Source organism: Hakea prostrata, chromosome 5, assembly GCF_041222555.1.
Source record: "Hakea prostrata isolate BN-2017 chromosome 5, UWA_Hpros_2, whole genome shotgun sequence".
NCBI lineage: Eukaryota > Viridiplantae > Streptophyta > Magnoliopsida > Proteales > Proteaceae > Hakea > Hakea prostrata.
The window spans coordinates 55,583,549-55,655,637 of record NC_142604.1 but is presented as its reverse complement, the minus strand read 5'-3'; the positions used below and the strand labels follow the sequence as shown (position 1 = coordinate 55,655,637).

The window sequence follows — 72,089 nt, the reverse complement described above, 5'->3', positions numbered from 1 at the left end:
AAAATCTTCTTAGGCATATGCATATGAACACTTAATTTATATTTTGAACCCAAGTGATTCCAAGTCACACGTCAATTTTTGACGTCAAATGTTGACTACATTTTCCCATCAAAATAAATAAATAAATATTAAAGCATCTTCTTAGGCATACGCATATGAATGCCCAATTGTATTTTGAACCAGGGATCACGTCGTCAATATTTTGAATTTCGGATCTTAGTCAAATATTGACTACATTTTCAAGGATAACTTTTACATATAACTTAAATATAAAGCATGACTTTGTCTCTAAATTCATTTTTAAAGTACAAAATAAAATTGTAAAGACGTAGACAAGCTCTTATGATGGCAATTTCATCAAAAAAGTTATTGACCTAACAATATTTGGGCTAATGAGTGAATGGTGTCTCTTTATTAAATTTAACTTAGATTAAACCTTAGGGAAAGTCATCTTTTAATATTTTAATTTGTTTTGAAATGATGTTAATATTATAGAGACTAATAATTCTTTAAAAATTAAGGAGTAAAAGACCTAATCGCTTGCAAATTCAAGTAGGAGTTACAAAAGAGAAGGTGGTGAATATTCATTGGAACGTCCTTTGTTTACTTGAAGAGATCTGGGATTCCATAGAGAAGCTGCAACAATGTATGGTGGTTCATCAAGTTAGAGAGACGAATAGATGTGCTGACTTCTTGGCAAGTTTGATAAATGATAATAAGGAGGTGATTTTTGATCCGGGAGGGTTCCCTGAACGCCTCAAAGCCATTGTGGCTGAGGAGGCTGGTGGGAGAGGATTTATGAGACTATAATTTGCTTTGTAATATCATTGTATTATTCCTTTTATATATTTATATATTTTCTTTGGTTTCAAAAAAAAAAAAAAAATTTGTGTGTGAATGTAACCATAAGGGTGGGTTAGCTTAGGCCAAAATTCTGTATTTATAAAATAGTTAGTCCTCTCTATAAAGCTATCAGTTTTTAAAAAATAAATAATAATTTGTGCGTGAACAGCATCTCTCTAGACGTATTTTTCGTAAGAAGATTGATCTCTCCATGGCGATATATTTATTGGTCCCCCATTATACGTAGATAAAGATATATTTAATAGAAATAAAAAATTAAAAAAGATTGATCTTTCATATATGTTTTTTTTGGGAAATTCAGTCAAACTCTCAATTACTAATACTGTTGATTTCAATTAATTTTATTTATCTATTTTTAATTGTTACTCAGGGATGGCATTCTCTTTCTCTCAACAACCCCCTCCCCCTCTCTATAAATGTGTTAAACAACTTATTAGTCTTGCTGCTCATTGTCACGCAGTCCTTCAGGAGACCCAGATGAAGATAAGGATCGGTTCCCTGCCTTTACCAACCATTTCTATGTTTGATCTTCCACTTCTCATCTTCTTTGTTTCTCTTTTCCCTATTGCCCAGTCAAATGATGTTGACATCCTAATGAAATTCAAGGTTGCGTTTCAGAATTCTGACTCTAGTGTTTTCGATTCATGGACACCAGATAATCAAGCTTGCAATTTCACTGGAATTTCTTGTAATTCAAGAGGTTCAATAACAGGTATTGAACTGAGTAACAGAAATCTGATCGGTGTTATCCCCTTTGATTCCCTCTGCGAGCTACCATACCTGCAGAATCTTGGTCTTGGATCGAATTCTTTGTACGGTAGCATCACAGACTTTTTGAGGAATTGCAGCAACTTGCGATACTTGGATCTTGGGTTTAATTCCTTCTCAGGTATTGTTGTCCCTGATTTATCCCCTCTATCCCAGTTAGAGCTGTTGAGTTTGAATGCCAGTGGGTTCTCCGGTCCTTTTCCATGGAGTTCGCTGGCGAACATGACAAGTCTCTCCTTTTTGAGTCTCGGCGACAATTTATTCGACGAATCTCCGTTTCCTGTAGAGGTTTTGAAGCTCGAGAAATTGTACTGGCTATACCTCTCCAATTGCAGTCTCGAAGGATATATTCCTTATGGTATTGGAAATCTCACTGCCCTGGTGGACTTAGAACTTGCTCATAACTATCTATCAGGCGGTATCCCGGTGGATATCGTGATGCTTCCGAATCTATGGCAGCTTGAGCTCTATGATAATCAATTGACAGGAAAAATTCCGACTGGGTTTGGGAATCTTACTGATCTCACTTTTTTCGACGCTTCCAATAACCTTCTTGAGGGAGACCTGTCCGAATTGAGATTCTTGACGCAGCTCGCGTTTCTGCAACTTTACACGAATCAATTCTCCGGAGGGATCCCCGAGGAATTCGGTGATTTCTGTAACCTTGTTATCCTCTTGCTCTACGGCAATCGGCTCACGGGAACTCTCCCTCAGAAGCTTGGCTCATGCTCGGACTTCTCCATGATCGATGTGTCGGAGAATGATTTGGAAGGTACGATTCCGCCGGAAATGTGCAAAAACGGCAAGATGGAGAAGTTACTGATGCTCCAAAACATGTTCACTGGAGAAATTCCAGCGAATTATGCGAGATGTGCTACAATGACTCGCTTCCGGGTTAGCGAAAACTCTCTTTCAGGGAGAGTACCACCCGGACTCTGGGGTTTGCCGAACGTTCGTATGATCGACCTCTCTCAGAACCAATTCAACGGGCCCATGACGGCAGATATTGGGAATGCCAAATCCCTTGGGCAGTTACTAATCGGAAACAATAGCTTTTCTGGAAAGTTACCGCCGGAGATCTCAAATGCATCCTTTCTGTATGCGATCGACTTAAGCTATAATATGTTTTCTGGGGAGATACCGTCAAGTATGGGTGAACTAACCCTACTTCAGACTCTTTATTTCCAGCATAACCAATTTTCAAGTTCCATCCCGGAGTCGTTAGGAAATTTGAGGTCTGCTAATGATATAAACTTGTCCTGGAACTTACTCTCTGGTCCAATTCCTTTCTCTCTCGGATATATGTTTTATCTCCAACGGCTAGATCTATCAAACAACAAACTCTCTGGATCAATCCCTTCGAGTTTATCCCATCGGAGTATAAGCTTTCTGGATTTGTCCAACAACCAGTTAAGCGGCACGGTACCCCAATCGCTATCATCTGTTGAAGCATACCACTTTGCAGGGAACCCAGGTCTTTGTATTTCCAACATTCAATCATTCCAGCCATGTTCGTCAGATCCCCAGGAGATGATCAGTGTAAGCATGATCATATGCGGATTATATGCCTAAAGATTATTGTTAGTGTATAACAAGAATGGTTCACATGGATTTTGAAGTAAAGATGTCTTTTCTCCACCGAGTGGCTCATTTATTTAGAATGTTTGAACACAATGCATGCATTTTTGCATGGTGATATCCAATCAATAAAAAGCTTGACTTTTTTTATAGTTAGGATCTGCTCATATCATTGTTCTAATATTTTTCTTTGGGTAAAACATTGTTGTAATAATTTTGCACTTGATGGCCATAAGGAGAAGCAAATAAATAGAGGCGAAAATTTTTTGAGGAAAGAGAGAAGTTTATCCTGCTGAAGAGTTTGTGTTTCCCAGCTTTGATTCCAATGGAGCTTGATTAAGATTAACAGTACATCCTAGACTATTTGAGTATGTAGGGGACACTAATGATGCAGAAACGAGTGAAGTTCCTTATAATCTAATTTGTTTATATTTATTTATATTTTCGCTTATTAATACAAATGAGCTTTTAACAAAAAAAATAGTCATAAGAAAATAAAACATTATCAATGCACATTAACCTACTAAGGCAAGAAAAGAAAACACTTCTCTAAGTCAAATTGGTGTGCCCTCAATGGATTTTGAATACAAGTTAGCAATTGCAAGCTCAAGTAGAAGGTGTGAAGGGACAGTGCTCTAACCGGCCATCACCTACTTGGTCTTACGGTCTTTGTATAAGAGGTTGTTACTATTGTGCCAGAAGCTAGCACATCCACTTTTTAAAGCTTTTCAAATATTCTTTTTTTGATAACATTTCAATTCTTGCAAGTTGCACAAATGCTTTCTACCATCTTAATTTCAAACAAATGAGATGCTACAATGTTAACATTTTATAGTAAAATCCTCAACCTTTTATAGCACATCCACTTTTGTTTGGTATCGTTATAGAAAAATGATATGGGAGTATTTTTTTCGACCATAGATTCGAGGTTCAGTTAGTTTATTCTTACCTATGATCTCTTCACTAAGAGGTTTTGATCATTGTCAACTGAGCAACACTTTGATGGTCCTACCTAGTGATATTTATGACAATATGATAGTAGCCGAAGCATTAGCAATGTGAGTGCCTTAGAGTTTATCATCATAGCCATCGGTTTTCATTTACATTTATTTAATTGTCATATCAAATTAGCACATTATTTATGCTATAGATTTGTTTATGTGCCAATAATTTTTATTATTTAATAATTGCGGTTATTTAAAACCCATATAAACACTTCCCCCTCTTGATCACAAGTATGATATGTCTAATTAAAAATGCATTTTTTTTAAAACAAATTCAATTCATATGATCATTATAGAAATGATTCTTAATTCATATATATAGCATGTCAATCATCTCATGCATGATTAACCATATGTGCTTAATGAAATAGGTTCTTTGATGCATATATTACAGACTAAGAGAAAGAGGGTTCTTTGAGCAAAGAGTATAGGAGACCTTACCGAGGGAAAGGTAAAATAGAAGAGCATAGGAGATGGAAAAAATAAAGTGCTTCTTTGGCAGATTATACTATACTAATAGGAGAGTAGAGAGGAAAGAGAGATTATAATAGGAACCATTGGCACAACTCGCACAAATAGCTTATGGAGGATGACATCACAAAAAGATATATAAAATGAAACATCGGATGATTAAGAAATTTACCTCCTTTGTCAATTGTCTTTCACTTATTGTTTGATCTTATTTTTAGGACAATTTTGTACAATTAAATGCAAATTAATCTCTCATTAAATACCAACAAAAGATCAACACTCTCCCCCCAGTGAAAGATTAATTAATGTATAATACTGTGTTTTTGTCCTAGTTTGATCTTGTACTCCATATGTTAATGAAATGCGTAATCGATGCTGACATGATTTGTGTTTCATCCTGCAAAATTGTATCTATACATTCATTATGAAAACGTTAGGATAACTTTTATATATTTCCATCCAGTTTATGTACATCTCAACTACATCCTAGATTAACTTTTATATATAATTTTATATACTATTAGGGGAATTTGAACCTATGACTTCTTCACCAAGATGTTTTGGATATTGACAATTAAGCAACTCTTTGATGGTCTTCTGATATTTATGACAATATGATAAAAGCCTAAGCATTACCAATGTGAGTGCCTTAGGTTATATCATCATAGCCATCAGTTTTCATCTACATTTAGCTATTTATCGTATCAAATTAGCAAAGTATTTATGCTATAGATTTGTTTATTGTGTCAATAATTTTTATTATTAATAAGGGATAATTACTATTGCCCCTTGTATTTTGATTTTATTACTACTGTATCCCCTGTACTTTTCAAAATTACTAATCCAACCTTTAACTTTGTCTACAATTACTATTACCCCTTACTGTTAAGTTCTGTTAGTTTACTGATGATGTGGCATCTTTATATTTTCTCAGAAACCCCAAAATACCCTTATACTTAATTCTCTTTACTTATTTACCCTTTTGTCAAGTTACAGTAGTACCCTTAATTAAATATGGAGAAAAAAGTAACTATAATGCATTTTATTCAAAAAAAAATCACCAAATAAAGAAATAATGATTGAATAAAACTCAAATAGACACCGAAGAGGAAGGAAAATCCAACTCAACTCAAATTGGAAACTGAATACCACCTAATATATTTTCAAAATAAATGAAGTTTAGTGAACGTGGGAAGCCAAATTGGATTTGGATTTTGCTCATTTCTTTAATTCAAAATAAATGAAGTTTAGTGAAGGTGGGAAACCAAATCGAATTTGGATTTTGACCATTTCTTTAATTCAAAATAAATGAAGTTTAGTGAAGGTGGGAAACTAAATCAGATTTGGATTTTGCCCATTTCTTTAATTCAAAATAAATGAAGCTTAGTGAATGTGGGAAACTAAATCAGATTTGGATTTTGTCTATTTCTTTAATTCAAAAGAAATGAAGTTTAGTGAAGGGGGGAAACCAAATAGGATTTGGATTTTGCCCATTTCATTAATTCAAAATAAATGAAGTTTAGGGTAAAATTAACATTTAATCTAATTTTTATAAATGTGGTAGCATCGTCTTTTGATTTCTTAATTTTAATGAAGGGCAAATTAGACATTATATATTCAAACTTAACAGCTACTTAACACCGTTATAAAGAAGGGGTGCAACAGTAATTTCGTAAAGAATAAGATTTTATTAGTAATAAAATCAAACTACAGGGGGTAACAATAATAATCTATATTAATAATTGTGATTACTTAATACCCATATAAACGCTTTCCTCCTCTTGATCATGAGTATGATTTATCTATTTGCAAAATGCATTCTTTATCTGTAAACATATTCAATTTGTATGATCATTACAGCATGATCCTTATTTCATGTATATAGCATGCATGTAAATCGTCTCATGCATGATTAACCATATGTGCTCAATAAAATAGGTTATGTGATGTATATAAAAGCACAAGACGAAGAGGTTTCTTTAGCAAGGAGCATAGGAGAATTTACCTACGGAAAGCTAAAACAAAAGAACATAGGGGAGCGAGCAATTAAAGTACTTCTTGCGCAGATTATAGTATATGTTGGGTAGAAGAGTAGAGACGAGAGAAAGATTATATAGAAAATAGGTATAACTCATATAACAACTTATGGAAAATTATATCATAAAAGATATATCAAATGAGACATTGGAGATGATCAAGAAATTTTCCATTAAATTCTTTTTTTATTGTTTAGTCTTATTTCTAAGACATATTTGTCATAATTAAATGCAAATTAATACATATTGTGATTGTAAAATTATATGGAAATTGATGAGGAAAGAATAAATAGACCAGAATCAGTTCGGTTTAAACCCAGTTCAGTCAGAACAATTGGACCAGTTCGGTCCAATCTTAGTCCGACCAGATCGGACCAAGTTAGACCGACCAGGTTAAGGTCGGTTGGATAAATATAAAGTTGAATACAAAGGTAAATCTGAATAAGATTCTAGCCAAAGAAACAGTATTCAACCAGGACTCTAATACTTGTGTTCGAGTAGGGCACAATGACTAAGAGTCAGATCACCTAGGACCTGGCCAACTCATACCTAGGACCAGGGAATGGTCGACTGAACAAGAAAGGTTACCGACCATGAGGAGATCGGAAATCCTGATGCAGATTAAAGATCGAGGAATCCTCCAACAACCCGAAAAGTTACATTCTCGACCAGGAAATCGGGACAAAAGCAAATATTGCGACTTCCACAAAGATCATGGACACTGGACAGATGACTGTCGACAACTAAAAGAAGAAATTGACAGAATCATCGATCAAGGACGACTCGTAAAATACATCAAACCTACCCAGCCTGATCAAAAGCAAACAGAAGGGGGTAGGAAGAGGCATAGATCTCCGAAGCGGGGAAGGACGCCAAAACAAGTCCCGACCACGAGAAAGAGGAGATAATCAAAAACGACCACCAATATTTACTGTATTTGGTGGTCCAACTGAGGAGTCTAGTAGGCAAGCCAAAAGAAAAGCACGATATGTGGGGAATGCCGAGCTTGAAAAACCAGGTGAGAAGGTCACTTTAGAGCCAATCACCTTCTCAACTAAAGATAAGCAGGGGGTAAATACTCCCCACGACGATGCCCTTGTCATCAAAGTCACTCGGCCGGAACAGAGATCCATAGAGTCCTAGTAGATACTTGGTCGTCAATGCAGATATTTTGTCATTAGAAGCTTTCCAAAAATTACAGCTAGATGAGAAAATGCTGATCCCTTGTGGGACGCACTTGTACGGTTTCACAGGAACCTCAACCCGAGCAGAGGGCACTATCGAGTTGGATCTTCGTATTGGTGAACACCCCGAGACAGGGTCGTCCAAACAAATTTTATGGTCGTCCGAGATCTCACACCTATAATATGATCTTAGGACGACCAACCCTTTGTGCCCTGGAGGCGGTAGTATCATCCTTACACATGAAGATGAAATTCCCAACAAAAAGGGAATAGGAGAATGTTCCGCCGATCAAAAGGGGAGCGAGCGAGCTACGCCAATTACATGAGAAAGAGGGTAAAAACAAGCTCTACTATGGCGGTTGAAGTCGAGATGATCGTGATGAAGAAAACATGCAAAGAGCTGAACCGGTAGAAAAATTGGAAAAGATTATGCTGAATTCAAGGGAAGATCAAGGAACTATGATTGGAGCGAGAACAAGAAGAAGAATTTAAAAATAGTCTAACCAGACTTTCTACGAAAAATACTGATGTCTTTGCATGGTCCGCCGAAGATATGCCCGGAATCGACGGAAACAGTGGCCGAGCACGGGTTGAATATTGACCCGCATGCAATTCCAATAATACAAAAAAGAAGAAATTTTTCTTTGGAAAAGCATGAGGCAATCCGAACAGAGGCTCGAAGTTGAAGCGATCCGGATTCATTAAACCCATCGACCACCCAACTTGGTTGGCCAATGTGGTGATGGTAAAAAAGAACAACGGAAAATGGAGAATGTGCACAGACTATACCGACCTCAATAAAGCTTGTCCAAAGGATTGTTATCCTCTACCAAGGATAGACTTGCTCATCGATGCAACCGCCGGACACGAGATGCTCGGTTTCATGGACGCTTATTCGGGATACAACCAAATCTTGATGAATCCAGACGACCGAAACACACAAGCATTCATGACAGGCAGGGATAGTTATTATTATAAAGTAATGCCCTTTGGTCTAAAAATGTTAGGGGCAACCTACCAATGAGCGGTCAATAAAATTTTCGAACAGCAGAGATAGGCGGGAATATGGAGGTATACGTTGATGACATGCTGATAAAGAGCACATCTCAAATCAACCATCCCAAGGACCTAGCGAAGTCTTTGAGGTACTCCGAGCATACAAAATGAAGCTCAACCCGAGAAATGCGCTTTTGGAGTATCTTCGGGGAAAATTTCTGGGGTTCATGGTATCCCGAAGAGGAATAGAAGCTAATCCGAGAGAAGATAAAAGCCATACAAGAGATGAAACCGCCAAAAAGCATCAAGGAAATACAAAGTCTCACCTTGGTCGGGTAGCAGCCTTGAACAGATTCATAGCCCGGTCAGGAGAGAGATGTTCACCTTTCTTCCAAGCCTTGAAAAACTTATCCAAAAAGGGAGTACCGAATGGAGCGAGGAGTGTCAACAAGCTTTCGAACACCTAAAAGAAAAGCTAACTACTCCACCTCTGCTTGTACGACCAACCACGAGAAAGGAACCGATCGTCTACTTGGCAACTTCACCCCCGGCTGTTAGTGCGGTATTAGTGCAAGAAGAAGGAAAACAGCAAAACCCGGTTTACTATGTGAGCCATGTGCTCATTGATGCTGAAACAAGATATCCAGAAGTGGACAAGCAAGCCCTGGCCTTGGTCATAGCAGCCAGAAAACTGAGACCATATTTTCAGTCACATCCTATTGCAGTACTGACAAATTTTCCTTTGAAGAAAATACTGCACCCGACCGGACTTGGCCGGAAGATTGGTATCTGGGCAGTCGAGCTTAGTGAGCATCAAATAGAATTCCGACCAAGGCCAGCTATTAAAGCTCGGGTCCTAGCTGATTTCATCCTTGAAACTTCGAGCCGAGGCATGAACAAGAGGAAGAGGCCACTCCCAAAAACATCAAGAGATGGATACTTTCAGTGGATGGTTCCAGCAACGCACAGGGGAGTGGAGCGGGATTGCTCCTAATCAGCCCAGGAGGATTCCACATCCGGTATGCCCTACGTTTCCAGTTCAAAGCCTCAAATAATGAAGCAGAATATGAAGCACTGATAGCTGGTCTTCGCATAGCAAAAGCCCTTGACATTCAGAATATTGAAGTTAGAAGCGATTCACAACTAATTGTGAATCAAGTGAACGGGCTATATGAAGCAAAAGAAAAAAGGATGGCTAAATATCTGACCATGGTCAACCAATACAGACAGTTCTTCAAAAACATCCAAATCCAACAAGTCCCTAGAGCAAAAAATGAACAGGCAGATGCCTTATCTAGGTTGGCTACGGATGAAATAGAAGCAGACCCGGTTGTATATATGGAAGAGCTAAAATTTTCGAGCATCAATCTGACCGACCAGATGCACATTCAATCCGAGCACGGTTGGATGACTCCAATAATCAATTATCTTGAAGGTGATCTACTACCAGAAGATCCAAAGGAAGCTCGAACTGTAAAGCAGAGAGCAGTTAGATACACTGTCAGAAATGACAAGTTGTACAAAAAGTCTCTCACCCGACCATTGTTACGATGTGTGGGGGCTCCAGAAGCAGCCGTCATCCTAAAAGAAATTCATGAAGGAAACTGCGGAAGTCATATAGGAGCTAGAGCCTTAGCAGATAAGGTGATAAGGCAAGGATATTATTGGCCCACACTACAACAAGATTCGAAGGCTCACGTCCGCAAATGTGACAAGTGCCAGGCACACGCCAACATACCTCATGCTCCTGCAATGCCTCTAACATCAACTCTCTCTCCGATTCCATTCGCTAGGTGGGGGATGGACTTGGTAGGGAAACTACCAAAGGCCACAGGAAGCAGAGAGTACTTGGTGGTAGCGGTCGATTACTTTACTAAATGGGTGGAAGCTGAAGCATTGGCATCCATAAATACCGATCAGATGAAAAAATTTGTCACGCATAATATCATGTATCGGTATGGTATCCCAAAAATCATAGTCACCGACCACGGTAAACAGTTCGAAAATGCTGAATTCGAACGATTCTGTAAAGAGCAAGGCATAGAGCACCGTTGGTCTTCTGTAGCATATCCACAGAGCAATGGTCAAGTGGAAGTGACTAATAGATCAATGCTGGAAGGACTAAAGAAAAGATTGGACCAGTCTAAAGGCAGATGGGTAGAGGAGCTACCTAAAGTTCTGTGGTCTTACCGAACTACTGCCAGGACGACCACCGGTGAATCTCCATTCCGACTAGCTTATGGAGTCGAAGCTCGGATTCCTGTAGAGGTTAAGGTCGGATCTATTAGAGAAGAAGAATTCAATGAAGAAGCTAACATCGAAGGGATGAGGGCCAACATAGACTTCATTGAGGAAATCAGAGATAAAGCACAATATCGATTGGAGGAATACCATAGACGCATTGCAACACATTACAATGCAAGGGTCAAAATGCGACAGTATCTTCCTGGAGATCTGGTCCCCCGCAAATCATCTGCCTCTGATCCTACAAATCAAGGAAAGCTTGCGCCTAACTGGGAAGGACCGTACATCGTAGTACAACAAGTTGCCCCAGGAGCATACAAGTTGCGCGATCCAGAGACTGGCCAACTCATACCTAGGACCTGGAATTCAAACAACTTGAGGAAATACTATCAATAGTATAAAAGCCTCAACAAATTTTGGAATTTTCTTTCAGTTTTCGTCTTTAAATTGTTTAGATATTCACTCTAATTGGTGATTCAGACATTTTGATTTGAATAAAGTTTTTAAAATTTCTACATATCATTAAAGCTTAAGCTAAAATGATCATGGGGGTATTGCCAGATAACTAAAATTCATCAACCGACCTACTAAGGTCGGAAAAAACTAAAAGCCCTAAGTCACTTAGGCACCAAAAGCCCTAAGTCACTTAGGCACCAAAAGCCCTAAGTCACTTAGGCACCAAAAGCCCTAAGTCTCTTAGGCCACCGACCTACTTAGGTCGGAAAACCAAAAGCCCTAAGCCACTTAGGCATCAAAAGCCCTAAGTCACTTAGGCACCAAAAGCCCTAAGTCACTTAGGCACCAAAAGCCCTAAGCCACTTAGGCACCAAAAGCCCTAAGCCACTTAGGCGGAAAACCAAAAGCCCTAAGCCACTTAGGCATCAAAAGCCCTAAGTCTCTTAGGCCACCGACCTACTTAGGTCGGAAAACCAAAAGCCCTAAGTCACTTAGGCACACAAAGCCCTAAGTCACTTAGGCACCAAAAGTCCTAAGTCACTTAGGCATCAAAAGCCCTAAGTCACTTAGGCACAAGAAGTAACTTAGACATACAAAGACTTAGACTTTGGTGTTCGGAAGAAAGGGGTAACAATTGACAAAAAACAATCTGTTATAGATTAAATGTCTTTCTATTCCAAGTAAACAAAGATTACATTAAGCCTCAAAAAGAGGGCAATATAACAACAAAAAGACATTTAAAAAGTCATCCGAACTAAGTCTTCTTCTCAAGTTTACTGGAAGAGGTCGAGCATCCGACCTTGGGCATTGGAGCCCAGTTCAAATCCAAAAAATCGGTTACTTCAACATTTGAGGGCTTTGGAAATCGAGGCTGGTCGGCACACCACTGGGGACGAGGAACTTTCAGATCGTCATAGATGCCCGGATCAATGAAAGCTTTGAAAGCCTCTAAATTCAAATCCCTAAAAGCTGCTATGATCCCCTGGTAGACTTGGCGACGAGCATAAATGTAACCAGGGGCAGCAACCTTTGCCATAAACTTCCTGCATCCTGCAGTCTTGATCCACCTCTTAATGACTTCATGACGAAGCTCGTCGGAAAGATCTTCGAAGACACAAGGAGCTTTTTCTTCAATCATCTTGGTCAACCGAGCAACCTCACTATCCGAACTTTCCAACTTTGCTTGCAGACTACTGATCTCTGCATCCTTTCCGACCAGGGAGCCTTCAGCCTCCTCCAAGCTAGTTTGCAGAGTAGATTTTTCAAGTACTAGTGCATCATTAGCACCTTTCACAGCTGCAAGCTCGCTTAGAAGCTCGGCTTCCCGAGCAATCAAAGAGTCGTTACTCGACTTCAAAGCTGACAACTCCTCTTTTAACTTCTCGTTACGTTGCTCGGACTCTTGAAGAGAAAAATAATCCTGCCGAGCAGAGCCAATACTTTGACCCAAGGATTGGATCAAAGCACAAGCCATCCTGTACACCAGGAAAAAAGGGTAAGATCACATATACAGTAAAGAGAACAACAAATAAAACAAGAAGAAGGTACACATACCTCACAGTAATATTGTGTGCCTGAAGACGACCAAATGTATGGAGGTATTCAAGGTCGGATGGCAGAATAGCCCCAGTCAACCATTCGTTGGCAACATGGGACATGGACCGAGGATCGCCTCTAAAAACGGATGAGTTACCATCCAACGACCAATCTGGTCGAAGAATGTTGGTAGACCCTGAGGTCTTCACTTCATCAGGATTACCTTGACCTGAAATATCTTCACCCAAGGAAGGATGAGACTCAGGATCCGAGCTACTCTTGCTAGCCATCCTCTTGGTCGGTCGAGGAGGAAGATCGGATGAGTTGCCTTTCCGAACACGGGAAGATTTGTCCTTCATTACACCCTTATCTTTCGAAGGGGAAGACCGATCAGTAGTTGGGGCCTTATCTGGTTTAGTAGGATGCTTGGCCTCCACTTCCAACATACTAGCTGCAGCATCCTCAAAATCTTCCTCACCGAGCATCACTGCATCATTTTTCCGAATAAGATGACTTTGGAAATAATAAGATGAAACGAAAGCAGGATGAAAAGGAGAAAAGACTCGTCTTACCGGTCAAAAACCCCCAATAACGGAGGATGTTCGGATATTCCGGACAATACCCATTAACAGCAAATAAATTCCGATCTGCGGTTGGGATCTTCCGAATACGATCCCGGGCTTCCTGCTCGGAACAAGTAAGAGGAGGAATGGCATTTGAATCCTCCTTAGGTGCTTTTGGCCACAAGGTAGGGAAACCAGGAGAAGAGGGAGGACGAACAAAAAAGTATCTAGACCTCCAACCCTTAGTGTTGGTAGGGAGAGTACCCTTCCCCACAAAATTCCCTTCCCAACCAGAATAAGAAGGAGTACGTTTGGAAAGATAGAACCAACGATCTTGTTCTTGTTTTTTACACATAAAGAATTGAAGAAACAAATTCAAGGTCGGCACTACACCGACCTCATCCTGTTGGCGGGAATCCCCAAAAACGATGATATTACGCCAACTGTTGGGTGCTAACATTCCCGGACACATCCCAAAGCGATTAAGGAAATCAGCAAAAACAAGGTGCACGGGAAGCCTAAAGCCACTAACAAAGGCATCTTCGTATACAGCAAACTCACCAGGAGGTGGTCGGTGAGCCCGATCATAACAAGATGGAACGCTCAATACGAAGCTATCAGGAATAGCATACCGAGCCCGAATCTCATTCAGATCAGCTTCTGTAAGCTCGGACGGATAGAATTTGGGACCCGAAGTACTAGGGTCGAAATCTATGTGTTCGGAAGTTTTAGGACGACTTCTCTCAAGAGCTAAGGCTGAGGGGGAAAGGCTAAACAACCAACGTTTCCTATTCGTACTAAACCGACTACGAATACTCAATGAAGCTAACTCAGCATCACTAAGTAGGTTTGGACGAGTACCTGGAGACAAGGTCGGATCAACAGCAGTGTCACTATCAGTGTCACTGTACCCAGAAGAGGAAGCCCCACTGTCTCCAGAACGAGCAGTGGAACTCCCCGAAGAGGGTTGGCTAAAGGAGGCCCTGGAAGGCTTAGAAGCTTTCCTCTTCACACCCATTACTAAACAGAGGCGAAACAAGCAAAAAAGAACAGAAAAAGAAAATACAAGAGAAAACTCAGAGATTGAATACAAACGCAATGATAAAGGTCATTAAAAGATTCAGAAGAGGCAGGTAAACTTACTCGTGAAGGAAAAGCAGAACGAGCACCAGGATAAAGCTTAAAAGGAATCTTCAAAAGCACTGCAACTCCTTTCGTTTTTCACAGAGAACGGAAATGAAATGAAACAGAAGCAAATGAAAGAGGAAGAAGAAAGGTTTATGTACCCCCAAATATTCCAATCTAAGGGATAAAGTTAGAGGGCTGTAGAACTTCCAAGAAGATTCTGATCTTGCGATTGTAATAACACCCACCTTCTGATGAATCTCCAAACGATGGCAACCGTACATCTTCCTTAAAGATTCTAATCTAAAAGTGAGGATCAAAAATCAAAAGAGAAGACAAACGGTTGCAATTCCAACTTTTTAAAAAAAAAAAAAAAAAATCAAAGCATCCTCATCCAAAGTCATAAATGCAAGGCCACGTGTCCAAAAAGTCTTCCTCAAAGAACGTGCATTGTCATTCTCAGCCGTAATGGCGCAGTACTCTGACAGCTGACGTCAGTCATCAAACTTCCACATATCAGGATTGCAACAAGTAACTGTGGTCGAAAACAGTAACATATCCGATCACTAAATCTCTAAAGTCCGAACAGGAGAAAGCTCGGACTTCAGAGACTGGGGGGCTTATGATGAGGAAAGAATAAATAGACCAGAATCAGTTCGGTTTAAACCCAGTTCGGTCAGAACAATTGGACCAGTTCGGTCCAATCTTAGTCCGACCAGATCGGACCAAGTTAGACCGACCAGGTTAAGGTCGGTTGGATAAATATAAAGTTGAATACAAAGGTAAATCTGAATAAGATTCTAGCCAAAGAAACAGTATTCAACCAGGACTCTAATACTTGTGTTCGAGTAGGGCACAATGACTAAGAGTCAGATCACAACCAAACTAGGGTTTGAGTATCACTCGAACTCGTACGTGGGAAATCTATAAAAAGGTAAAGGAGCACAAGAGAAAGGCACGCTGAATAGAATTATCACTATTCGTATTATTATTGTTCATTACTTTCTTGCCTTCCTTAGTCGGATTTCTAACTAGATCGTCGGAGTTGAAAACTCGACCTCCACGGTCGAGCTCATCTGTGCAGGTTTAACCGGCTGAAGGGACGAACAGGATTGTGCAGCAACAGAAATGTTAAAATTTAATTAAATACAAATATCTAGAGTATGTTCGTTTCATTTTGGACGTTCATTTAGTATCAATAAAAGACCAACACCCCTCCCCCAACAAAAGATTAATTAATGTGATCAATACTATGTTTTGTTGTAGTTTGATATTGTATTGCAGTTGTTAATGAAGTGTGTAATTGATGTTGACATGATTTGTGTTTCATCCTGCAGAATTATATGTATGTGTTCATCATGATAATGTTATTTGATGAAAATTCCATTGAGATATGTTATTTCTGTATTATTTCCTTATTAGACCTCAGCTTTGTTGGCGACTTAAGTGATTCAAAAATTTTTTTTCCCTCTGCTTTTTCTTTGTTGACTTGGAAGATTATGAGGAATATTTCTCATTTATCTCTGATAGTTAAATTAAAGAATTATAAACAAAAATAAAAATAAAACCCTCAAAGTAGCAAGCCTTTAAGAAATCAAAAATAAAACCTTCAAAGCAGAAAACCTTAAGATTTAATCCATTTTAAACCTAAAAGATGGCTTTTCTTTTAATAAAATATAAGGAAAGGCATCATTAATTCTCTTATTGGAAGTATCTCTTTAGTCTCAACTTTCAAGGGAGCCACATGTAATTTTTACAAATTTAAAGATGATAATCACAACTATTTGACGCTACAAGAAAAATGGGTATTTGCGACGAAACTTTTGCCACGGACAACCGAAACCTTGGTAAATAGTCAATGTATAACACGAAAAAAGTTTCCGTAATAATTAGTACACCATATGCTACAAAAATCAGTCACCACACCCTTAGGGTCTGCCTGGGCTGGCCTCAACTGGACCTAAATAGAAGGGGAATGAATTGTATATACATCCAAGGCTTCCTCTCTCTCTCTCTCTCTCTCTCTCTTAATAAAAGATAAATTTGTTGAGAAATTGAGCAATTACAAACTAAGGGTGTCAACGTTGCAGTTTGGGGTAGTGTTAGTTTGGGCTTAACAGTTTTAGGTTGAAAAACACCAAGCTCAAACACTGCTCATTTGAAAAATAACGGTTTTAATTTGGTGCAGTTTGGGCTCAAGTTGGCTAACAGATTGTGCTAATAGTTTGGATTCAGGTTGTGACAGTTTTAAGACCATTACAAAATATTGTTATTCACTCTTCACAATAAATTTTAACCAAAAAATAGAAAGCATATGGGGCAAAAGGTATTTTGATGGCACTTGGTATAAGTTAAACTTGAAATATATTAGAGAACTGTAGCTCAAAATTTAATCTATGGATTTTTTCATAAATGTGGATGTTATTCAATAGAAAACTCTATTTCTAAAACTAAATCTTAGTAGATGGTTGTCTGTCAGATCCGACTGCTGAAGGTGTTGTTCTTATGATGGAGTAATGAGGGGAGTTCCAAGGTGCCCATAGAAGGTCTGCCAAAGCCAATGTAGGCAAGGAAGTTTTTTGTGTGATTATTCCGTAGGCAGATTATGCGCATTAGCATAATTTGTTCAGGTTCACCTTGATCGGACGATTTGATTTTAGGAAAGCCACCATGAAAACTATAAGGAAGCAAGTGGGGGAATTGGAAATTAGATACTCAGTTGAATTTGCAATCCATTGGTAGAGATTTTGTTATATTTTAGTTTGATTTTGAGAAGGACATATGTCTAATTTAAAGGCGTCAATGGTGAAAATAACTGATATCACTAAATTGACAATTATATGTGAAGACTTAAGTTAATTGGCTCAGATAATTCCATCAAGATCTTGATGGGCCAAGCCTGCAAGATATTTGAATTTTAGGGTTGTTAGTTCTCATTTTCTTTTGGAAGATTGCATTGTCAAAACCGAAAGTTAGTTAAGGGTATTGTGAATTAAGGGCCTGTTTGGTTGCATGAATCTAGAGATTTCAAATTTATGGATTCATAAATGGGAGATTTATACCCATTTGGTTGTACGAATCCCTAGATTCATGAAATCTAGGGATTCACCTTTTTACACTAAAAACGTGAATCTATAGATTTATGGGTGTAAGGTGAAATCTAGAGATTTCACCCCTATCATAAAAGCCCTATAAAAGCCGTAAACATTTTCTTCTTCTTTCTTTCTTTCTTCTTCTTCTTCTTTTTTTTTCTTTTTTTTGGATGTTTTTTCAAGATGAATCTCCAGATTTCATTCTAAAGATTTAGGCTAACCAAACAGTTAATTTTATGAACCATGACTTCATAAATTTAAAATATATAGATTCGAAATCTCTAGACTTTTGAAATCTCCAGACTCAAGTAACCAAACAAGCCCTAAGACAATCGGTTGAGTTGAAGTTTTGAAATCTAATTGTGAATTATAATTTCATGTTCATACATTGCAGAAAGAAAAACAGTGATTAACTTAGTTTAGATTTCTGCACGCATAAACCATCACTTTAATTAGAACCATTCAAATAAAATACGGAGGAATGTATCATCAATGGTTGAATGATTTCATATAAGAGAACCTCAAATATATAGGCAGTATACATCACATACTGTTAGGTAACTATGAACAATAAAAGAAATATATAAAACATGGAAATACAATACATGTAAATGTTTGTATGGAAATGTTTGTATAAAAATGATTTAATGAAACCTAATCAAGCCAAAGCCAAATTAAGATATTGATGAAATGGAAGGATGAGATGGTATGGAAAGAATTCAAATGAGAGGATGAAATGATATGGAAAGAATTCAAATTAGAGACAATTAGGGAAAAGATGAAAAATCATCATTATCGCGCCTAATACAATGATCAACACCTTTTAATGAAGTCATGGGTTCAATAATATATAAAATATGTATAAGTTCCAAAAAAAAATAGGAAAACATCCTCTGTGGTGCACAGTTCTCTGCTGTGCACAACAATGTACATGTAGCCAAATTATAGGCTGAGAAAACAAAGAAACTACAAGGCTATTTCAACTTTTTAATTTAAAATAAAAAATACGGACGGATGAAACTAAAGGATGTAAGTTGTAAAGATGATTTGAATCCATCTTGAGCTTGAACAATGTTTTAGTTCCAAATTCTAGCATTTAGGGCTGGTTTAGGTCGACCAATGATGGTCATGGATTAGGATGCAAGGTCTTATCTATTCGTTAATAGAAACCTGGTCGTTCCTGGATAGCCAATTTCCATGGCATGTCCGTTGTTGTTGAACCGTTTACCAATTAGATCTGGTCTGTCTGTCAGGTCGGTGTTTCTTGGACCAAAGAGTGGTTGGACCAAATCATGGTCAATCCGACCTAGATATTTGGTTATTAACACAACCCTACTTGAAACTGAATATTCCATCCAATTAAATTTCTTATATAGTAAGACTTCGTTAACAAATCAAACTGAAATTATAATAAACACATTGTTATCGACATTCACAATTGGTCCAAAGAACCAGTTTTTAGGAGCCCTTGACAGGGTCATGGGTTTATGTTCTCCCCCGACTATCGTTCCGTCTAAGATTCCCCTGCCGAGAAGTAATGTAAAGGTCCTCATCGATCGTCAACCCTTGATTTGACAAGAGGGATCCATGTGGCAAGACTGTATTGGAAGAGCCCCATGCTCCTGCTGGCTCAATGCCCCCGTTGCAGATGTCAAAATCTGTGTATGTTCAAAGATCTTCTCAAGCCCTAGGGCGACGTCCTGTTCGACACCTCCTCATGAGCCATGGTCACTTGGGCAGAAAGGAACGACAGTTGTGTTCTCCTCTGATGGAACCCCCTGGCGGCTGAAAAGACTCCCTTATTTGTGCCTCGAGTCCTCAAATTGCAGAAGCCATCTCTACCCTCCATCTCAAGACATGAGCATCCAAAAGCTAAGAAGCATACTATCTCTGGAGGTATGAACCAGTTATATAACCCCTCACCCAACTTGAACGAGGTAAGCTCTACACACTTCAACCACCACTTTCTTTAACTTTTTAAACCCTTAAAGAGCATGATCTTCATCATCTCTTTGGGGCTTTCACTCCTGAGTTGCTGGCCTGGTCAAACTCGATTGTCGGAGGTGGCTTTCCGTCCTCAAATGTGGCCCACTTTCACTTTGTTTTGGTCTCAAGAGCAAAGGCTGGATCAAGAGCGAACCATGGAGCTAAGATCATATTTCTTGCACCAACACACATATAATTGGCATTTATCATAAATTAAACGATTATTGAAAATGTAGTAATAATTTCAGATTGAGATCTGAAACTGATTAAAATGGGTCCAATTCACAATTCTATGATCAATTTAACTGTTTAAATTAGGACCAAATTGATTTAGTATCCGTAGTATTAGAATAATGGTACTCTTGACCACTTATTGAGTGCTGCTTCTTCTTTCTTTTTCTTATTATTATTTTTTTTTTTTTTTTCCTCCGGCGTGTGTGTGTGAATTAGTCCTCTCTATAAATTTCAAACCCCTTATGCAACTACCCAACTCTAATTTCCACAAAGTCACAACCAATTCATTTTTGTTTCGTTCTACCATGAGGCATCCCATTCTGCTGGTTGGACTAGTGATCCTCGGATACTTCAGTGTAAGAAGAACAATGCTTTTTCATTGCCCATTCATTTATCTTGGTCACTACTTATCCCATTTTTTTTTAATCTCACTTATATGGATGATACTTATCTTATGTAATTACAGGGTTGTAAAGCCAAAGATAATTTTTCACAGTACTGGAAAGATCGCATTGGTCTTTCACAGCCTCCACATTGGTTAGCTTCAAAGGCTTCTCCATTAAGCTTCCATCAGACAACAACTTTTATAAAACTCATTGACGAAAATAAGTTAATTTCCCACATGGAGATATTCTGTAAGCAAGCCAACATCGCTTGTTCTACAAATGCGCAAGTGAAGAAGACAACAAATGGCAACACTCTACCACCAATAGTTCCTTGGAATCTTGATAAACTCAAATATGAATATCCAAATGAAATGCCACTATCAATTGCTAGCCAAGGGGGATTGCCATATTTTCAAAAATCAATGGTTAAAGAAGGAGAGTTCATGCCTATCCCTGATCTAAGGGACCCGATGTCATATAGATCATTCTTGCCAAGATCCCTTGCATTAAAATTTCCATTTTCCTTGGCCCAGATCAAGGAATTGAAGAAGCTTTTTCATGTAGATGATGAATCAAACATGGATAACTATATTCGAGGAACACTAGAGGTATGTGAGGACAGGAGCCTCATTCGAGGTGAGCAACATAGCTGTGCAACTTCGGCTGAGAACTTCATTGATTTTATTGTCGAGAAGTTAGGGCAACATGTAAACATGTGGAGCACTGAAAACATCGAAGGATCTTACGAGAATGTCACAATTGGAGTAGTGAAACTAATCTATGGAAACCTCTCTGAACCACCAGTCTTATGCCATAGTCTGCCATTTCCATTTCAAGTCTATTATTGCCATGTTTTACAAAAAGTAAAAGTATATGCAGTTGATATACATGTTATGAAGAAAGTGAATCATGTGATCATGGCATGCCACTATGACACATCTGCTTGGAATCCCAACCATCTTGCTTTTAAGCTAATAGGTTTCGGCCCAGGCCAAACTGAAGTCTGCCATTGGATAAATAAAAATGGAGTGGTCTTGACAAAGAACCATATTTGAAAATTTGATTATCTCCCAATCCTCTTGTTTGTCGTATATTTTACTTTCTAAATGATAAATAAAAAACAAATTTGACTTCCTTATTATGTCTTTTGAATTTCAACATAATTTTGCCATTCGATTGTCCTATACAATAAATGACAACACGAAAGTAATATGGGCAAGGATTTCTTAGTTGAGTTAGTTTCCGTTGTCCAGGCATTGAGAATGGACCAAGTTGCCTTTCTTTGACCTTGCATGGTAACGTTCAGGAAGAAGCTCAAGAGAGAAAATTTCTATCCTATATTCCTACGTAAATGTATTGTATCTAATCTTCTGTATTTTTATATAACTAGTAAAAATGCATGTGCATTCATATGTGATGTGCCCTCGAATATAGTCTTTTACTTTTTTGTGTAATTTAAAATTTTTATCCATTCATCAGCAACCAAATGACTATAATCACAAAATTAATTTTTCAAATGATGTCGCAAATAAGATGAAAGAGTAATCATTTATATATTTACCGGAACCTATTCTGGTGAAGAAACCATCATTGACAAGTAGCTCAAACCCTGGCTCCACCATGCTCAAACTGGTTTCTCTTTTAAAGGTTTTCAAAAAAAGAAACCTATTAATATTTTTTAATTATGATGCTTTTCCTTTACAACATGTAATAATTTAACAATTGTTTAATATAAATTATGAGTTAAGATGTCATTAATATTAATTCATTTAATACTTATTAAAATGTAAATTACAATTGTGAACTTGTGAACATCATTTAGTCATATCTATTAAATTAATAAGGGTTTTTATAGGGGACAAAAATTATAGCCATGTCCTTTGAGGTCATGCTTTTATAGTAGTAGTATGATACTTTGATATAACGTATTTGTCTCCTTGATGCGGAGAAAATAAAAAATAAAACTTTGAAAAGAGAAAAAAATTTGATTATGTTACATCAAAAATATCTAAAATTTCCTTAAATAACAATTGGGATACATATTTAGGTACTAGAATTAAATTTTATGTCTCCCCTTGGTTCAAATTTCCTTCTATGGTCACGTTTTTTATTCAACATTTCAAAACATATTCAAAAGTGGAAATTTAAATTAGAAACCAACCAATTAAAGGGATTATTCTTACCATGAAAAATGAATGGTTTAGGATATTCACAAAAATGGGGTGTCGTCTATATCAAATAAGACTTCAAAAAATCAACTTTTTGTTTGATGTGCTTTGTTTGAGAAAATTCCTAACTTTCTTAACATATCAATCTTTTCGGGGAAAAAACTATAGTTTTTGCATTTTTCATGTGCCAAAACTTGGCATCCCATTTGATATCTGTAAGGCTTATAGCAAAAAGAAATTTCCATAGATTACTAATATAGAAAAAAAATTCTTGAAATAGCTATTAAGCATATCTATAACTGTTTTATTTATTTATATACTTAAAACTTTTTCTTATCAATCTTTTCCTGTGATTAAATTTCCAAATTTCCCTTCCTCTCCAAGTTTTCATTCCATGGTGGTGAATACTTGTCCACAAGTCTTACAAGTCAGGTTGCTTCTAAAAGTGGCAACGTGAATTGTTTCAAGACTTCTTGCTACTTCGTCTACCCTTGAACCCTGAACTACTCATCATGTTGCTCTATTGAACATTGTCAAGATTGCTTTGTCTTTTCACAACGTATGTTTTCTCATCAATTATCTCCCCCCTTATGCAAGATCTTTATCTCGCTCCCCTTCCCCCTATTTTGGGCCTTCCTTGTCTTTTACCCTGTCTTGTTTGGTGCGCTAGCCCGTAGCTGATCCATCCTCGCAACCTTTTTCACCTAGCCAAAGCCCAAATCTATCATAATCCCCTTTGGCCCGTCTCCTCGCTCTGCCCAAACCTCTTTGGGCCCCGTGATTCCTAACCCTCACTTAACCATCCCTTCTCCCGGGCCAAAACCCATAACTCCCCTATCTTCACCTCTATCCGTGATGGGCCTTCCATGCACCATTCCATAACCACCTTTCCTTCTGAACTAGGGATTTCTAACTCCCTTAATAGCTTAGCTGGCCCTTTCTCTGCATTATCACCCGCTGCCCTAACCCCTCAGGTTCTCCTTAGGAGGTTTGCAGATTACAGGCCATTGGATCAAGGAGCTTTACATCCCCTTGTTGTATTAACGGAGAACACTACTCATGTGGTGGATGGAGCGAACCTTGTTCCTAATGAGGATTGTGACGCCATTCACAATGCCATTGAGAATGACCATGATGGTTAGTAGCAAACCTTGTTGCTTATGAGGATTGTGACATCATTGACAATGCAATTGACACATCACAATGGCTCCAAGAAACCTCAATACCAAGGGGTGCATGCTACCATGTCGACAAAGATTTAATTGTTGATTTCAAGATTCCTAGAAGGAAGAACAAAAAAGAATAGAGAGAAAAACTAGGAATTGGTTTTCCATTTTAGCATAGTTTCTAAGTTTTTCATTTCTTTTCCTATTCTTTGGTTATTCACTCCATTAGCTTTGTATAGTTTAGTGCCACTAGTTTTTTTTTTTTTTTTTTTGGTCAAAGTTTAGTGCCACTAGTTGTTCCTTGCTTTCTCCAACTTGTTTTTGGTTGGACACATAAAAATAGAAACAAAGTTAGCATTTTTGAAAAAGACCCTATAAGGCCTTGGGTGACAGTACGTCACTCCTAAAGTTTAGTGCTAAGTTGGTTTCTATCTATAGCATATACAATATATAACAAAAAAGGGGAGAGGTACATGGGCCAGAAACCTCTCCTTAAAGGGAGCAAGTCTTCCATGCTTCAAAACTAAAACCTACACAATCAATAGCCAACCTTATAACAGAAGCTGACTGTAGTCCAAAATAGAGAACCAAAATGAGCACTTCCTCCAGCTGTTGGAATGGTGTATCGCCATCCTTCATTCTACAAACCTTCCATCTTGAAGTACCGCAAAGGACAAAGGGATAAACATTACAAAAGAGAGATAAACATTCTGATTCCAACTAGGTAAGAGAGCTGCAACAGGTAAGTCATCATTGATCATAAGCCAAATATGAATTTTATATCTAGGAATTATTCGCAATTTCCAAAATAACTTAGTATTCCCTTTCAGAACATTGACAGGCAAAAGAGATAAAGCAGGCTTCTTAGTGGTGAAGGTTCCATTGTGGGAGGGGAGAAAACCCAAGAGTCCGGTTGAGGGGAAAGGTTGACTCAAGAAATAACCTCTGCAAAATGGAGAGGGACTAGCTCACCAAGACGTTGAAGGTTCCAGTTCCTAGATTTATTAGTCTAAATTTATCTAGAGAGATAACACCACCAACCTTGGAATCAAAGTGATAAAAGTATTTTTCACACCCTTTGTAATAATTCCCTCAATCATTGTCATGAATAGTGTTGCAGATATCCTTGGTATAAGTTTCTTTTAATTTTTTTTCAAAAATACATTAATTATCTCATATCATAATGTTTTCTACTCCCTTTGTAATAATTCCCTCAATCATGGTCATGAATAGTGCTGCAGATATCCTTGGTATAAGTTTCTTTTAATTTTTTTTCAAAAATACATTAATTATCTCATATCATAATGTTTTCTACTATGTTGATAATATGAATGAAGATGGCTACTTAAAATAAAATATGATTGTCAACCCTAGTTGAATTTTCTCTTTAAATTTACTATTTTGTTGTTCTTTCTAGATTCTCTAATTTTTATTTTTTTTTTGTCTAATTAATAACAGGTTCAATTTTATTTGAAGGGACTAGGGGAGATATTGAGACTCCAACACTAGTCTACCTTTTGAACAAAACTTCCACAAATGGACCTACATCAATTTAAAATGTGATAAATTGAAAGCAACTCTAGTCTTCCAAAATTTAGTCATCAAATTACAAATAGAAGAAGAGAAATACCGATATGGAAGGTTTCAAAGAATCAAACAATGGTATGAATATCTGGATATGGTTTTCACAACCTTCAACATCCATTTTCTTACATGGGCTTTCGGCTTCTTCACATACAATATTTCTATTCTTACTGTCCACTTCTTGGGTTTGCAAGAGAAATATGATTCCCACCTACACCTACAATAATTCAAAAGCACGTCAAAGATTACATATTTTTCATACTACCTACCAACCCTCATATCTTGCATGGGTTTGTCCTTTTGTGATCTTCTCCTATGCATTTTATATTCTTTCTCTAGGTATAGACATGGTTGGTCTAACCAAAAGATCATTTTGCTATTGGATTTGGCATCTAGAATATTTGCTTGGCTAGTGATCTCTGCTTACTTGCATATCCAGTTTTCTCATTTCAAGTGAATGTAGGTTTCCCATTTTATTAAGGACATGGTGGGCCTTCTACTTCCTAATGTCTTGTTCCAATCTTGTAATACATCTTGGTTTGTGCTAGAAACATTTTTCGTTACCATTCTTTCTATGGGTCTCTAATGCTGAATCCCTTATTATTGGTTTGTTTTTTTGCTTTTTTGGGTTATTTGGCAAGGCAAAAGAAGATAAAGACTTCAATCTTGTAGATCCTCTTATAATAAATAATGTCAATCTAGACAATGGTAACAAAGAACAGGTATCAAGCGACTATGGAGAAAAAGTGACTCCCTATGAAAATGCCAATATGTTCAGTATTTTTGCTTTCACTTGGATGGGCCCTTTGCTTGAGCTTGGGTACAGAAAAATATTGGACAATGATGATCTTCCTCAACTTGCCAATTGTGATAGAGCCAATGTGATACTTTCTTATTTTAAAAGTAAACATGAATATGTTGGTAATGACTACAATGGTGGTGGTGGCTTAATTAACATATTCAAACTAGTGAAGGCATTGATACTCACAATATGGAAAGAAATTCTATTGACAACTCTATTCTCCATTGTATGTACATTGGCTTCTTATGTTGTACCGTACCTTATTGACACATTTGTTCAACACCTTGATAACTCTAACCAACCAAAATATAAAGGGTATGTGCTAGTATCTATTTTCTTTCTTTCAAAGCTCATAATGTGCCTATCAGAAAGATAATTATTCTTCTTGTTACGAAAGATGGCAGTTAGAGGTTCGTGCTGCCTTGTAATCAATAATCTATAAGAAGAATCTTAGGCTTTCAAGCCAATCAAAACAAGCCCATACTAGTGGGGAGAACATTAATTTGTTGAGTGTTGACATTGAAAGAATTGGCTTTTTTAGTTGGTACTTACACGATATATGGATGGTGCTTATCAAAATAGTTTTAGCATCATTGATCTTATACAAAAGCCTTGGGCTTGCTTCATTTGTAGCCTTTGTTGCCACAACAATTTTGATGCTAGCAAATATTCCATTGGAAAAATTACAACAAATATTTCAAGGGGAAATGATGGGTTTAAAGGATCTAAGGATGAATTTGACATCTAAGGCTTTGAAGAACATGAGGATTCTCAAACTCCATGGTTGGGAGATGAAGTTCTTGGCCAAGATAACTGAGCTTAGAAACTTGGAAATGAGATGGTTAATAAAATTACTTTGCTCATCAGCAATGATTTCATTTGTATACATGTCTGCTCCCATGTATATATCTATGATCACTTTTGAACTCTGTATGTTCATGGAAATTCCACTAAAGTCGGAGAAGATTCTATCTGCACTAGCAACATTTCATATATTGAAAGGACCCATTTATAATCTACTCAGACACAATCTCTATGATAGTGCAAACCAAAATTTCACTCAATAGGATAATCTCATTCCTATGTCTTTGTGAAATTGATCCAAAAACGGTACAAAAGTGTCCATGAGAATGGTGCTGAGATTGTTGTTCAAATTATCAAGGGAGATTTCTCTTGGGACCTTAATTCCCCTAATCTCACATTAACGGATCTTAATTTTCTAATTTCCCATGGTACGAGAGTGGTATTTGTGGTACTATTGGATCAGGCAAGTCAAGGTTACTTTCATGTATATTAGGAGAAATTCCCAAGGTATTAGGGAAAATTAAGTTGAATGGAACAATAGCCTACGTTGCACAACCACCTTGGATAAAAAGTGGAAAAATAGTCGACAATATATTGTTTGGAAAAAAGATGGACAATAAAGATATGATATGATCCTCAAAGCATGTTCATTAAAAAAGGACTTAGAACTGTGTGCTTTTGGGGATGAAACTATCATAGGGGAGAGAGGACTCAACCTAAGTGGTGGACAAAAGCAAAGAATTCAGTTTGCACGTGCACTATATCTTGATGCTGATATTTATCTACTTGATAACCCTTTTAGTGCAGTGGACGCTCATATAGAAGCTCATTTATTCAAGGTAGTAGATTTTCTATTTATATTTAAGGTTTTTCATGTTGAAATTAGATTAAAGCTGTACAATTCATTCCTTACATCATATTTTGTTCATTAAGTTTGATTTAGAAAAGAAAAATAAATTATATACAATAGAAGTTTCTAATTAAATCTAGATTTCACTACTTATCACTGTGCAAAAAATAATTCTATTAACATGCCTAAATTTCACTTCTTTTAGATAAATACAAAAGATTTCTAAATATTTGAATATCATCTAACTTATTTTTCCTTTTTTTGTCGCCATTTTCTTTTGTCTATGGATAGGAGTGCTTGTTGAAAATTTTAAATTTAAAAACAATAATTTATGTTACCCACCAAGTTGAGTTTATACATTCAACTAATCTTATCCTAGTGAGAATATATTATCATTTTTTTTTTTTTTTTCACAAACTTCTTTAATTCAATTTAAGAGAAATTTATCACTAATATTCTTTTTAATAGGTTATGAGAGATGGAAAGATTACTCAAACAGGAAAGTATGAAGAAATCCTTAGTTCAAAAATTGATTTTATGGAATTAGTGGATGCACATAAGAAAGCATTGGTAAACCTTAATTTTCTTGAAGATGAAGTTGGTCCAGGTAATTTATTTGTAGGTGAAGAACAATATAGTATGTCATGTAGCAAGAAGTCTATTAAAGAATATGAAGAAAAAGAAACTAGAAATTCCAAAAGTGAAAGACTTAACTAGCCTAGAAGAGCAACTTATCCAAGAAGAAAATAGAGAAAAAGGTGAAGTCAGTATTTCAATCCACTAAAAGTATATTATGGCTGCATACAAAGAAGTTCTTGTACAATTCATATTATTGGCACAAATTCTTTTTCAACTTCTCATAATAGCCAGTAATTATTGGATGGTGTTGGCTACCCCCATTTCAAATGGTATGGGGCCTCATGTTAGGAGATCCACTCTAATCTTTGTTTATTTTTCGTTAATTTTTGGTAGCTCTCAATGTGTACTTGCAAGATCCATACTGATTATAATAATTAGATACAGACATCTACGTTATTCTTCAACAAAATGCATTTGTCAATTTTTCATTCTCCCACATTATATTTTGATTCTACTCCAAGTGGAAGGATTTTAAATTGGGTTAGTAAATTTACTTTTAATATTCAAATGATCTTATTTTATTATAAGTAAAACTAGCATAACTTTGCATTTTACATGAAGTGTTTTCTAATGTAGGTATATCTGTAGATCAAAGTGCAATTGATACCTTTATTCCACACCAAATTGAAGAACTTCTTATCTCAATTGTATTATTCTTGGAAACTGTTGTAGTAGTGTCACAAGTTGCATGGCAAATATTAATAGTTTTTATCCCAATGACTTTGACATCCGTTTGGTATCAGGTAATTCTATTAGTACTTCACATTAAAACGACATAGAAATTGATCCTACCTAGATCTATATATTTAATAAACTTGCAATAAATTTATTTTATTCCTTCCGAAATGAGTTAATGGTAAATACCAATTTATATGGGTAGAAAAACATGACTAGATCTTAATGTTTCTTAAATTTGTCAATAATATACACAAGAAAGGTTTTTTTTTTTTTTTTAAATCATTATATAGACTACACATCTTTTTATATGGTATCTAATTTCATCTTTAATGAAATTTTTCTTGTAGCATTACTATAAACCTACAGCAAGAGAATTATCACGGATGGTTGGAGTTTGTCATGCTCCAATTATACAACATTTTTTGGAATCTAGTTTAGGGTCTGCCACAATCAAGTGTTTTGGTCAAGTTCAAAGATTTATGGACATAAACTTCAAACTTGTGGATGGATTTTCTCAACCCAAATTTTATTCCTCTGGTGCAGTGGAGTGATTATGCTTCCATTTGGATATGTTGGCATCAATTATATATGCTATATCTTTAATTTTTTTTATCACAGTTTCAAAGGAAATATCTAGTCCTGTTATAATTTTGGACTTAAAATCTAAAAAATTTATCAAACAAGACAATTATTATTGACTTAATGTGAAAGTTAGTTCTCTAAGGTGGTTTGGGTTTAGCAGTTACATATGGACTTGGTTTAAACTTACAAGAAGTTATATGGGATCTTAATAGACTTGAAAATTGGATAATTTCTATTAAGAGAATATTGCAATATTCATCTATTACTAGTGAACTCCCTATGCTGCTAAAAGGAAATAGGCCAAATTGTAAATGGCCATCAAAAGGAAAAGTTGATATTGTTGGTCTGCAAGTAATATAAGACTTTATTTCTTCATTTCCTTATTTGTTTCTTTGTGTCATATTTCTGAAACTTGACATTGTTTAATAGTTCTTTCTCTTACAAAATTCTATAAAACTTTGTTGATTCACTATTTAATATATATTGATAGGTCCGATATGCCCCAAACCTTTCTCTTGTTTTATGGGGTATTACATGCACATTTCCTGGAGGGATGAATATTGGAATTGTCGGAAGAACTGGAAGTTGGTAAATCCACTCTTGTGCAATGTCTATTCCGTATGCTTGAACCTATAAATGGTAACATTTGGATAGATGGTATCAACATCTCCGATATTGGTCTTCATGACTTGCGGTCAAGATTGAGCATCATCCCACAAGATCCAATAATGTTTGAGGGTCCTTTAAGATTCAATCTTAATCCACTAGAAGAATACACAGATGAACAAATATGGGAGCTAGTATTTCTTTATTTTATTATGTAATTAATCTTTATCACGTCACAAAGTGAGGATAGAACTATTTTCAACTTATTGATGATTTACAGACAAAACAAACATACTGCAATTGACAATTGAGACATGTATTGATATGTATCCATTTCAAATATTCCTTTTTTTTTTTTTTTTTTTTTTTTTTTAATATAATTTTCTTGAGGTTTTTGCTGGACCATTTCTGGGGGCGGGAAGGACCGGCGGGGCCGCCGGGAGGGGAAGGATGCGGCCGCCCTTGCCCCCATTTGTTGGGGCGGGGGTTTTTACTTAGCACAAAGGTTTTGAGATGTCTCTAGACCATGTGTCCATTGAGTTGGGACATGTGAAATATACTTTTTCTTTAGTTGTATTTCCATTTGCATTTGAGGTGGCACAACCACTTTTAAGTGAGGCCTTTAAATGCCCATGTATACAGAATCAACTTAACTGAGACTAAAAGAACTATAAGAACTAAGAGTAAATCTAAATAACCTTAAGGGAAGTAGTGAAAAATGATATGCATAGATTAGACATTGTATCTAGTATGGCCTCAAATAGAAAGCATTAGAAAATAGTGATCCATGTAACAGGCCCCACTTAGGCTTCTTGTTCTTGTTATTGTTGTATTATTTCCATTTGCCACTATTCATGCTTCACTACTAGTTCATTTCATCTTCCAACTCAATTTAATGATCAAATTTATATAATCCTAAATAAAATGCGATAAAAAGTTTAACATGGATATCTTGTTGTTTTTAGGCTTTAAACAAATGCCAACTTGATGATAAAGTCACAAAGGAAGGAAATCTTGATTCCATAGGTTGGATTAATTCTTTTCATATTTATCTTATCTTAAACTTTCTTAACTTCAATTTATCCACACACAAATACACAAAATTTTTTTTTTTTTTTTCAGCATTCCTTTTTTATGATTTAAATTTCTCTATAGAATCTACGTTGGACAAAAGTATTTGGAGAAGAAAATTTAGAAAAAAAATCGTGATTGGCTAACTAATTTTCATATGGTGATTTACAGTTACTGAGAATGGAGAAAATTGAAGTATGGGTCAAAGGCAACTTATCTGTTTATGAAGGGTTTTACTCAAAAAAAGTAAAGTGCTAATACTTGATGAAGGTATTGCATCAATGTATGGTACTGTTGGGTTTAGTGTCTTGTATTATGTGGGTCCATGTAATTATGGTTTTGGTTGTATTTGTAATTGAAACAGGGTTTGGGTCAATTACTAATAGTGGGGTAAAATTGTAATTATATTGAAATTAGGGTTTAGGTTTCCCTATAAATAATCTCTGTAGGATAACCTATAGGCATCAATCTCTGTAGGAGATTGAGGAATCAATCCCTGTAGGGGATTGGGGAATCAATCTCTGTAGGAGATTGGGGAATCAATCTCTGTAGGAGATTGGGGAATCAATTCCCTGTAGGTGATTGGGGAATCAAACCCTATAGGGGATTGGGGAACCCATCTTGATGATAAGGATTGGGAGCAAGCAAAGAATAGCACTTTGTGGGTGTGAGAGTGGTGTGTAATTTCCTAGAAATAGTGGAACTCCTTTTCTCTCTGGTGGACGTAGGCATGGTTTTGCCGAACCACGTTAAATCCCTCTTGTGTGCTTTGCTTGTGTTCTTCTCTGTTCGTGGTTGTGCATCCATTATCCCTAACAAGTGCAACTGACTATTTCATTCAACAAACGCTGAAGCAACACTTCTCAAGTTCTACTATCATCACAATTGCGCATAGGATAACATCAATACTTGATATTGATTTAGTCCTCCTTCTTGATAATGGTTAGTGATCATTCAAATGAGTTGGAGACTATGTCTTCTCATCTTTTCCAATTCTTATGTCTCATTTTGACATGTTTTCTTTTGTTAAGCAAGATTTGTATTGGAATAAGATTCCCCACCAAATTATTGGAATCTATATCCTTATCATTTGCAAAGCTTGTCAAAGAATATACTTGAAATTGCTGTACTTAAGTTTTCAAAATTCAAACAAAAGCAAAATGTTGGACTATTGAGAATGACCAAAAAATTTATCAGAAGACAGTGGAATATACATTGAGACAGCTTTAATCATTTAAGTCGGATATTGAAGCAACTGAGGTACTAGGAATAGAAAATAAAGTTGATGGAAGAAAGTTTTTCTTCATACATCTGTGTGTACTTTGAGGCAAATTTTAGAAATATACAATTATCTTCTTTTTTTTCCTTTTGGATAACCGGTTTTTTTTTTTTTTAGTAACCAAAATATACAATATCTTTATACCATCACAAACATCTTCCAAATTCTTCTCACTAAGATCATTTGTGTACTACAGAGAAAAATGAGAAAAATATGCGTAAACATAAAGGCAAAACTGCAACCTCTGCCAATGCTTTAAGTCCATAGGACTTAGACAAATTATAAAAAAAAAAAAAAAAAAAAAAAAAAGAATAGAGAGCATTCTTTATTCTTTATTTTTTTCTTTATCTTAGGATAGACCTAAGATAACCTTAGGAGAAGTGGTGAGAAAGGATCTGTATAGCTTAGGCCTTGTATCTAGCATGAGCCTCGAACAGAACTAATTGGAGGGCAAAAATTCATGTAACCGACCCCATTTAGTTGGGACAAAGCTTATTATTGTTGTTATTGTTGTTGTACAAAAAAAAAAAAGAATACGTAATGGAGAAATCAAGATGAAGCATAGATTAGAATGAGACATCCACCATCTAGAATCCATGGTGTTAAAAAGTCTAGTGACTTAGAAGTTGAATGTACAACTAGAAGTTACAGATCTTTATGCACCCATCATCTACTCTACTGTTGTTTGTGTGCTACCTCAGCAAACACAATGATTCAGTGGTTTAGATTCCAACAGAAGTTCCAACTTGCCCTATCAAAACCTAAGTATATGTATCCCAACCATTCTTTTAACCAAAAATATATCCCAAGCATTCTCCAAAGAAACCAGCGTATCACCATACACTCATGACATCCACAAGTTGTACATAGCACACAACTGACTCATATCTGTGGACTTCAGGGACATTCTGTATAGCTCCTTCAACTTCCCAACATCTCCAGATCTGCTACCGGTGGGAAGTGCCTGAGAAGATTTGTTTGCATTTCCTGATCGTGCAACTGTCAACATCCTCTTCAGTAGCAACTGCAACTGACTCCACAGCTTGGCATACACCTCAGAAATGTTGCTGCCCAAAGAATCTGTACCTGTTTCTCCCAATATTCTGTGACCCTCAAGCAGGCGAGATAGAGCAGATTCCAGCATCTGGATCCAAGGAAAACAATAGAGCCATTAGGGAGTTACCTTCCACAAATAGGCTGAGCCGAAATTTTCACAACCTCAAAATGAGATAAAAGTCAAGTAGTAACTTTCTTTCTTTTTTAATATAACAAGGTTACAATATAATGCAAAACAATCACAAGTTCAATTACATTACTAGTTAGGCATGCTGACATAATTGGGTTTGAATCAACTCAAGTACAGGCAAAGTTCCTTGAGTAGGGGCAAATGTACATGGAGGTCAATGTTGGGTAATTGAGAAAATATAATCGTGTGACATAGATTGAAGCATGAAGAACAAAATATATTTTCAGCCAAATAACCATTCATAATATAGGTCCATAAGCCTAGGATGGAGAAGGAAGTCCAAGGAAATACCTGAGATTCTGTCAGCTCTTTTGAAGATATAAAAAGGAAGATTTACTGCTGATTTAGTTAGTTATTATATCGTATCCATTTTCAGAATCAAGTTATTATATCATATCCATTTTCAGAATCATTCTAAGATATTTTGTGGTTCCAAAGCCCCAATCCTCAAGCACAAGAAGAGCTGCCCAGGTAACAATAGTACAAAGCCTTCTCTACTTATTTCTTCAGTCCCTTTTTTTTTTTTTTTTTTTTTTTTTTTTGTCAACCTGAATTATGGTTTAATTTGGTTCAATTGGTTTTTGCTTTGGTCCTTTGGACCAATATAAGTGCAGGCTAAAGAAGCCCTTCACTTGTTTAAACTAATTAAGTTGTGGGGATCACCTACAGCCCCCACGCACAGGTCTTGTAGGCCCTTACAAGTTAGTTTTGTGTCTTAAAACTTGTACAGTAAACTAATTCAGGTCAGCTACCTAGTTGGCTAATACTGATGACTTAGGAGTCATTTTTCCATTTGAAGTTGAGTTTGTAAATTCATGAACACCACCTCACCCCAACCCCAAACCCCCCCCCCCCCCCCCCCAAAAAAAAAAAAAATCTCCCATCTTAAAGTACGGTAAGCTAAGTCAGCTACCTAGTTAGCTATTGTCTGCTCTCATCATGAGAAACTGATCTAATGAGTAATATCCAGATTGCCTTGGTTTATAATATAGAAGAGGGATTCTAATCCTATCCTAGTTGTTGAAACCAAAGTTCGAAATATCAGTTGGTGTCGCCGTGTCGGTGGCTGGCGACACCACCGAAACCCCAAAATGTCGGCAACCTTTCGCCGACATTTAGTGGGGCAAGAGTTTGACACTAAGAGATCAGAGAAGATGGTAGTACACCGTTGCAGACTGAGAGAGAGAGTGATCTCAGACTGAGAGAGAGAGAAGAGATCACAAACTGAGAGAGAGAGAGAGATTGCAGACTGAGGCCATGTGGGAGAAGAGTTGCAGGCTTGCAGCGGTGGTGGAGAAGAGTTGGAGAGAGAGAGAGAGAGAGAGAGAGAGAGAGAGAGCAGAGAGGGTTCTGGATTTTGGGAGCCTGCGGAGAGAACCAGAGACAGAAAAAAAGAGGGAGAGGTTCAACCGGAGACCGAGTTTTGTTACCGGCGAATGGAGAGAAGACCGGACAGATTCAGTTTGTCGAAAAATGGAAGAGCTGCGGCTTGTATTCAATTGTTTTCTTCCTCTCTTCCAGCGGTAGAAAGCACCAGCAGCGGTAGAACTCATTCCACCGGTGGCAAAACCATTGATTTCACCGACATTTTGCCGGTTCGACGAACAATAACCGATTTTTCAGCTATTTTCCGGCGACATTTTGTACCTTTTGTTTCGATTGCTGTTTTTGTGTAGAACTTGGGCGACACGGCAATATATCGCCGACACAAAATACCATGCTTGAAACTGGGCTCTATCCTTTCCAGCATCTTCTTCTTCCTCCATCCTGATGTTTATTTTCTGGTTAACTGCTACCTTTACCCACTCAATTACCAGTTCATTCATTCACATATTTTATTAAACCATCTCTCTGTCCAGCAAGAAGAACCCTTCACCCCCCCCCCTAAACCTGAACTCCATTAACCTCCATAACTACACAAAAGCCCGCAGCTACATATTCCCCTCATTCCGTGAAACAGGATTTAACCAAACTTTAGGGGAGCCATCCCTCAGAGCCTCGACCACAACCCCCCCCCCCTCTCAAAAAATAAAAGAATAAATAAATAAATTTCTTCCATAAAGAGACCGCCTTATTCCATAACCCTAAGATGCCAAACCAGCCGTCCCCTCCTTTACTGTACTGGCTTAGTTTGTCTTTCCCAAAACATGGCCCTCCCTACCAGTGAGGCTACATCAGAGTACAGCTTCTATTTTTTTGTTCTGCTGCAACCTATCATTAATCATAGTGTAGTGGTTCTTATTTGAACTACTACTATCAAAATTGGTATCAGAGCAATGAATGGGGGAGTTCTTAACCCTCTCAACCATGCTACAATGAATGCTAATGAAGCACTTGCCTAGTAGAGTGGTTCTAAGTTCTTAAGGGTATAGAGATAGAATGAGATTTTAAGAAAGATGAGTTATAAGATTGATTTGGATCAGAAATGAAGGGCATTTTGGTAAACAAAACAGTGGATAAAGGAATAAATAACAGACAGTAAATTAGGATTCAAAAGTAAGGATTAGCCAGGGGATTTAAATTAGGGAAATTCATTCTAGGAACACTAGCTCCAGGAGGGATCTCATGGTCCTAGGTATTTGGAACATTAGCTCAATTCTGACTGTGGGAGAGTCTTCAACCGATAGTTTGCCATTACTAATAGTAGCCTGGCAAGTGTACCCCTGGATAAAGAGATTCAAACCCCAACCCTTTTCCTTCCCCTTTAAATTGTATGTTCTAGATCTTCTAGAACCCTCCATCGATTCCTTAGACCTGAAATTCCAGATCTAGGAATCTGCCCATCAATCTTAAACCAAACTTCATATACAATAATCATCACACTTGATACAAGTTTGAAGCCCATCCATCCATCCCTTCTCCAAAAACAGCACCCTATCTTGAATTTCAAATTCTCTAGAAACCCTTATCAAGAGCTTAGATCTTTCTCCTTCCATCCATTAGATCCACACTAACCTTTAGGCATCGTTTGTTTGCAGAAATGGGGTGGGAAAAATAAACATGTGGGACCATATATAGTGGGGTGGGGGAATAGGCAAAGAAATGAAAGGATTTTGTTGTATCCCTCATTTTGCCATGAAGTCCCACTAAATATGTGGGACTTTGAAAAGGGATGGGGTGAAAACATAGAAAAAAATTCGAGGAAAACTCAAGTTTCGAATAGATGAAAATGGAAAACCTAGGTGGGAAACTAGGAAATTTCGAGGAAACTTAGGATTTTTTTCGTGCAAATTTCGACATGAAGTTTCGACAGATTTTAGGTAGTATTTTAGGGTGGAACTTTGCACTTAAGCTAATTAGAATATAAAAAACACATTGGTGTATTTTGCTAAAAAAAATCAATGTAGATATGTTATTTAATGTACATAACATCAATGTAGAATTGTCCGAGAAGTACACCATAAACTTAACTACTTAAGTACATAACATTCAATTTATAATTTCTAACCTCAGATCATCAAATACAAAGTAACTAACAATAAAAGGAAAGTACAACTCAGTGCCAAGAGGAGTGCCCTGGTGGATCCATCCTATGAGTTGAGTAGTACTATGCCTATAACATTCTCTCCTCCAACCAACAAATATAGACATCCCATGACATTTTATGCCTATGGTTGTCAAGGTAATCGACAACTATAACTTTATAAGTCTGATCATCAACATGCCTAAGATAACCAGTCTGAGGGAATACACAATTTGGATAGGGAAGTCCTGATGGAGGGGGTATTTGGGGGAAACATGAAAGAAACAAAAAAAAATTGAAAATATGGGAAAGTTACGGAACTTGCAAGAACAAGACCCATGTTTCAACGAAATTTCCGAAGTTTCCACAAAATTTCCTAGGTTTCCATTAAATTTCCCATGTTTCCCACAAAATTTTCCATGTTTCCCACGAAATTTCTCATGTTTCCCATGAAATTTGGAATTTTTTCTCATGAACTAGTTGGTCTAGCTAGGTCAAACCAAGTTTCAACTAGTTTTGACAAGTTTCGAGGTTTCAACAAGTTTTGACAAAATTTCAATGATTTCAATCGAAACTTGGGATTTTTTTGGTCCCCAAGTTTTTCGTTTCAAGGTTGCCAAAATGGAAAATTTCAATGGAAATTTTGCAAGTTTCAATAGAATTTTGTTCTATGGGTGAGAAAAGTAACATGCCACATCAATAGATGTCTGCCCACTTTTCGACCACATTGAACCAAACAAGCCATACTTTGGGATTTCATGGAGAAGTTTACTTCTTCCCACCCCACTTCAAATTCAACAAACAAACAATACCTAAGGCACCATTTGTCTGCAAAGTTCCGGTGGGAAGAAAAAGGGGTGGAAAAAGTAAAAATTCATATATAATTGGGTGGGGGAACATGAGAGGAAAAGAAAGGATTTTATGGAAAAGTTTCAAATGTAGGTCCCACTTTGTTGCTTTCCACACTTTTCCACAAAATCCCACCTATCTAGTGGGACTTTGAAAAGAGATAGGGTGGGAAAGTTAGCATGCCACATCAGCAGACAAGCTTTCTTCAATTAAGGAAGCCTATCTGCCAACTTTCCCACCCCAGTGAACTAAACAAGCCACACTTTGGGATTTCATGTAAAAATTTACTTTTTCAAACTTTTTCCCACCCCACTTCAAATTCAGCAAACAAATGGTGCCTTAGGCTGCGTTTGTTTGTTGGAATAAAGGTGGGGTGGGAAAATTCTTGAAAAGAGTGAAGATTTCTTACTTTTCCCTTAAATCCCAAAATGGTAGATTGTTTGGTTACTTGGGGTGGGAAAGTGGGAGGCAAGTTTCCTTGAATCAAGGAAACTTGTTTGCTGATGTGGCAGCCCAACTTTCCCACCCCATGCCATTTTAAAACCCCACATATATGGTGGGACTTTGTGGGAAAGTTAGGAAAAGTAAAAAGTGGGACCCACCCCTATCACTTTTCCACAAAACCCTTTCCTTTCCTTTCCTTTCCTTCTCCCTCACCCCACTACACATGGGACCCACATGTTTTTTTCTCCCACCCCACCTTTGCAAACAAACGCAGCCTTAGGGATCGTCATCATTCACCCCCACCTTGGTTTGATCCATGTTTCACCTCCACCCACCCGCTAAATCTCAAGATCTCACAATCTAGTAGTCCATCTCCTATCCTAATACATAAGAATACCCTATAATCTTGTCGTGTTCAAGAAACCATCATTTACCCGACCAATTTGTTTCAACCTAGAAACACCATCTCTTTTTATCATTCACTACACACCCTAAAGCCAGCATTCAAATGACCTCCCAGGAGATCCCTCATTTTTAGATCCACACATCCTAACAAAAAATCCAAGAATTTCTTATTTTTCACCCAATATGAGTTGGTTCAGAGTAAGGATCTTGTCATTAACCTTCAATATTTTTGAAGCTTCATGACAAGATGAACTCCATAAAAGAATACAAGGTTTTATGAGGATGCATATGGAGTTGTGCTGGTAAGAGAAACAAGAAAAGCATGGTAATATCGCACTGATCTCCCTTGAAGGGGGCTGCAAAAACCCATAGAAAAGGAACTTTGTATGCTAATTACTGCATCAACTTAATGCTGAAAGCATCGCTCTCATGGTATCTGGGCAAGCAAGACATCCAAGGTGGGGCAAAAATCAAGTCAACAAGAAAACACATGGATGCCTCAGTGCTGCCAAAGCACTTGGACCCCTAAATGATGCCTTGACAACTAGGGCTGAAAGAGAAAACCAAAACACAAACTTGTTGCAATGCAATTGTGCAATAATCTATACATGATCCCTGATGGATAGTCAATGGGAGATAGTACAAGTAGGGACCACTAAAATTGCAAAGCTTGGTTAATTTGAGAATCCTTCAGCACAGAACATACTTGTAGAAGAAGCAGGTAAAGCCAATGCAATAGGACAAAGAAATCCATGGTCTTAAAGCAACGTTACTGCTTCCACCCTACTAGTAGATATAAAACACAGTTCAGCACTTTGAACTTGTCACATTGCACATATGTGAAGGTAGCAAAACCTCTACCAGCCATGCAATCTAATGGTGCAACTAGAATCTGTTCATTAGTACCTTCTTGCCCCAAAGACGATTTGCATATGAGGGTGCATATGTGCGAGGTGATAGTAAAATCACATGACCTTGTTTCACAACTAAGTCATACCATACAAGAATTACACACTTCAGACACCCCTGCTGGCAAAGTAACCACAATCCACACAAATGGGCTTCCCTGTCAATATGTTGATTGAAGATATGGCATTTGGTACAGAATAAAGTAGAAACAGAATAGAACTAGTACACCTGCCCTGGAAGTGTAACGACCCTAATTTCTCAATGGCATATGAGTCACCCTGATTTGAAGGTTATGTACCCTTTTCACCAGGTAACTTTGTAGGATTTGCCATCAATAGCAATTATCTTCCTTTCGACATATGAAATGAAATATTTGCCACTGAAAATAAAATGAGAGAAACTAGCACAGAAATAAAACCACTAGAATTACAGTTAAGACAATTAGTTGTAACACTTCAATATTAATCAATTGTTGCTGACAAATATCTGACTAGAAGATTATCGATATACTGAAAAGAAATTCAAACTGGTATTACATAAATTGAGTATTATTTTGAAATGACTGCCATTATCCTCAGATTGTATAAGTCTAGCATATTATTAACAACTTGGGTAGTTAAGATAAATACCATGTTTGGCTGAAAAGAGTATGAGAGGCTCAATGAAAGAGCTGATCTTTCCATCAGAATGGTCAGGTACATTGTGGGATGCGTCTTTGGGCCATAAAAATCTATAGACTTCTGCCAGTTCCTTTCGGCTAAGGAAGCATATTGCTTAACCTTCTGAAGAATGCTCTCACTTCTAGATGGATTAAGTTGCTTATGATTTGAATCTAGAAATTTCAAACAACGGTCTCTGTGGTAGCAAGCAAGTTGAAAATATGCATAAGCTGCTTCTTGTTTACGCAGTTCACCCAATGAGTCATATATACACAAAGCTTTCCTGATGGCATCATTGGCTGAAATCTCATGTTTCCTTGGTTCTTTAGTTGTCTTCCTGTCACCTGGGCTGACATAGCCTACTGGCAGATCATCAGGTACTCCATTTTCATAAATTTCTGCAGAAATGTCTTCTCTAGCCAAAAGCATGCCAAGTCTGAGATATGTATGGGCAAACTGGGTATTCACCTCATCCCTTAAGCTGGTGGGCACTAAACCACTCCCCTCCCCAATAGTATCCAATTCTGCTCTAGCAGCACTATAGTATCTAAGGGATGCATTGTATTCCTCCTTAGCAGATGCCACAGCTTGGTTGTATGCACTCTGCAAGAGAGTATGTCCTTTCAGATTTTCCATTTTGGAAACCATTTCTTCAGCCAATGCTCTTCTCCCATGGCCCAGATTACAATTTATCAAAATAATATTGGTATGGTCAGAAACATCTTTGAATGCACTTATGGCATCAGCAAATGCAAGTTCAGCTTTGTCCAAGTCTTTGCTTTCAAGCCTAATCCGACCAAGCTCATTGCATGCCCACCCTTTCTTTTTGAGAATTGACAGTAGTTCAGATGAACCAGTGGACAAAGATTTCCTAGCCGCATCATAACAGTTTATGGCAGCTGAAAGATTATACTCTATATCTCCAACTACAGGACCCTCAAGAAATTTGAAAATTCCACCAGTTTTCTCCTTGGAAGCTTCCATAGGTCCAGAACCAGCTGCAGTTGTAACGTCGTTATTTTGCATTGCTGAAGTACCCATAGATTGTCTGGAATTACCAGACAAAGAAGTCACTCCTACCTCTTCTGTTCCTCGCAAAGACTGAATAAGTGTGTCACCAGACTCACCACCTCTATCAAGTATAGGACCTTGAAAATCACTTCTAGTTTCAGTTTTGGGGTGAACAAGTCCATCTTCTGAATATCCAAACAGTGAAGACAGGGAATTCTTTGAACTAGATCTCTTGCTCTGCTTTCTACCATAAGCTAATGGGCGTGTATTTCCTCTACTGCTGCTTGCACTATTACCACTGCTTGCCCTATCACTCTGGCAGCTGCAGTTAATCAAAGAACAAGTACTACAGTTCTGCTTATACCGTCCCAACTTCTTCTTGAGCCTTTTTACCTCCTTCAGAACTTCTGAAGACATTCTCAACTCACTACTACGAGCTGATCCTTGCATATACATGTCTTTACCCCTCTTAATATGGTACTCAACATAGACATCCCCAACAAGCGTCCATGCCTTAGACCAAAATAGGTATGACGAGGATAATTGTTCAGTAGTAAAACTATTACCAGAAAAACCAGAATCTGGATCTGTTTCGTCATGTAGAAATGACTTTGTCTTTCCACTTACACCATCAAACTTTGAGCGCGATGGGGAGCTAACAACTATAGATGAGATAAATTGGGCATCCTCAAGATGCTGAGGCACTGATCCATAAACAGAACTTGCTAATTCAACAACCTTTAGAGTTTGATTCAGCTGACCATCCTCTTTATAAGCTTCTCCAAGAGCCAAATACGACTCCCCAAGCAAAAGAATAAGTTTCCACAACTTATGGTCCATTTTAGATTTTGGAAGCCATTCTCTGATATCACAGACTTCAATACAGTCAGGATCACCACAAGCACAGCCAGTAAAGTGGAAAGCTGAGGACCTGTCCGGTGTTCTATTCCCATGATCCACTAGCTCCTCTTCGGCACTCTGTAATTGACACTTCCACCTAAGAGATTTAATGGCTTGACATACATGGTGTATTGCAGCCAATCTAGAAGAGATTGGATCAGCAATGGTTTGAACAAAATGTGAATTAGTCGTAGGTCCCTGGCAAATTACTAGATTATCCTCTTCTTCAGGACCCATAAGATCACTCAGTTTTCCTTTTTCAGTGCTTTCTGAAGTAACAATTTTCCTGGAAGCAGTTACATTTGCTTCCAAATTTTGTTTTGGAGATGCAAATCCTGCTACCAACTCTTGGTGAACCTTTACATCATTAGTTAGAGGTGTCTTTTCCACAACTTGAGAGGAAAACTTATCACAACCAATTGACCTAGCCACACTCAGAGAATAGTCTGAGGACTCACCTTCAGCATCAATTACAGTAACCTCAGATTCCAACGGAAAGAATTCAGGAGTTAAATCTAACTCTTCATAGCATTTCAAGATAAGCCTAGCAAACTGCTCATGAGCGAATGCCCGGACCACCTGTTTCAGCTTTAACTCATCAGCATTGAAACATTTGATGCAATTTATTAGAAAAAAAGGAGAGAATTTGAAAGATATATATATATATAGTTTCTGCTCAAAAGCCACGATACCAGATGATCCTGCTTATCCAAGAAATCAATACATTTTTTGAAAAGCCTTGCACACTTAGCCCTACCATTAGGAGTCTGCAACAAAAACCATCAATTATGATTACTATATTGTTGCAGTATACAGTAGTAATGTGACTAAAAATGAAGTCAGGTTCCAAACCATTGAAAGTGATAGCCTATGGGCAACACGGGAAAGAAGAGTTCCCAATGAGAATAAGGAATCTCTTCTCCTTCTGTGGATTATCGATGGCAGAGAACTAGACGTATTATCATGATCGTCAGTTGAATGGCTCTCTGGAATAACAGATAGATCAAAAAGATGAAGTACATCCTCTCCAGCACTCTTGTAAAGCTGAAAATAAGTCGTAACCATGATCAGATGCACTACTATATTAAGAAGCAAATCAAATCTAAATTATCATACACATAGATTGAGAGCAAATATCTGTACCCAGTAAGCACCAGGATCTTGCTTGCAGTTATCCTGGAGGAATCTGAACACGGAATGTCCATTTTGCTGGACAACATGTGGATTAAAAGCAGGTGTGCCATCTTCAGAGATGCCCTTGAGCAAGAATATATCATCTGTTTTCAGAAGCTCATACCCTTGAACAACACCATTCTGATGATAACAGATGGCCAATTCAGGCACACTTGCCATGACATTGTCAAGCCAAGCTTCAAGCCAAGTTAATGGAGTGACCTGCCGAAATAAAGCAGCGTGAAAACTGGAGCATGTTTCAGAAGGAACATATAAAATAAAAACAAATGTTCTAGGAGGAAGTTGCCAACCTGCCGTGCAACATCCCATAAGTGCAAGCTCACAGCTACATACTTCTCATTGCTGAACAAAAGCAAATCACTGCCTAGAAGCATGCGGAAGTTATGAAATTGCCAAAACAAAGCTCTTAGGAAACCATCATTACCAACTCTCCTGTACTTGTCAGACTCTTGAACCCTACATCTAGGTTTTTCACCCACTTGTGATGTTTTCTCTACAGCATCACGCCTGTTATTCCTCTTATTCCGCTTACTGGCCCAAACAAAGTCATCCGCATTAACATTAGAATACTCTGTACAGTGTCTTAATCTGGCCTTTTGACTGCCATCTGCACCCTGACCTAGATATTGGGAGCCATCACCTTGAACAGGATTATTGGAAGATACAAAAGAACCCTTCCTGGATTCGTATTCCCCAGGTAAAATGGTTGCTTCTTGCTCTTCTGATGGGACAGACTTAGAGGGTGGACAATCACAGGCCTCAACCCTGACTGAATGCATGGCAAAATTCAAGAATAAGGATTGATCTGCACATTTCGCTTGGTTGTTGTGTCTCCTAACCAACTTTTCTCCATCTTCGACATCAGGTCTGCACTTCAAGAAAATTCAAACCACCCATAGATGTAATTTACAATTACAAATTTACAATCATGTAAACAAAGCACCAAAATTCAAGAGTCTACCCTGTATTCAGAACAAGAGTCTGTCCAATACGATGAACTGCAATAGACAACTGAGCCTTGGAATAGGGCATCTTAAAGATCTGTTTCACAATGTCAGTTGGAGCGACAACATCTATTTCATCTCCATATTCTGCCAGACCAGATACAGCCAGTGCCTCACATTTCCTAGCAAGATTTTGATTGACAGGTACACTATCCCAGTGTAAATCTGCAATTTCCAACCAAAATATGCTTGATGTTAGGAACTTAGGATAGTACACAAAAACAAGTAGAAGATCGCCTATGTTATGGAAATCAAAAGGCGTGAAAAAAGGGTAAATCACAACTTAGGTAAACTAAGTTTGACAATTACTGTCCATGATGCTTGAAATAAACAGTATTGCACCAACCTGACCTCCCTCTATTAACAGGTTTAGCTCCAAACTCCTCCCCCTCCCCCCCCCCCCCCCAAAAAAAAAAAAATGAAAAATCCAATTTTACATGTTAGGTTACTTGCATTATATTGCACCAACCTGACCTCCCTTTCTCTCCTCAACCCACATCCTCATTACAGCATGACCACTCCTAATCAACGATTACAGTGACCTATCATATCACCCCCAGCGCCCTCCTTCACCAAATACTCACTCCATGTTGGAAGAAATACTGAAAAAGAATAGAAGCAAACAATCACATAACAAAAGAATTTCACCAGATTTCAACAATATTATTGCCTACATCCACTCAAGAAAACTAAAGATCTTCCATTATTTCTCGAAAAAAGACTCTCTATTCCAGTCTCCACACAATAATGTTACCCTTTGCTTGTAAGAAGGATTTCACACACAGCGGTAATATATAGGAAACCCAAAACCCTAATCTGCCAATCCCCACATAATTATAATATTGTCCATGTACATGTAAACATGACCCATCCCAATTAGAAATACAGACCACAGTTGTTTTTTTTACAAACTCCTCATCATCTTTGTAAATGCACCATATCTGAACTAGAATGGACCTCACCCCCACCTGGGAAGCCCTTTCCCAACCACCATACCAATGCCATTAATTAAGATCTCAATCTTTTCCCAACTCAGTCCCTTAAAAAATCGAGTTGGACAGAGATCTCAATGAGTTAGGATATTTTTCTGCCAACTCGATTAGCCATCTTGGTGGGTGTTATATGAGGCGAAGGTTTGAAACTTGGCATAACCTATATTAGGCTTTTTACACACAACAGCACTATCTGATTTATAAAAAATAAAAATAATAACTCCAAATTAGAGTCTGATTTCAAACCATACAATGTAACAGCTACAATGAACTGATAGTTTAAAATACCCTATTCTCCAAATTAAGTTGGTCATAAAAAGTAAACAACTAATTCCATTCATGTTAAACAACATCAATAAATCAACAAACTATAGAAATGTTCAAATTACAAGAAATTAGTAGATCTAGGCTAGATGTAGTGCCAAATGCACCGTAGGGGAACTCTGACTAATTTCCTAGTGAAAATTGAGCATAAACTTGAAGAGGTGATGATGCAGGTCCCACACCAAATTGGCCAGCTTCCCTTTGAAATTAACTTAGGGTTGATAGATATGGGTGTTGGGCCTTTGATCAACAGGTTTAGATGGTCATGGGCCAATTCTAAGGGCCATAAGTTTAGTATTTAGGTCAAGTACGAAAATAGGTTTTTGTTTTAGTTTAATTGTTCTAATTATGTAAGTTCTGCACAACTTAAGTTATAAAGGCACAATAGTCCAATAGTCTTTTTCTTATGTTTTATTTTAGTTTTATAGAGTCTTTGGCTATGATAAGGAGTCCTTTTAGTTTGGTCACAAGTGTCCTATTTGAATTTGGATTAGTATGTTGAGTACAACTAGGAGAGGCAATTTCTAAGTCCTAATTTCACTAGGACTTCCTATGCAAGGCTATAAATAAAGCCTTGGGCATGTAACAGACAATAGAATATAAAATATAATTAATAAAGAGTGTGTTGCTGCCTAAAAGCAAGGTTAGCCAAGCTTCTTATCAGTGCTACAGGACCTCCATGTGACCAAGTAAGCACCCTAGGGCATCCATTTGGAGGATTCTCCATCAACAGTGCTTGTAGCCTGCCTCCACTTCTTTTCATCACCACACCCCATTACAATGTTTCTGTTACAGTCAATTAACAAGTCAGCACTTAATTCCATTCCCCTTCTCATACCACCATTACTTCTATTTTTAACTTGAATTTTATTGAATTTCTGGACTTTTTCAGAGACACAAAGTTCAACATCAGATCTACACCAATCTAGCCATCAGATCTGTCCCAAACTTTAGGAACCAACCAAACCGAAGATTTACCCATCCTTGTTATTATCACCCTATTTTCCCTCCAAAATCAAGAAATCCAGTAACTCCCAAACCACCCATCCAAAATCATTGAAACTTGGAAAGACTATTCTATGGATCACGAAATCAATTCCTTCAAGTTTTATCCCATTCCCCTAAGTTTTCATCCCTCTCAAATCTACCCCATCTTAGTTACTACCAACATTCAATCCATATCACAGCCCCAAACCCTTAGCCATATTCACTACTGCGAATTATTGTTCTTGACACACGTTTTTCCATCTAAAATCAAGAATTCATATAACTCCAAATTCCACCATTCAAACCTGATGAAACTAACTTGGTGAGCAAATGCCAAGCAATTAGCCCCTGGACTGTATCAACTTTCATCCAATTCCCCTCATTAAGCCCCCATAAGCCATCTCAAAAGTCTTATCTCAAATTCACCCCCATACACTCCACATCCTAACCCCTCCAACTCCATCCAAAACCTCTAAAAACCAACAGCTATCAAAAAATAAGACTCTTCCTTAGATGTAGCGCATGCCTCACCCCAATACGGTCTGCACAATCCTATCAAACAAGCAAATCTTTGCAATCCCAATCTCAACAACCTTGCTTTTAGTATTATTTGCTAGTTTAGTAGCTCTATTCACATGCATAATGTGTGGAAAACTGATACCTGAGCAAATGAATTGAACATCAGAATCCAAAACCCAATATGAAGTATGCATACCTAATCATGTGGAGGGAAGAATATCTCCATATACACTCTAAAACTCTCCCATAATAGAAGAAGTGGCTGATCTACCCTCTCCCTCATCTTGTTTTATATCCTCTTACGCAATGAACACTTCTTCCTGATATGACTTTATTCTTGCACTAATAGCATTTTACTTGCGAGCTTTAGAGTTTTAAGTGATACTTGAACATACCCAACTTCTAAAGTCTCCCACTCGTTCTACTTCTATGCTCTCCACCACATACAACCAATACGCTACCCTCCTCTAGCGCCCTATTGTTACTAATTTTCCACACTTTCTCATTCGTCAAAAGCAGTGAAAGCTCATCAAGTTTGAGTGTATCATCATAATGTGACCAAAGGGAGGTAGTAATGAACTGACGACTACATTAAAGCTCAACTTAAGATTAACCAGAGCAGCATAAAGCAGTATCATGAACTTAACCAAAAATCATCCCACACACAATTAATAATCTTTGATTCTCCTCCAGAACCCCAAATTATGACAGCTTCCAATATATTATCCATCAGAGAAAACTTTTCTCGCTGGGTCTGGCTATTGGTTATTGGCCAACTTCAAGCTCAACCCATTTTCATGATATTACCTGGTCTTGAGGTTTAATTTTGTCTTATATTGCATTAAAAGGGGGAATGTTTCTGGTGGAAGCTCATTTATTAAATATTATCACGAACGATAAGTTTTTACAAATTTAAAAGAAAGTCCACACTCACCACCCAAGTTCGAATTGTATTTACCATAGAAGCAGTTCAACAGAAAATAAAAAGTGCTCGGGACATACCACCGCCACCACCCGTCTTGTAGCGTACGGCATCAACAGGGAGGACCTTGTCAGGCAAATGCGATAAGAGAGGAGGAGTGTTAAGATCCGTTTCAGTCGGAAGCATCCGATAACGAGGTGCACTCACGCTGAAGATCAATTAAAACCCAACAAAGAGACAATTTATATTTCGCACTGAATACGAACAACCAAATGGAACCAAAACAAGATAAAGGAAGAAGAATCTTACGTTTCAGAGGAAGGAACGAGAGCAGAGTTGAAGACGTGGTGAAAAGCATTATCAGTGGGAACTGGAAGAGTTCCGCAGAGGAAACCAACAGGCTTTGGTGGAACAATCTCTAACCTACCTACGCATTGCAGCTCGCTCGAAACATCAGAGCCCATCCCCTCCATGGCTTCCCTAAAGTTTCAACTCTGACTTCGAAGATAAACTTGGTTAGGGTTGTTCTTCTTCTTCTTTCTCGTTCGCTGTTCTCGCGAATTCTACTTAAAAAATCCAGTTTCTGAGCTTTCGCCTTTGTCCATTTGGAAAATCAGAAAATATTGCTGACCTGCTGTGGTCGATTTGGTTCATGTCTTTTAGTTCTTCTTTCAAAGTTGGGTTTCGGTAATTGATACGTTCTCGACTGTTCTAGTTGGGGGTAAATGGATAACTGAATCTCTGAGATCTCAATCTTTGATTCAAATCTAATTTAATTTATTTTATTTTTATTTATTTTTTTGATCGCGTTTTTTTTTTTTTTTTTTGCATCCCGATTCTCCCATACGATTGATAATTCTGTTGATTATTAATTAGATGCGGATATATAATTCTACCCAAAAAAATGTTATCTGATTGAAGTCTGATTCATTTAGACTCTCCTTTTAATTTCACTTATAATACTTTTTTTGATTTTTTTGGAGAATCTTGAGATTGTGAATATTTTTCTAGAAAAATTTGTTAGTTATTATATGACTTTTTAATTTCATAAACTTTTTACTTGAGATTGCGATATTTTTCTAGATTTTTTTACTAGATAAATACCAAAATTCTTAAATTCTTAAATACAGACATAACTCTCAAAAATAAAATGGAATACCATAATTAAGTATCTCTAGCAAATACCTTGGTACTTAAGTATCCAAAGTTAGGGATTTTTAGTTCATTATTGATAGTTTCTACAAGATTGGCCAAGTGGAAGGGAAGTTGTCCATCCTATGCAAGTAGAGTTGTTCTTATAAAATATGTGATTTCTTCTATCCCTTCCTACCAGATGGGATGTTTCGAGCCTCCTTGTGCTATTTGTTTTAAACTAGACTCCTTAGCCCTTCAATTCTAGAATGGCAGCTCTTTGAACTCGCATAAGTCCCTATCATTAAGAAATTGATCTTATTTAAACCAATTTGGATGGAGGGATGCTAGAACACATAATCTTGCTCTTATTCACAAGTTAGGGTGGAGACTTATCTCAGAGTCATCTTAAAAATAAACAGTAATTTAACTATTTTTAGTGATAAATTAGACAAATATATCCAATGAAAATCCAATTTGGGGGTTTCTCTGTGTTTTTTAAACATAAAGTGGGGGTGTTAGTGCTCTAAGGCCTCCATTTTGGGGTGCCAGTGTAATTTGCTCTAATAATAACAATAATAATTATTTTGTCTATCTAATTATCGAAAGTATAACTAAATGCATATATGTACAATCACGTATGAAAAATCTCCCATGAAGTTATATATGACAACCACAAGATTATACAATATGAAGGTTGTGTTTATTAGTATGAAATGAGACCCCGACAATTTGGAGCTTGGAAATATTTCATCCATGAAATATTTTGTTGTATCAAAAACTCATATTGAATGCTTTGGACAGCAACAACTTGGTGATTGAGAGCCATACTAAAGTGTGACCTTCCCCTCCTTTCTTAATTCAACTAGCTATAGGGAACATTTTGCATCTTGAATAGAGAGGATGTAATTTCTCCTAGATACCTAGAGGATCCAATTTTGTTGTGGATTCACTAGCTATAAGGGCCCCATTAGTGTCATCTTCGACGTAGTTGTAGTAGTTTATTTGGTGTGATCTTCCCTTCCAACTCAAATCAATGATTTCCATAGGTAAATCACTTGCCAAGGAAGAGGGCTTGAATCTTCTGCAGGCACTACTTCGAGTGGCCATTCAGCAGCTGCTACCAAATGAATTGAGACAATAGCGGTTTGAGGTTCGATCAATGAACCTAGTGATAAAGGGATCGGGTATTTGATTTACAAGTGGACACATGGTGCTCATTCGATAGCGGCTGTTGGATGGCCACTCGAAGTAGCTATGCAGAGGATTTGAGCCCCTTGAGCCCTGTAGCAATAGAATGTAATTGAAGCATATTCTATTCAAGCTACCATTGGTTTGACCACCAAGCTAAAGGTTTCATAATAGTCAAGGACTTCCTATTGATTAAAACCCTTAGCCACTAAACGGGCTTTGTATCTTTCAATAGAACCATTTTCCTTATGCTTCACTTGAAAAACCCAATTTACATCCAATGACATTATGAGAAGAAGGAGGAGGAACAAATGACCAAGTACCATTCTTCAAAAATGTAGTGATTTCTTCATCCATAGCCTTCTCTAGTGAAGGTATTTGTTGGCAATAGTAAAGGAAGTAGATTCAATTTGGGTGAGAAGAACCCTAGGGTTTTCTTTTGATTTAGTGATCATGGGATGAGTGTTTTGTGAAGGTTGGGAAGTGATGGGTGGTAGAGTAGCCTGGGATTCATAGGGTAGGTCAACAACTAGATGAATAGGAGAGAGAGATTCGGCCAAGGGAGCTGAGGAGGGAGAGGATTCGAACCAAAGGGTTGAGGGAAACCCAAAAAATGTGGGGACTAGGAGAAGAGGTCATAGGGGAGGAGGTGTGGGACCCAATGGGAGAAGTAGGGGTAAAGGACTCTCCAGGAAAGTTCTGCTGAGGTGGGGCTCCTAAAATTGGGGAAGGGAGGGGGTTTCTCACTAAAAATGAGACCCTAAAATGGAGGGAGGTGGTGGGGTTGGGGAGGGAGTTACCTCACTGGAAATGAAAGGAAAACTTCTTTCATCAAACACAACATGGCGAGAAATAAGGATTTTTTTTCAGTAATAGGATTAAAACACTTATATTTCACACCGAAATTATGGGTTATGTTTGTTATACAGTCTCAACCATGGATAACATGCAAAACTAAAAATTCTCAAAAGAATCATAATTAGGCTGAACTTTAAACAATTTAAAAAATATGAAGATGAATTTTTCAGCAGTGAAGTAGGCAAATGAATAATTAGAAAAATCGCAGTTTCAAAGGCATGTATCCAAAACTTTTTAGGGTAAGAAGCATATGCTAATAAAGTCAATCCAATTTCCACAATGTGGCGATGACGATGTTCAACAGCCCCATTCTACTCATAAGTATGAGGACAAGAGAGCATGTGTTCAATGCCATGTTCTTGAAGAAAAGTGGAGACAATTCTATATTTGCCTCCCCAATCATTATGAAAATTCTTGATTCTTCTAGAAAAAAAAATTTCAACAAGCAACTTAAATCTCTTAAAAATACCAAATACCTCACATTTAATAGTCTTAGGATAAAACCAAATAAATTTGCTGAGATCGTCCACAAAAATCACATAATATTGAAACCCTTTAAGAGACTCCATAGGAGAGGGGGCCCAAACATCAGAAAATATTAAGTCCAAAGGTCCATCAGAAATTGATTTTGATGGGCGAAAAAGGGAGTTTGTGACTTTTCCCCTTCTGAAAGCATCACAAGCATAAACAAAAATCATCTGAACTAATTGGCAACTCAAAATTAGAAATAACATTTCTAACAACTTTGGAGGCAGGATTCCCCAAACGTAAATACCAATTCCTGAAAGAAGTCATTTCTCCAACAAATGCTTTAGGAGGGTGATAGGAGCCCAACTGGATTTGTTACAATGCATCATTGACACTGCCCTAAAGAAGACATCTCCCCGTCGTATGATCCTTCACATAATAAATATTATGATGAAATTCAAATAGAGCATTACTATCCTTAGTGAATTGGGAGACTGATAATAAATTCTTGCAAATAGAGGGCATATGAAAAACAAAATTTAGATAGATTGGAGAAGATGTACTAATATTCATGTTACCAATATTACTAATAGGAAGACCAACGTACACCATTACCAACTTGAACTTGATCTGAACCATGGTAGGGTTGTGCAATATGGAGATTCTCAAGAGCATTGATGATGTGATGTGTAGCGCTAGAGTCAAGGTACCAATTTTCATCTGATAGAGAAGCACTAGAAAATTCATAAATATTCACATATGGAGTTGCATTAAAGGTACCTTGAATGGCATGATTGAAACACTAGTAACTGTCCTTCGCTCTATATCCAAGATGATCACAAATCTGGCAGATAAAACAATTGTCAGTTTGATGATGTGGCTGATGTGTATGAGAGCCATGATGAGGAGAAAAACGACTACGATCAGATTTGCCTCTTGGAGAAAAACGCACTTTGAAAGGTTGAAGTGGAGGCCTAATAGGGGTGGGTTGGCTATTGGCCATGTTTTCCATAGGAGAAGAAGAGTCAACAGTCGTTAGTTCATATCTTAACTGAAATTTCTTGAGTCAATAACATACCTTGTAATTCATCATAGAAGGTGAGAAAATTGTGAGTGGTAATGACAATTACAAAAGGAGATTATTCAACTCCAAAGCCATTCAAAACATGAAGGCAGGAGTTCTTCATCATTCACATGCCGTCCCACAATGGCCAATTGATCAAAATTATTTTTTATGTGAAGAAGGTAATCATGAATGCTACTATTACCTCTTTGAATATTTTGGATTTGAAGGCGAAATTGCATTATTTGAGCAGAACAACAAGTTGAGTAGATCTACTCAAGCTTGGACTAGACTTTTCTAGAGGTGGAGCAACCAACAACTTGCACATGTACTGGCTCAATTATGAGAAGCAATGATCTAGCACATCAATAGTTGATCCTAACGATTCCACTTTTGATAGTCAAGATTTGGTTAAAAGATTGCAACATCATCTTTATTGAGAATGACAATGGGTGGACAAAGAGAAGAGCCATCAAGAATCTCAAATAGTTCATATGTCCCAAAAAAAGACCCACCCCCCACCCCCAAAACAAATAATCCGTCTCATTAAGCTTGGGAGGCCAGGGGGGGCGGGGTGAGCTTGGGCCCGCCTGTCACAAGAGTTTTTGGAGACAAGTGTGTGTGTGTGTGGGGGAGAGAGAGAGAGAGAGAGAGAGAGAGAGAGAGAGAGAGAGAGAGAGAGAGACTGAGTTTTACGTGGTTCGGTTGACCTTTGCAACCTACACCCACGAGAATGTGATTTGCTTCCTTGAGATTGACTGTAGTACATAGTACATACTTATAGTTACAAGAGTTATGCTCAACATTAATCTTGGACTCTAACTCTAGAGTTTGAATTACACAAGCTATCTATTTGTGTTTGGTATGAACTATGTCTCTTGTGTGTTTGAGTACAACTCTGACTCTGATCCACTTGTGGATAAGATGTAATTTGTTGGAGTCTCTTGAGTAATTGAGTTTGAGTTTGGTTCTTGAAGTCTTGCATGTATGGAGGTAGTTGAGTTTGAGTGAAGTTCATGAAGCCTTGCATGCATGGAATAGTGGTGGCTAAAGCAACCCTAGATTTGCCTAAGGTTACTTGTGATTTTCCTGTTTTGCCCTCAGACTACTTGAAACCGTTATTGTCCTTAACACAAGCAATGAAAACAGTCACCTTGTGCACGTAGAAACCTCCTGTGAGCACGAATGCCAGAATTGTGACTATAACAACTGTGGATCCTTGTTTAGCAAGCATGGTGATTGCACTAACTGCAAGGCCCGGCCCCTGAGCCACCATTAATACATAGCCTACAAGCACTGCTAGCATCGACAAGAATGCTCCAGCTCAGGCTTTAAACCGGCCATCTGGTAAGTGATGGTGGTGAAGATTATAGGCAGAATGAGCTCCATTGCGATATCTCCAACAAATCAAACCATGATATAAGAAGATAAGAGTGTACATGCCCGAAGCCCTCTCCTTGATAAAGATGAGACGTCCTTGAGGGAATGTGAGAACAGAACTGAATTCAGGGAAGCATGATCACACGCCTTCCACTTGGGGTTCTATATTTTATGTATAAACTACTGATATTGATCAGAACAGCAGTGTTTCTGATGCTTTTGAGGTTTTGGTTAAGCACTCGTTAAGAAGGTAACAATCTTCATCTACAGCAGAAACTGCCTTTCCCCCCCTTATGAGTGCTCTTTCAGTTCTTATATTAGGGATCAAGTGACTAGTAGAAAAACTATTTTTAGAAAACCAATTTGGATCACTAGCTACTTGTTCTTGAAAATTTCTAATCAATTTTTTTCAACTGCGAAAAAAAATAAAATATTAAATAATAACACAATCTATACTAAAGCAGAGAGTATCTACGAGTTTAGATCCTCTTCACCCAGTCTGCCCCTCCATCCATCTAGTCACACTCATATAAGTATAGAACCCATACTTACAAGGTCTGTTTTTTAGTATAATTTTCACTCATGTGAACATGACTGTATAGGAAGAAAGGCGGGTTGCGTAAAAATGATGTAGACTCTATGTGGGCCCCACACTCATGTGAATGTACATAAATGACGAAAGGGTAGGCTGGGTGGAGAGGATCTCCACTAGTATCTCTTAAACATCATTGTATGTGCCCCCTTCAAATTTTGACCAGTAGTTTTCCACCCAGGTTTTGTAACATATGAAGTAATAGCATACGTAGTAATCCATTATATTTAAAGTCAACGTGTTTAGTTGTCTAAATCTCATATTAGCAAGCAAAGACCAGTCAGCTTAAGGTTAATATATAAACCACAATAAGCAAGAATGGGCATCCACTGATGTTGGTGGTGGTTGAATTAGACCACTTAATTAATTTCCTTTCTCAGTGGACATGTTTCCTCTTTCTGTGATTACCAATAACATAGTATATATAATCAAAAGAACACATGATATAATTATTCATTAGCTAAACAACATATTTAACTATAGTTGAGTAATTTGTTTATTATTTCAAGATTGGGGTCTTGCATCACATTGATGACTGGTAACTACTTTGGCTAAAATGGGTTTAAAGCATATATTTCTGAACTGAATAATCTAATTACTCTTAAAACTTACCTTAATTAGTTTTAATGAAACCTTGGTGCAATTTCTACGTCAAAAGCCATCTGAAGTAAGTTGATCCACCAAGCAAAGCTTCCAATGGTTGGCTGTGTCAAGCATATACCCTTTGGTATGAAATTCATGTGAAATTAAGATACAAGCCAGCAAAGATGAATGAAGAACCAAAAAACATGTAAAAGAGAAGATAAGAAAAAATAAATAAATAAAGAGAGGCTCAATCAAGTGTTGAAAAGGAGAACCAGAACCTATTACTCTTTTGGGGGTGTAGAGCACTGTAAAGTGTTGTTCTATGCGCCAACATGCACTGGCCTTTCTGTTCTTCAGTGGATTAGATGGTTTCTTACGCAACATTTAAGTCACAGCAACACTAATCTGTTTTACTCATGGTGTTTGAAGAAAGTCCTCAGTGGTAGCTAATCATCTTCCACCCATCTATGATGAATGACAATGGTCAAAAATCACCCCACCAACAGCTATGGAATTTTAAAAGAAAACTTTCTATTATGGAAAAGGACGTACCCACTAAACCCCATAGATTGCTTACGAATATCTTACCGAAAAAAGTTGGTTAATAAGATCTAAAATAGGGTTTTGAGAGAAAGATTAATGACGCAGAAACAACATTGAGTATTTTACGTGTAACCTTGAGTGTAATATCTAATCAAGAGAACAAACACCTTGTTTGCCATTTTAGTACTGATCAGTTTTTCATTTGTGACACACCCACACTATTAGCTCAAAAGTGATACACCCACACTACTTGCTCTACTGGATTATGAGTCTATGACTAGATAATTTCATGACTATAAGCATGGTTGTGTGATGAGTGGTTGGAGCAAACCAGAGTTAGTTTTTTTTTCGTAAGAGGTGATTGTATTACCACCAACAATAATTAATCAAAAAAAAAAAAAATTCAAATTAATCAACATTTCTTTGCTAACCAATAAATTATGAACAATAAAGGAAACAAGTCAATGAAACATAAGAGGTTTTTTATGTGATACACACGTCATTAGTGTGTGTTTGCGGACAAAAATGAAGAACTTTTACTACGTAGGAAGAAGATTACAATGGACGTTTCTCAATCAAATGTCCAAACAACAATACAAAACTCTTTCCTTAAAGAAGAACTTTTACTATGTAGGAAGAAGATTACAATGGACGTTTCTCAATCAAATGTCCAAACAACAATACAAAACTCTCTCCTTAAACTCTATTGCAAAAATCTCAAATCCGACAGTGACTTCGGAAATGACATAAGGTACATGTTTATAGAATTTAATATGGTACATGGATTGTTCCATTGGGTACGCCGTATTGCAAGGTCTACAACCCCACATCCCCGTACCTTGATCAAACACTAGACTAGTCATGGGGTTTTGGGCTTAGGCCATTTGCTTCCATTAGATCTCACAAAATCAATCATTTCAGAGGTTGCCCCCCAAATGTATGTGGGTATGGCTCAATTGTCAAATGTTGACACCAGCTTGTCTTTGTTTTAAGGGGGGTGTTGGGAAGAAGTGGTTTCTAACTCCCATCGCCCTGATGTAGTGAAAAAGACTAAAGAAAGGAGATATGTTATGCCTACATTAAGATTTAAAACTTATCGTCTACTTCCAGGAATACAATAATTTGAGTCACACATAATAGTTTTCAGGTCACCAAACCATTTCAATGTGAATAAATATTGGGTAACACATGAATTCACATCCTCCCAACTCATTCCATCGGAAGTCTTGTGCTTGTCATGTCTCTTTTAATGAGAAATCTCAAACCCACCAAAAATTGTAATCACCCAACAAACGGAGGCTTATTAATCAGATATGTTTATGTTATCTATCAAATAGTAAATATTTAAAAACTTTTCTATGTGGCCTATTAGTTCAATTAGTTAGAGCGTGGTGCAAATAAAGCCAAGCTCGCAGGTTTGAGACCTGCATGAGCCAATGTGTAAATTACATTATTTTTCCGTTCTTTTTCCTTTTTTTAGGAGAAATAATTTTTTTTCCATTCTCATCATTTATATGTGCAACTTCATTGGTCATTTTTATCACATTTTGTTTTTTTGGTCAAAATAAAATAGGCTTCATATTTGGAGGAATACTATGATATTGCTGGAAAGATACACTATGGTTGCGCCATCCCATGGTTCTAGTAATTTTCTAGGCGAAAATTTTCCTTCATTAGTAAAGAATGAAAAATTGTTTACAATGGTGAAGTACATCGTGATTTGACTTTGAGTCAATACTTTTTTTCACCTTCTATTGATAGAGTAGAAAATGTTCTTCTCTATTTCAGATTTTGATGCGCCTCAACGCAGCATAAGCTATAATCCTATAACCAACAAACATGAGAAACAATATGCAGATGCACATCATGGGATGAATTTGTCCTTCCAAATCCTCTTTCACAAAGCTGCAGCTTGCACTGTATCCATGGCTTTCTTGTGAACAACCTAATCGATAACTGATTGAGCTGCCTTCGCCGTATTGGATGTAGATGAAGAGCCTATAGCAGTAGAATGTAATTGAAGTGTATTTTATCCAGGCAATGCAAGCAGGAACCTTGTGGACATAAAAGCCTCCTGTAAGCACAAATGCCAGCATTGTTACTGTAACAACTGTTGATGCTTGTTTAGCATCCATGATGATTGCACCAAGTGCAAGGCCCAGCCCTTGAGCCACCAGCACATAGCCCAGAAGCACTGCTAGTGTCAACAAGAATGCAACCAAATCAGGCATCAACCCAGCCATCCAGTAAGTCATGATGGTGAAAACTGTAGGCAAAATGAGATCCATAGCGATATCTCCAACAGCACGAGCCATGAAGTAAGAGGATAGTGTGTACATTCCTGAAGACCTCTCCTTGATAAAGATGGAACGTTCTTGAGGGAATGTGAAGACAGAATTGAATGCAGGAAACACACCCCAGAAGATAGCAATGAAGAAGAGAAGGCCCAGACGATCTTGAATATCATGAATGTCAGAATGCCACCACATGACACCAGCTAACAATGCAGCTAATATAACTTGAAACACTCTTAATGAGTTGAATGACTCATGCTTTCTCTCTTTTAGGCTTCTCTGGAGGAGGATAGTGAATTGGTTTAACCAACTACTACAGCTGCTGCTGCTGCTAGTTCTTTGAGTTTCTTGCTTTGTTGTTCCAGGGTTTCCCACCATGTTTGAGCTGGTATCCATGCATGCGACCTTCACGATAGGAGCTATCAAATTGCTGTATGAGGAGGTAAGGATTTGCTTTATATTGGTCTTATCTGTTTCTTTAGTTCCATCAGGTTGAAAAACTCCTGCAATTAAAGCATTACTAGAATGTGTTAATAATTTTCTTCTACAAGTGAAACAGCCTTTATTCTTCACTTCTCTGTATCAGAGATCATGTTATAGTTCTAGAAAAACTTTTGAATCACAAGAAAATTCTTCTTGATAGTGAATATAACCTAATTCTACTTAGAGTTTCAATTAATTGGTTGTTAAATGAAGGATGATGTCTCTGTGTAGAATTGTAATTATCTTATAGATATAGAAAGGAAATCTAATCTAGCTTACATTTTTCAATTGCGACAAAAATAAAATTAAAATAATAAAGAAAAATCTCAAATGATGCCAAGAGTATCTGACATACATCATTACAAATTTATACTTGTGGTTTCCACCACAAAGTTTCTGTAAAATATGAAACAATAGGAAGCGCACTAAACCAGGTTATTTAATTTAAGAGGTAATTAGTTGTCTAAATTCTATAATTTAAGAAGCTAAGACCGAAAGGAGGAATGGGCAACCACTGATAATTATGGTGGCGGCCGGATTAGACCACTTAATCTCCTTTTATAGTGAAAATTTGTCCTTTTTCTTTAATGATCAACAACAAAGTATATGAATATAAGATGACCTGAAGTAATAATTCATCAACTAAACAAAATATTTAACTACTGGGTCCTGCAAGACTCAGATAACTGGTGACTAGCTTGGGTAAAATGACTTTTATAATAGATTTTTGAGCTGGACAATGTAATTACTATTAGAACTAATTCAGTTTTGTTGATAAACTTGATGCATTGTCCTTGTCAAAATTACCATCCAAGAAAGTTGATCACCAAATAAAGTTTTCAAAAAGATGGGTTGACTTAACCAATTCAACCTTCGGATGGCCGGTTGACACCGTCCCCATAGACGGCCCACTTTCGCTCTTCTGTCTTATGAATAAGTTACAGAACCAGATTAATGGGAACAACTACGGTTCAGTCAGAGGGGTTAGATTCTTGCTTAACAATCACCAAGCAAAGCTTCCAAATATATGGGTTCAGTTGTTGGTTCTATTAAACATAGACCCTTTGGTCTGGAATAATGTCTCATATATTTAAAGAGTAAAAAAGAAAAGAAAAGAAAAAAATTCTTTCCATACAACCCATCAAAGATAAATGAAGCAGAAGTAAAAGAAAGATGATGCTAGATTCTATCAAAATGGAATCAAATGAAATAGAGGATATATGGGAAAGTAGAAAAGAATATTGATTGAGTTCTGAAACAACTCGTCTAATTCCTAAGTTTAAAGTTGCAGGTGCCCACATCAGTGGAATGGACACCATTAAGATGGCCAGTGTTGACTATCAATTCATTGGAAAAGCCTGAGCACTACCTAAGGTGTTTGAGCATTCAAATGAAGGTCATGGGACAAAGCAAAGGAAAAGAATGGTTCTCCAATGCTTCTGATGGCTTAATGGGAATCATTTACTCTTAATCACTTTCGTAGAACAACCATAGTGCTCAAGTCTCTGACCATAAAAAGGAAGATTAAAGGTGTTCTGCAATAAAAAAAAGGGAGGCTTAATACTTTCTGTCGGCTTCTCCCAAGCTTTTGCTTATCTTCTCCATATGAAAATGCATTTAAAAGAAGTTTTGAAAAAGGAAAATCAAAACCCATTACCCTGTGGGGTGTCATAGCATTATAAAGTGATGTTCTATGCGCCACATGCACTGGCTTTTCTGGGCTTCCGTGGATAAGATGCTTTCTTACAGAACATCTGAGTCACACCACAGTAATTTATATTACTATCATGGTGTTTGAAGAAAGTCCTCAATGGTGTACCCAATCATGTTCCACCCTTTTAATGACAATGGTCAAATATCACCCCCACCAGTAGCTATAGACATTAATTAAAACAATTCTCTATCATGGAAAAGGAGAACCCCATGTTATCCTTCTTAAGGAAGTTTCTTAACAACCTATAAACAACATCTAATATTGCATTAGTGCATTCACCACTATAGAGTTTTGACATGATCCAAAGTGGATTTCTCCCTATTCACTGAAAATAGCTTGAATGCATGGATATTTTTAAGAAAATAAAGACTCATTAGAGCAGATTATTACTTATCGAAGTGATAATCCTCATTTTGTCATGAGAATGTTCATATCAACAATTTTTTTAGTTGGAATTTGAGGTTCATCTAGGCCAGTTTACCTGTATCTCGACTATATTATTAGAATAATTTTTATATATATTTAAACATACCATCAGGAGAATTGAACTCATGATGATCTTTTCACTAAGAGATTAGTCATGGCGAACTAAACAACCTTTCAAGATGCATTAGCTATCATTTCTTTTTTATGATTTCTTTTCCCTCACTAAAGCTTTCAAGTGATCTTAGAGGATCCTTAAACCTAAACAATTATTTGTTTTATAACTTAAAAAAATAATCTGTTGAGGTTGATTTTCATAAAGTAGTTTGGTCCATATGATTCTCCATATAATAGCTTTTGCAAAGGAAGTTGCCACCTAATTTGATAATTAAATGCTTGTTTCTTTTCATGTTAAACAAGTCTATTTTCTAACTTCTTTTTCTTAAAAGTGACACTGAAATAAATAAAGTTAAATAAGAAAAAAGACAGTCAGCTAGGTCTACTTTGATGGATATATGTACTAGTGAAAGAAACATAATTTAAAATATTAATTTATTTATTTTGAATTCTTTTATGTTTATAATATGGATTTCAAAGATTTCATATGATTTTTCATGTAATTTATTTTTGAACATTAATTTAGAATGTTATCAAGGAAAGCCATTTATAGAAATAGTATATATCAACCAACGGTGGTTGGTCCAAGTGGTTATCAGTTTGGTCCGCTTAAGCAAGGTTTCGATATCAAAACCTTGTTGATGAAAAAAATATCTGCTAGGAGACTCACCCACCACAGCCATGTGTGCAATCCGAGTCGAACACTGGATTAATCACAATCCTAGATAAAAATTAAAGAAAATTACAAGAGATGAGAATTATAGAGGATGTGGATTCAAGGGTCAACATAGCACAGAAAGCGCCACATGTCACCTACAAAAGCTCTGGCCCACCATAAAACCGAAGAAGATGTTGACATTTCTCCAATCATGACGTTGAGTCAAACATGAAGACGCTGCCATCATCGGATGCAGCCTATTTTGGTGAGGGTGGGACCCACTCTGAGTATGATGAGATGATAGAAAGTGATGGTGACGATAAAAAAAAAGGAAAGAGCGTCACGTGGTGGCCTAATAATCTGACACGACGCCAGGAATAGAGCGCAACTTTCCTTTTCATCGCTAAAGCGGAGGACAGAAGGGAATCAGGTGGATCTCACTTGGGCCCACTCCCTATTACCGTTGGATTGACATATTATTTTCCCATCCTAACTACAACCACCGGATTTCCCACGTTGGATTTCTCACATTTCATATTTATCGTACTGAAAATGAATATTCCGATCGAGACTCACCGAGTCTCCGATGAAATGACTCACTAAAGTTGAATTATGGATTGTAAATTAAGGTAAAGTTAGAGAGAGTCACGTACCATTTGCGAGGTCGAGGAGGAAATCGGCCGGGTTAACTGGGAACGACGGTGAGAAACCGATCGATGCGAAGTAATCCATGGCATCGGAGCCCTTGCCGTAATACAAGCACCTTCCTTCTGATAACACAAGAACTGAGTTAAACATCTGGTAAACTCGGCTCGATGGCTGGTGCATGGATGTGATAATCGTCTTTCCTTTCTGAGCCAGAGATTCCAACGTCGACATCAAACGGTGAGCCGCCGTTGAGTCAAGCCCCGAGGTGGGTTCGTCCAGGAGTAGCAGACTCGGGTTCACCAGCATTTCATGTCCGATACTGACTCGCTTTCTCTCGCCACCCGAGACTCCTCTAATGAAGCTATTCCCAATTATGGTGTTCTGACATTTTCCGAGTCCGAGTTCGGCTATCACTGACTCGGCCACTTGGATCTTCTCATTCCTGGACAACGAGTCTGGTAATCGGAGCAGCGAACAGAAGATTAGGGTTTCACGAACTGTGAGGTGAGGGTAGAGGATATCGTCTTGGGTGACGAACCCAGTTCGTCTCTGAACCGCTTTGTTGATTTTCCGGCCGTTGGCGAGGACTGTTCCGGTGAGATCCGGGCTCTGGAGTCTCCCAGCAAGAGCAGTGAGAAGCGTAGATTTGCCGCTCCCGGAGGGACCAAGGATGGCTAGGATCTCGCCGGGTGAAACCATCCCTGTAATCCCATGTAAGATAGTTCGTCCTTCGGAGGAGTTCGTGGTCGAACCGCTTCTGGTCGGACCGCCGCCGCCGCCGCCAATTATATTTCTGATGTTACACTGGCGACTGCTCTTGCTCTCCGGCTTTAGATGGAAACATATGTCAATGAACTGCAAGGCCAAAAATTGCAGGAATATCAGTAACCTATCAGAGAAACTGAGAATCTCTGAGTGTTAATTAAGACTAGTTACAGAGAATTTATAGAATCCAAATGAATAACCAGTTGGGATTTTTGATAGAAAAGGAAAAGAAAGTTTCTCAAAGAACCAAAGCTCTACCTTGAGAGTTATGGGAAGGCAGGAAGAGATTATAGACCCAAAATCTCCAGGGTTCTTTGTTATTTCAGGGTCACCATCTGGTGATCTTCCACTGAAGCTTTCTTTATGAACAACCACAGGCATTTTATTGCCTTTGATCCACCTGGTTTTGATAAAAGAAGAGGAAAGATAAGAGAAGAAGAAGAAGAAGACAATGAAGAAGAGACTTGAGAGTTGATCAATGGAGACACCAGAAGCATGACAACCTCTATTTATTTGGTTTCAGGCTCCCAATGCTTGCACAGCAAACAGAAACACCCACAGCAGAAAAACTTGCTACGTGGCAGTTCTATATTCCACCTGTCAACCCAAAAAGCTATTGAGTGAAAGCAAAACCATGATCGACCAATAAGGCATCATAGGTAGGGAAAGCTTGAACAGCAGCACAATAAGGATCAAGCGGGTCATCACATATTCAAAGGTCGGGTCTGTAAACCCGTATAATTCAACCTATAATTTTTTTTCATTGTCGTCTACAGGAAGTTGAAATCCGCTAAGGAGTGTGTAATAATTCACCTATCAAATCAGCTAGTCCCTAAAATGGATGGCACTGAAGCGCGCAACCTATACCCTGCCGTCGGGGCAACTGCCAGGCCCCGATGAGTAGGAGGGCGCGGCGGTCACCATAAAACCCGGGGCACGAGCCCGGTATTGAGGTTTGTCCAGACCAAAGTTACGCACACTTTGACTGCTTCTCACGGACTATTGCATCTAATTTAAAAATAATATGAGGTTTAGTCCCTAGCCAGAAGAGATTCGAACTATGACTTATTATGTGGAGAGTTTCATAAATAGTTGAAGCAAATTAACAACCAATTCTCGTCGATAATTATGTTTAGTGGTCTTCTGTTTTGTTGTATAATTAGGATACGCCACTAAATCTACCCCTAGGGGAGTTGATATATAGTAATGGCCAGGTGATTTTAGGGCATATTTGGTTACATGAATCAAAAGATTTGAAATCTCTGGATTCACAAATGGGAGATTTATACCCGTTTGGTTGTGTGAATCTATTGTATTATATTGATCAATATATTTTGGTGCAATTTAATATGTGCCTCACACACACAAAGAGAGAGATATCATACCTACTAAATATACCAATTTAGATACGTATTCATTAATATCCAATCATGTGTTAGGATACTTGAAAGTTGAAAATATGTTTAGAATTTCCTAATCACATGGGACCCACTGGTGTTAGGAAAAGAAGACATGGTATGTACCATACTGGCTACACCCGATATAGATACATGTTAATTTAGATATTATTATATCTTAGCATCCTTTAAACATTGTTAGGGATTCCTAATCACATGAGATCCATTTGTGTTAGGAAAAGAAGAGATGTGTGGTTTTTAATTACTTAAATCTTGCCCAATTCATAAACAAAGTAAACGTGGTATCTATTTGTTACAAGGAATTCAAGAACAGCCTTCCTCAATTCCTCCTTCCATTTTCGTCAACCTTTATCTCCATTCTTTTCATTTTTTCTTTTATATTTTCTTAAAAGTTTTAAAAAATAATTCCTTTTGTATTCTTGATGACAATAGGAATCTTCAAATATGTTGTGCTATAAAAAAGTAATCCTATAGATAGTATTTCTTGATGGGGATGTAACTTATATTAACAATTTTATATGTTTATCTTTCTTCATGAGGATGAGAGAACTCGACTAATCACATAGAAAAAGAAAGAAAAAAAATTGAAGTAACTCATATGAGTGTTGACCAAGGTTTAAAGTATCAAATTGGTAAGATGATTTTAAAATATTTTGGCCAATATATTTTGGTGTAATCTAATGTGTGTCCTTTAAGAGGAAAAAAGAGAGATGTATTAGTATCAATGTTTATCATATTGGTTGTATTCAATATGAATACGTATCGACTAGTATAATATTTTATTATTTAATATTTTAAATCTTAGTTCGTTTGACATAAGTCTACCTTGCAAAAGTGATTGCTTATTTTTATTGCTCATCACCTTACCAATAAATCTTCCAATGTGAATACAATCAAGTATTAGGAAATTTTGCTAGCCACTTTTTTATTCTTGGGGACTCTATCTAGAAAAAAAGTGTATATTTATATATATTTTTTGAAAGATAATCTCAAATATTAGGAGTGTTTTGGTAAATCAAAGATTGAAGATGATTCTCCTTTGTTTTTTATTTTTTGGGTGCTGAAAAAGATGATTATCTTAAAGTTATTTATTAGGAAAGATTTTAACGAAGGAAATATAAAATAATGTCTTGTGATTAGGTGTTATCTTCACGACTCTAAGACCTCTTCAATAAAAGGTGTTGTTTATTACTGACTAAACAACCTTTCGATAATTAATCAAGTTAAATTTCTCAAAGATTTTAACGACTTTCTTAGATATCAACTTAACAAGAAAACGAGTGTTCAAAATCAAGAACCATAGAATAGAGACACTTCTAAGAGACATGGATGTTCAATTCTCATATTTTGACGACTATTTAATTACATTGAAAAAATATATTATTAGTTTTTTAAGAAAATAAAAAATAATAATAATAACAATAAATACTTGAGAGTAAGAAACTTATGTGCGATGCCCGTGTCTTAGAGACAAGGGGCATGCAAAATGACTACCACCTTTCTCCCATGTACAAAGACATTTAGTCAATAATTATAGTTAATCCATGGCTTTTCAAACTAGTAGTTTTCACAGACCACAATGGTTTTGAGAGCTAATATTATCAAAGCTGAGAGTATTATCATTTTTGCGAATACAAGAGAACCCAAATAATCCACTTCAAACTTAATTTTGATAGAGAAAGAAAGAGAAAATTTATAATATAGTCAAGGGATGAAGTACTACTTAGGAAGAAACATTTGGCCTTTATGTCTACATACAGGACCACGGAGTGACCATATACCTCACGCCAAGCAAACATCTAGAAGTAACTAATTTATGAAATGTTTAAGTCATTAATTATAAATTATGCGACCAAATTTCTTCATTAAAAACTATTTATTGTTATGGTGCTTTTTCCTAATCAAATATTTGTTTTGTAAACTATTTAAGTAAGTTTTTCTTAGTTATATTAGAAGAAACTTAATATCATGTCAAAAATTTTCTTTGTTCAATTCAATAAGATTGTATGCTGGTATTCTATTATACCACTAGAATGTTTATTAATTTTTTTTCATAATTTATCATTTATCAATTAAAACTACTCTTAGACCAACTCGAATTTGATCATTCATTATCTCATTAGTCTCAGTTTCTATATATAAGAAAGGTGTTAGATTCTTCTTATATTACCCTTTAGATGACTCTTGCAGCAGGTTGTTTTTAGGGTTGGGTAGCTTATTGGGAATTGAGATCTATTGATGGCCAAAACCAAACAGTGGGGTCAGCCATCCACCTCGGGTTTCCATCGATTGAAGCAGCAGCAGGATGATCTCTAGACTAAGGCATATATCAACTTTAACCGACACTCACCAAACCTGCACAAATGGTGCAACACTGGACCTCCATGTTGCCTTTTTGCTTGTGGAGTTTAGGTTGGCTGGCAAAATAGTTTCTCTTTTTTGAACACCATCTCACTTAGGCTTAACTAGCCAGATATATATCCTCTGTACTGCCACTGGTTACTGGCCTCTGATCTTCATTTAATGGGAATATATTTATAGTATGATCGATCTACCCAGAGATCTTTGTTGTTAATGTGCTTACATAAGCCTCCGATCCCCACGCAACAGGACATGTTGAATGGGTTTGAGAGGTATTACACACAATGAACTATCACAACTTCACAAGAGATCTGTAATTCTATTACTTTACACCTTATTTTAGGTCCATATCTGGATCAAATGAATTAGAGGGAGTTCTCCAACTTCTATAAAATTTTCATTTTTGTTATTAGTGTCAAGTATTATAATTGGATTATGGATGTCTTTCTAGTACAGATTTTTTTTATAGAGATAGTAAGAATGTGAGATCAAGAAAATTTTAGGTTTGAATTTTGTTCCTCCACACCTTCTCTCTTCCCCCTGCCCCCTATTTTCTTATCCCTTAGGTCTAAGGATTTTCTTGTAAACATGTTATGTTTTGACTCAAATTCTTATATATGATTTCGATGATAGACCCACACTAAATATTTTGGTGGACAATCCGAATAATCAAATTTTGGAGATCTATAATGAAAGCAAAGCACTTGGGATGTAGTCTGACCCAATGGGTCAACCCATTTACCTAATTAAATGTTATAAATCTGCACCTATGTTCACCTATTAGGTCATTGTGAGATATGAGATTCTCGATTTAAGATTTTGGATGAGAGTTTTTATAACATCATCTACTGATTGATTGAGAAATCTACATCTTGTTCTTTTTCTATATCGTGAAAAATTTTCCTTCTGAGCCCAGGACGTAGCTAGCAAACGGCATTGGTGTGTGAACTACATTAGATCTTTATATTCTTTCTTCTTTTTTTTTTTCAGTCCGTCATTTCTTGATATTCGTTTTAACAAGACTAAATAACCACGAATAATTAGAAGAAAACAAAAAAAAGGATATTCCATTATTTCCTACGTTTTAACAAGACAGAATACAACTACGAAGAAGATATTCCATTATTTCCTAAAAATGACGAAATACACAAACAAGAAGCATGAGAGAAAAAGAAATTTCATTATTTCTTCAAAATTTCATTGTTTTCAAAACTTTACAAAGTGATACTCTTTGTTTGTCATGTCAACTATATCATACCACATAGACAATATTTATAGAAAAACCTAGAACATTTATCTTCATATAATTAAAATTTTCTTCTAAATACGCAATTGACCTAAAATCCTTTTGAATTACAATGATAATCAAACTCTAATTACATGAAATAGTAGAATACAAGGAACATCCAAACCTAACAAGTCCCTGTTTCTCACTGGATGATGCCGAAAGGGAAAAAAGAAAAAAGAAATACTGCAGTTGGACTTAGATTTTTTTTTCTCTACCTCCCAAACATAACAACATATAACTACCTTGAAAACAAAGTCCACAATTAGCACTAGAGAGACAACCACCCACCCATGACCGGCCCAAGATAGAAAAGTAAGCCATTAATTTAACAGTGCTGCTGCCAAGTGTCCCCTCCAAGGATTTGTAGTGGAAACTCAATGGGTTGTGGTGTACGAAGTGATCAGATGTTGAGAGGGAAGGAGTTGAATTGCAGTTCAGTTCAACTCATCTAATCATGGCATTTTTTATCACCACTCCCAGAAAGAAGATCTGGTTTCAGGCTCAAAATGTGGAAGCATGAGGTGTGATATGGGGTCTACCTGGATCTAGCTTTGTTCTTTGGAAACCTGAATATAATAGAATTTCATTTCCAAGACAAACCTTGTGGTCTGTTTCCTATTATTACATCATGGTTTGCTGTGCTGAGTTGCTTCAAGTCTTAATGAATGACCTCATACCTCATATCATATAGAGGTTATATATATCTCTTCACCTGGATCTCTTAATAAATACGATACTCTGTGCCCAATTAATCATGAAAACCTGATTGCTAGAATACTACATATATTATATACATATATATATAGAGAGAGAGAGAGAGTTCTCTACTTCTTTCTAATGGAAGCTACAGGTTATTGAGATCTCTGACTTTTGATTAATTAATGAAATGATAACTTCTTAGAACACAGAATGGCTATGATTCTATATATTATGGGTTGAGCAGATGCAGAATTAGTTAACTTTTCGATTATTTCTAAAATATGAATGAACTTCTATTCATGAAACATTTTAGGAGATATCTTTGTTTAAGTTCTCAATAAGTCAACCAATCCCACCTTGGATTTCTTGAATCAGTGGGCTTGGTCAATTTGGCTGGCGCACCCCAAATTGGATCAACCAAATGAAAATGAGTTAGGTCAACCTTAAGAGCTGATTTTAAAAAATTTAGCTGCTTCTTGCAATGCTCACATCAAGAAGAAAAAAACACATCATCAATTTATCCTGTAGAAATTGTTGAACATACGTTTGAATGTATATCTCCATTTAATATCCTCGCGATGTTGCTCTAATCGCTGATGAGTCTTTTTTCTGCAATCCATATTTTATCATGTTAAGAATATTTTTGGCAACTTAGCCGGCATCTCTTCTCAAACATACCACAAGACTTTTCCTTTATCTAAAACACAAGGCACTAGTGTTTGACTTGTAAAACCCAAGGTGCTACCTTATTGATATTTTATGTAAACCTAAAATCTACAACACTTGTAGCACAAGGCACCCTAGTGTAACTGGGACTCTGTAAGGTCACAAGTATATCAAGTTAAGAAAATTATTTAAACTCTTACGTGGAAGCAATCAATTGAATCACTTAAAACTATGTTATTTTTCTTTCTCCCTTTTCTCTCGAAAGTCTCTCACTCTAACCCTAATTACAAAAATATAAATATATCAAATAATAATAACGGACGTGTCTCACTAGATCTTTATCGACATTCAGGAAGAAAAGAAGAGAAAAAATATCTGAGATAGAATCTCTTCATCCATCATAATTTTGCCGACTCCAATAGTTACTCTTGTCATTAACTCGCATCTCTTGTTGATGAAGGTCTAAAAGTATCTACCCTTGGTGAGATTAAAATAGTTAGAAGAGATTTTCTCTTGACCATGGAGAAAAGGTAAAGCTTATTCCATAAATCTGTGAATGGAATATAATCCTGCTTATGTGGCTATGAGAACATGCATCAGAGCTGTGGCTGTCAAATATGTCAATTCTCTGTCTCTTAATAAAAGGTGTGAGGGACATGGAAGATGAAAACAATAAAAAAACAATGATGCTAAGAGACCCACCCTAATGTTAAAGATGACTAGCTAAAGAAAGCTCAACCACCATCTGTGTTTTGAATAATTTCATCTGCATAATTGTTAGCACACAAGGATTTCTGGATCTGATCTTTCTTTTACTTCCTCTTTCCTCCTGTTTGGTTTTTAAATGGATCTAATTGTTTTCAAAGGTGCTTTAAATGAGATTTCTGGTTCGAAGTGACAACAGTTTTGGCCCCACTAATGCTTTTTTGTGAAAAATCAGATTATGATTTTATGAAAAGCAAAGATCATTTTACTTATGAGCATCCTAATATTTGGCACAAAGAACCTCATGATATGTAAGTAACCTGTACATCACCCTCAGTTCCATTTAAGCACCACTATACCACCACCAACACATACATCCATTAGAATGGCTCTAAACAATCAAATCCAAAACACACACATCAACCCCCCCAACACAAATAAATCTAAGGATCACTTCAGCATTATCTCGATATCTTAGTAAAGTAAAGAGTAAAGATAGATCAAAGAATCCTGAATTAGACAATAAAAAAATATATACATATATATATAAAAGTGAGTTAGGCAAGATATATATATTTCGTGAGTGAACGTACCTGAAATATATTTTTTACAAGAAAGAAGGATATAAAGATGCCTTAAAGGTAACCATTGAAGTCAACAAAAATTCCAAAAGCAAAATCCATTAAAGAGGTCATTATTTTTAATATATACCGTGATTAACGGTATAGAGTCTGGGTTATGCCACAAGGGTCATAGATTAATCGTGCCATTAAGTATTTGTTACTCAGCAATTTTTCCTCTTTGAAACTATACATACTAAAGTATGATGTTTCAGTATTTAGAACATTAATTATAAGAAGAAAATCATACAACGATGTGCACCCGAAAAAAGGAAAAAAAATAGTCATTTCTTTTGCACAAAAGAAAAAAGAACTATACAAAGATGCCCACTATTGAAGTTAAAATAATAAATAAATAAATAAATAAATATAGCAACATCCTTTAAGCATGTCACTGCTTAATTAATCCATTGCGTTGACATCTATTGCTTAACAACATTCTTAAAGTATTTGTTGTTAAGCATTTTCCCCCCATAATTATGCACTGTAAGGTATCATATTTCACCATTTTGCCACGTTATGATACAGCAATTAACTTATACTATACACTAATAGAAGATCAAGCAAGCATATATCTATTCAGTCATATGAGATATAAAGTGACAAAGGTGCCTAAAAAGTTCGATAGTCACTTGCAAACTGAACCATTATCAATCCTTCAGAAAAACAAAAGTGATCAACTATCATTTTATAGTATGATCTACCATACCTTGGCATGTTCCATTTGAATATATCAACCTGAGATGTGCTTTTTAAAGGACGACTTTCAGTTTCAGTCATAAAAAGAAAGGCAGGAACATGAGAGTATGGCCATATTGGTTGTCCATAAGGGAAGGAAC

General features: G+C 37.0%; 3 protein-coding genes across 3 annotated transcripts; 1 reads left to right on the top strand and 2 right to left on the bottom strand.

Moving 5' to 3' along the window:
- The first annotated feature begins 1,291 nt into the window (after positions 1 to 1,291).
- On the top strand, positions 1,292 to 3,461 carry LOC149016677 (uncharacterized). Its single transcript, XM_089155963.1, has one exon. It carries the CDS (start codon positions 1,342 to 1,344, stop codon positions 3,202 to 3,204), a length of 1,863 nt encoding a protein of 620 aa, XP_089012089.1. The 5' UTR covers positions 1,292 to 1,341; the 3' UTR covers positions 3,205 to 3,461.
- A 29,763-nt stretch (positions 3,462 to 33,224) lies between these two features.
- Positions 33,225 to 49,289, bottom strand: LOC149016676 (erythroid differentiation factor-like protein). Its single transcript, XM_089154747.1, has 9 exons — positions 48,890 to 49,289; positions 48,661 to 48,788; positions 44,794 to 45,001; positions 44,123 to 44,699; positions 43,782 to 44,033; positions 43,491 to 43,682; positions 43,331 to 43,405; positions 40,698 to 43,217; positions 33,225 to 33,896 (listed from the first exon to the last, which is right to left on the bottom strand). Exons 1-9 carry the CDS (start codon positions 49,051 to 49,053, stop codon positions 33,597 to 33,599), a joined length of 4,416 nt encoding a protein of 1,471 aa, XP_089010873.1. The 5' UTR covers positions 49,054 to 49,289; the 3' UTR covers positions 33,225 to 33,596.
- An 8,765-nt stretch (positions 49,290 to 58,054) lies between these two features.
- LOC149016675 (ABC transporter G family member 25-like) lies at positions 58,055 to 64,040 on the bottom strand. Its single transcript, XM_089154746.1, has 3 exons — positions 63,752 to 64,040; positions 62,734 to 63,583; positions 58,055 to 59,188 (listed from the first exon to the last, which is right to left on the bottom strand). The coding sequence occupies exons 1-3, from the start codon at positions 63,872 to 63,874 to the stop codon at positions 58,176 to 58,178; spliced, it is 1,986 nt and encodes a 661-aa protein (XP_089010872.1). The 5' UTR covers positions 63,875 to 64,040; the 3' UTR covers positions 58,055 to 58,175.
- Positions 64,041 to 72,089: the final 8,049 nt, after the last annotated feature.

Excerpts from the sequence above, each read along its gene's own strand:
- LOC149016675 (XM_089154746.1), bottom strand. The coding sequence starts at position 63,874 with ATGCCTGTGGTTGTTCATAAAGAAAGCTTCAGTGGAAGATCACCAGAT. Across the intron at positions 63,584-63,751 it reads GCCTTCCCATAACTCTCAAG|TTCATTGACATATGTTTCCA; the intron begins GTAGAGCTTTGG and ends TTGGCCTTGCAG. Across the intron at positions 59,189-62,733 it reads CCTCCTCGACCTCGCAAATG|GAGTTTTTCAACCTGATGGA; the intron begins GTACGTGACTCT and ends CTTTAATTGCAG.
- LOC149016676 (XM_089154747.1), bottom strand. The coding sequence starts at position 49,053 with ATGGAGGGGATGGGCTCTGATGTTTCGAGCGAGCTGCAATGCGTAGGT. Across the intron at positions 44,700-44,793 it reads ACTCTTGTTCTGAATACAGG|ACCTGATGTCGAAGATGGAG; the intron begins GTAGACTCTTGA and ends CTTGAAGTGCAG. Across the intron at positions 43,218-43,330 it reads TGGATAAGCAGGATCATCTG|GTGGTCCGGGCATTCGCTCA; the intron begins GTATCGTGGCTT and ends AAGCTGAAACAG.
- LOC149016677 (XM_089155963.1), top strand. The coding sequence starts at position 1,342 with ATGAAGATAAGGATCGGTTCCCTGCCTTTACCAACCATTTCTATGTTT.